We start from the raw sequence: 71575 nt of genomic DNA on the forward strand, positions 1-71575 counted from the left end.
AAATTTGGAGAACATTATCTATCGATTTTCTGACATCTTGTGGACAATATTTCACTAGTGGAGTCCACTCCGACGCTGTAATGTTTGGGCAGAGAGAGACTCCATTTGTCGTTGCATGCATTTGGTCTCCGATGAGGGCTTTACAGAATTACAGACAATGTTATTTGTCTGCAAATTCAACCCACAAATAAGGGGAATTTCCTCATTATAACCATTCTTTTATTTACTAATATGTAGTTCCCTTTTAGAATTGTTTTCCTTCCTCTTTTAAGGGGTAAATAAAAGATGAGAATGCATTTGGAATACAAGAATCAGTTACTAGAATTGGCATCCTATTCTATTTCGGCATGGTTCCGGTGTGGTTTAAAAAAAATGAACGGAATCAGGGGCAGGAAATGTCACCAGCTGATGCAGAGCAACTCCGAAAGAGTTTATGAGTTCTTCGGATTGGGTCTCAAATGTGCAGGATTTATATGGAAAAATGGACCGAGTTTGCTAAAAATTTAGGGTTTGGTTTCCAAATCAGATCTAGAATTTAATTCTCACAAAGTACGAAGGGAAAATATGATCTACGAGCAAAAAATAAAGAGTAGGACAGAAATTCATATGATCTAATAACAGTGAAGATTGATAATGTAAAGAAAATAGATAGAATTTTCAAGGTATGAAATGGAAAGTTTTAACTCTTCAAGTGATCTTGCACTCGACAAGATTTACTCACTGTGAAGGTGCCGGATCTTGTACTCGACAAGATGAACCGACTATTCGAAGAGAAAATGCACAACAATTCATGACGGTGCGAATATCTAAGGGATGAGACCTCCTTATCCTCCATTGGAACACCACCAATATCACTCCAAACTCCAAATATCCAAAAATTACATTTTCAAAACTAACTAAAATTTTACCCTCAACCCCTATTTATAAACATTTTAGCCTCAGAAGTGAATGACAAGGCATCAGTATGATGATGTGGCATTCCATTTAAGCGTGCGCGCACACACACACTTATATTTTACATCACCACACTCGTACAATGTATTACACACACTTGCACTACTAAACTGACCCAACCAAAGATTGGTCGTTGATCAAGGCCCATGCCACACCAAGACCCTATCACAATCTACATCACCGGGGCAAAAGGTTACTATGAGTACAATTGAGACCGTTAATCTTGTAGATCATACTGAGGGGACACAAATGATCTAAGGGCCTGTTTGGTCTGCAGGAAAGGGGTGCAAAGAGATGGAAAGAAACCCTTTTACACCTCCACCTCTTTCAATATTTTGGTTCTAGAAGGAAAGCTAATCCATCAATTGGTCTTCTTATTCTTTTTTGATAAACTTACAACAAATCCTTGGATATCTTTTCATCTCAGAATGTGGGATGCGGCTTTCCTTTCCACGCATGGAAAGAATCAGGTGTGAACTCGTCGCATGAATCCACAGTTGTAAAAAAAGCTAGTTGCACTACCACTAACAAGCCTCTCTCTCTCTCTCTCTCATAAGTCATAATGGAAAGGAAATTGTGGTTGAAGCAAGCCATGGTCCTACGAAGTTTAAATAGAGTGGCAGTGAGAAGGTCAAGGTCAGAAGTTATGGGCGTCAACGAGAGAGAGAGAGTTAAGGGTCATATGCATTTGATTTGAATATTGTAAAGGAAAGATCTTTGAACTTTTATGTTAAGACAAACGCAGGAAGGATGACCGAGCCCCTTCTTATCTTCCAAAGAAATCCAGAAAAGTCAAGAATTGCAGCACAAATGGATACGGATGCTGTTCTTGTCTTTGAATTAATTTTTTGTTTTGTTTTTTTAGGCCAGTTCTACTATGACTCGCATGCCAGTCGTACTTCAATATATCTCCCACCCTGTCTTGAGTGTCTTCTACAACTCCCGGTAATCGGACCATCTTAGCCGTCCACCTAGTTTCCTATACACCATGTTTGGTTGCACAAACGCTCGGCATTCATTGGAATTATAGATGCCAATGAATGCCGATTCCATGTTTGTTTGCCAGTATGACACTACTGAAGTTCCATTTGATTCCCCGACATGTTATGGGCATAGTTATTGGTTTTTTGCACACTTGGCGCCCATGTGCCACATAATCTAACAAAAAATTAAATTTTTGCTAGAAGAATGGTGGATAAGGTTTGTATTCTCTCTCTCTCCCTCCCTCCTCACTTTCCCTCTCTTTTTTGGTAATTACATCCCTAATTTTCTACTACTCCTAGAGAGAATTGCTGTGCAACCAAACACTACTTACCACTATTCCTCCATTTGTCAAAGAAGGTAGACCACTTTCTATATCTAATCCAAGCTCTTTTCAAATGAGAAATGACGGAGGATCTTGACACAAATACAAGTCAAACAGTCATTATCTATGAATAAAAAGGGATTGTGAATTGTTGACTTCATTTAGTCAACTGCATCCTCACCATCCTACATTTCATAAAATCCTTCCCTCCTTCCTCACTCTCAAAGCTAAAGAAGAAGAAGAAGAAGAAGAAAATACAGCCATGCATACTATGACAGTTTCGATGCCATTTATCCTCTCTCTTCTCTTCCCTGCATTTCTCCATTCCCAAGCTTTACCGCGTTTTCTTCTCAACAATTCAACTGATCAAGGCGCCCTCCTTTCCTTCAAATCCAACATAACTGATGATCCCTTCCAAGTACTCGAAAATTGGAATCCAAACATCTCCTTCTGCAACTGGAATGGAGTACTCTGCAATATGCACAAGCAGCGAGTCACCGGTCTTTCCCTCGGCAATCTCATGCTAGCAGGAACCATCTCTCCCCAAATCACCAACCTCACGTTCCTCCGCCTCCTCGACCTGCAAAACAACAGCCTCCACGGCTCTCTTCCACCGAGATTCGGAAGACTTTTCCGTTTAGAAACTGTTATTCTAGCATCCAATCTCATCCATGGGGTCATACCTTCCTCTCTCAGCCTATGTTCTAGGCTTCAAGTCATAGACTTTTCAAATAATAAACTCGAAGGAACGATTCCAACAGGATTGGGTACGCTCTCAAAGCTTCGAGACTTGAGTTTTGCAAAGAATAATCTTACAGGATCCATCCCTTCTTCCTTTGGTAACTTATCATCTCTCAACAATATGATTTTATTTTCAAACAACCTACAAGGACCGATACCTGTTGAACTAGGCCGACTTCAGAATCTGTTACAAATACATGTAGGAGATAATAAAATAGTAGGCGATATTCCTTCCTCATTGTTCAACATCTCTTCTTTACAATTTTTTAGCCTGGCAGAAAATCAACTTTCAGGTCATCTTCCATGGGATATGTTCTCAACATTGTACAATCTAAATACCTTTTTTGTGGGTGGTAATATGCTTGAAGGCCCTATCCCTGATTCTCTATCAAATGCTTCGAGCCTTGAACGCCTCGATCTCTCTACCAACGGATTCATTGGACAGATTCCCATGTTAGGAAACCTTCCTAACATTCATATTTTGAACCTAGAGATTAATCAATTGGTCAGTAATGGAGAAAATGGGTATCTTACCTCCCTAACGAATTCCACCCTTCTCCGAGTATTTTCCGTCGCCACGAATCAATTAAATGGTAGACTTCCATCCTCCATCGGCAACCTCTCGAGCCAGCTTTCTTTATTACTCATGGGAGAAAATCAGTTTGAAGGTAATATACCAGAAGAAATTGGCAGCTTGGGTAATTTAACTCTGTTTTCATTGGCAGCCAATTCATTCACCGGCCACATTCCTTCAACAATCGGCAAGCTGAAAAATCTGCAGAACCTTTTCATTGACGTGAACCTTCTTTCTGGGCAGATACCGGAGTCGCTTGGAAATCTGACTAAATTGTACCAATTGGGCTTGAGCAGCAATAATTTAACTGGAAAAATCCCTTCAAGCCTTTCAAATTGCCAGCATCTCCAGATGCTGGATCTCTCCCTAAACAGGCTCGACGGAGCTATACCCAAAGAAATTCTAGGGTACTCTAATCTTGGAAACCTGCTGAATCTATCGTGGAATTCTCTAAGTGGCCCTTTGCCTATAGAAATTGGAAATTTGAAGATGGTGCAAGGTATAGATTTCTCTGAAAACTATTTATCAGGAACCATTCCAGTCATGATTGGAGAATGCTTGAATCTTTTTTACCTGAGTTTGGCAGGCAATTCATTTCAAGGACCTATTCCAGATTCATTAGCTGGCTTAAAAGGTATAGAGTACATTGATCTTTCATCTAATAATTTGTCTGGAATGATTCCAAAATCCCTATGTTCCCTCCAATTTCTCCAGTCCTTGAATCTCTCCAACAATCACTTACAAGGACAGGTACCCAAAAGTGGTATTTTCGCAAATTCTTCTGCAGTTTCTCTCACAGGAAATGCCGAGCTCTGTGACGGGGTTTCTAAATTACATCTACCTGTATGTGCCACCCCTGAAAAAGAAAAACACTCAGATAGATCAAAAGCAAAATTGATCATATGGCTCACAGTTGGCTCCGCAGCACTCGTCTTTCTCTTGGGTTGCACCTTTCTGTTGTTGTGGAATAGAAAATCACACAAACCTACGGCCACTGATGTAATATCATTTGAGGGTCCTCATAGATTATATTCATATTACGATATAAGAACGGCCACAAATAATTTCAGTTCAGGGAACTTGATTGGAGAGGGCAGTTTTGGATCTGTTTATAAGGGAGTGTTTCGTGATGGAACTTTGGCGGCCATCAAGGTCTTCAATATGGAGCAACACGGAGCTTCCAAAAGCTTTATTGCAGAGTGTGAAACTCTGCGTAATGTTCGACATCGTAACCTGGTTAGGATCATGAGCGCCTGTTCGGGTGGTGAATTCAAGGCATTAGTCTTGAATTTCATGCCAAATGGTAGCTTGGAGAAGTGGCTATATGAGATATCTGAGTCTAGGGGAAGAGAAAGAAGGTACCTGGATTTAAGGCAGAGATTGCAGATAGCTATTGATGTTGCATCTGGATTGGAGTACTTGCATCATGACTGTGAGACTCCCATTGTTCACTGCGATCTGAAACCGAGTAATGTTCTTCTCGATGAGGATATGACTGCAGTTGTGAGCGATTTTGGACTTTCAAGGATGCTCCTTCAGAAATCCACCACTCAACACCTCAGTAGCACTCTAGGGTTGAAAGGATCTATTGGCTACATTGCTCCAGGTATTTATTTATAGAAAAAACTATACATGCACAAAGGAGTAAGCAAGGTTCTGCATCCCCATTACTTATCTACCTCACCCATACATGTTTTCAGATTGATGCTCTTACTTCCTGTCTCTTATCTGTTAGTATTTCCCAAATGCTACCATTATCATAGAAAAGAGCATACCCTTTATAGTTTTTTTCTTTCAATCTTTTGAAACATGAAATAACTACTACTGTTGAGACCTACAAATTATTTAAAATGAACAAACTCCTCCAACTCTTCAAAGTATTTCATTGGAGCAAGCACAAAACCATCTTTAGAAGGCACGAGGAAAAAGAGCATAAGATTGAAGAAGGTTAGAAATTACAACTTTTTGATGTACTTATAATTTGAAAGATATATGTGACGATGGTTAGAAATTACTAATTTTTGATTTACTTGAATTTTGAAAAACATATAAAGAAAATATTACATGAACGCTCCCACGATGCTCCCAACCTTAGAACCTTCTTGACCACCACGCTTCCCCACCCTCGCATCTGCTTCGTGCTTCTAAGCTCAAGCGTCATGTTAGTTGCACTGAGGTTAGATCACCTCATTTTTTTGTATGTTTGTGCATGTAGTTGTGTATGAACATATCCATATTAGGTTTTATTTGTCATTTTTGGATAAATAGAGTTGCAATTAATCCATTAATTTGATATGCAAAAAATAGAAATTGTGACGGTTCTCTGATCTTCTGATGCAGAATATGGCTTGGGCGGAGGAGCGTCAGCTAAAGGAGATGTATACAGTTACGGTATACTTCTGATTGAGATGTTCACTAGAAAGAGGCCCACTGATGAGATATTTGTCAATGGATTGGATATTAAAAAATGGGTGGCCAATGCACTACCAGATCAAGTGATGGAGATTCTTGACATGGATTTGATGGAAGGACATATGAACAGGAGAGAAGATTGCTTGGTTTCACTCTTAACCATTGGTTTATCGTGCACAAGTGAAATGCCCGAGGAGCGACCGGACATGAGAAATGTATCTTCAATGATCAAAAGTACCAGGAACAGGCTCTGTAACAATGCTAATTAATTAGCATTTCCATTTCTTATTGGCATTTTGTGTTTTATAACGAAGTGGAGTCCAGAGTTGGAGCCATCGTTCAATACTTTTCTAGAGAAAAATGAGTATCAAACACAGAATACAAGATCTTCCCCGTCTCAGTTTATAGGAATTACAATTAAGAGCATAATAAAAGTTGTTTATAGTGAGTTGAATAATTTGATCATCGTATTTAGTTTATTTGCTTTATTCAGTTCTAGGTATTTCCAATTGGACTTTGCATGATCAGTTTAGCTTATCTGTTTTATTCAGTTCTTGGTCCTTATTATTTTCCTTTTAGTTCTTTTTTTTTCCAGTCAGATTAGTCTCATTCCCTGCTTTAAATTATATGGTTTTTATTTACTTCCATAGGATTAGACCATTTTTACTTTCATGATAGATGGCTACATGTAAAGTCACCAGCTATGATTTAGCCTACACTTTGAATTTATTGCTGACACACGTGTCATGTTCGATATGACACATGTCAGTGTCGACACTCCTTTTGACACTTTAATGTACTGCTAGAAGTGTCAGACTTAATGTGAGCCCGTCGACACATTTTTGTACGGTACTTGACATTCTGTTTTATTATTGAATATTGCGTTTACCTCTTTTATTATTAATTATTCTTTTCTTATAAGCTCTTATTATACTGGTTATTATATCCCCTCCCCTAAACCTAAAACCCTAAACAAACTCTTATTTGATTATCATGTTTGTTAAGAAAATAGTTGATTAATATTAAGATTTATTAGTTTATTAAACGAATATTGTATTTATATTGTCTCAAATTATTATAGTAATCAATAATTTGATATGCACATGTATGGGCGTGTCACCATTTCTATATTTTTAGGGGTTACGATGTCAGACATCTCGTATCCATGTCGAAACTCGACGCACGAATCTGTATCGACAAATCATGATTAAATAAACTTATTATTTTAGGCATGTTCCCTTTCTAAATTTTGGGGTTTTGCCGTGTTTGACACTCCGTGTCCGTATCGACATGTGACACTCGTGTCCATGTCCACATAGGTCACAAGGAGAGAGAGAGAGAGAGAGAGAGAGAGAGAGAGAGAGAGAGAGAGAGAGAGAGAGAGAGAGAGAGAGAGAGAGAGGTGGGGGTGGCGAAAATAGTACGGATGGTGACTACATATTGCTCTGCTCTGTCGGATGCAACATTCGTAACCCTCATTAGCTATCAAACAAGTCTTATGTTATTGAGTTGGCCTGGTCTCCTCAACCTTCACCTTATTAGCAAAATAGAAACAACAGAGGTGAAAGGTAAAACATAACAACACAGAATGTGTACTGGACAGCAATCATGGAGGAAGAGCTCCAAGGTGTTACAATAGCTATATTTCTGGAAAATTGAATTATAAAGAGGGGGATCCAACCCCAGTACTTGGTGAACAAAAGACTCCAGGCATAAATCTAACAGATATGAGACTGAAGTTACAATTTATAAAATATAAACATAATAACAGACAAAAAAAAAATGAGGTAGAACAGATATATAACAACAGAAGAAAAGATATAGGTTTCATATTTTAAAACACTTAGTCTCCACAGACTCCTTGATCCCTTCAAGCACTCTTCCCAGTGTTTATACTGCAAAACAGTATTTCCTTTGCGGCCCTAATCAAATATGTGTGAGGTAAGATATAGGTGGGTCACTTAATGGGTATCATGGTTCTTTGACATGAGTTCTGGATTTGTACATTTTCTGTTATCCTCGTAAAGATATTACAAAGTCAAGCTACGACGATTGCAATTCTTCAATTGTTTGTTTGTATAAAAAGACTGCATAGTGCATAGAACATTCCTTTTTCTTGGATAGGTTTCAAGCCCTGTGAGAATACCAACTTTGCCTATTTAGCAAAAGCTTAATGATATCCTTTGATCTCTAACTTTAGTTCTTCAGAACTCAAACTTGGATCATTAGGCACAACATGCCAAGAGTTAAATACTGCCATGCTATCGATCAATGGAGACAGCTCTCAATAAGAGCACTACCAATAATCATCACAAGAACAACAGCCTTGTTTAAAGTAATGGAAACGATAGTTATCCCTTAGTACTATATCTCGTTCAGTAATTTTCGAAATATACTTCATAGCAGAATGACAATCACCACATATACGGAGATTTTTGAATATTCGAATTGGTTTCCCAGAAGGTAAGCTGATAAGGCCAAAAGAAACTGCAAGCTTTTCACTATGATGTATGACATGCTCTTCCTTTGAACTTCCCTTTCTGTGATCCATCACAAGATTTGTATCAGGAACATAACCCATTTCTTTAATCTTCCCCACTAATTCCTCCAACTTCCCATATATTTCTCGTGTCTCTGTGTGTGTCCTGTCCCTTGAGAAGAACTTATGCACCCTATGATTCACTTCTAGCCAGCTACAACCTGGCTCTTTCCTCACATTTCTATGTTCCATCAGTGTTCTCTGGTGCTCAACATCACCCCACCTCCCCACTTTAGCATACATATTTGAGAGAGTGACATAAACCGTTGGATCACCCGGGTCCGTCTCTAATATATACCCCGCCACAAGCTCGGCCATCTGAAGATCACCGTGACATCGGCAAGCTGAGAGCAATGGTCGCCATATACAATTGGTAGGCTCAATAGGCAGCTTGTGTATGAAGTCTAGGGCATCTTTGAGTCGGCCCGCTCGACCAAGTAAGTCAACAATACAGCAATAGTGCTTCTCTTCTGGTGTGATACCATAATCTTGAACCATTGATTCAAAAATCTCTTGACCTTCTTTAACAAGGCCTGAATGGCTGCAGGCAGAGAGAAGAGCAAGGAAAGTAGCACTGCTTGGCCTAATTCCTTCTTCTAACATCTGCTTGAATAAGAAGATTACTTTTCTCGCTGACCCATTTTGTGAATAAGCTTTGATAATCAAGTTCCACGATATTGTGTCACGTGTAGGCATCAAATTGAAAACCCGATTAGCATCCGTTAGATGACCACATTTTGCATACATTTCTATTAGTGTGCTTCCCACGTGTACATTTAGTTCGTTACTTTTTATTATCCAAGAATGGATCTGCTCACCACTGGCAAGGGATGGTAGGGAAGAACAAGCTTTCAAGATAATAGAGTATGTGAACTGACCACATGTTAAACCATTTTTGAGCATTCTAATGAAAACTTTCATTGCCTCCTCACTCTTATCATTAGAAACATAGCCCATCATAAGTGCATTCCATGAAACATTGGATGTTACAGTCCCCATCTCTTCAAACTGTTTTTGTGCATCGTGCATTTCCGCAACTTTTGAGTACATGTCCACAATTGCAGTGGCCACAAAAACACTCGAGACAATCCCAGCCTTAATGGCCAGAGCATGAATTCTCCTACCATAATGTGGACACTTCATACTCCCACAACAAGCCAGAGCTGTTGCAAGAGTGTAATCATTCGGTTCTACCCCACTACGCCTCATATAGTCGAACTGCCTCAAAGCTTTCTCGAAGTAACCATTCATGTAGAATCCAGTTATAATTGCAGTCCATGAGATAAAATTTCTATTGGGGAGTTTCTCAAACAAAACCTCGGCATCTGTCATTGTCCCACACTTGCTATACATTGTCAAAAGAGCATTACCCACAACGGTTTCACATAAAGAATCAACTTTGATGATGTGGGCATGAACCTGTTTTCCTTCCTCAATTGCTAAAAGGTTCCCACAAACTCCAACTATGATTGAAAATGTATAGTGGCTGGGTTTAATACCCATACTCAGAATTTGTACAAAAAAATCCAGAGCTTGATCCAATAGCTCATTATTTGCATAGCCAGAAATCAAGCTATTACACGAAACAATATCCAAATCAGGCAACCGATCAATGATCTTACGCGCATTTTCTATGTCTCTACATTTGGCATACATATCCATAAGGCTAGTTGCAACAAACTTATCATGATTAATTCCAATCTTTATAACTAAAGCATGGCATCTTGTTCCAAGATCTAGACTTTCTAGACGTGCACACAAACCAAAAGCTTTGACTATAGAAACACGGTCCAGTAAAATTCCTTCAGAAAATATACCACATAATTCTCGTATTGAACTTGGTCCATCAGTTCTTGTGAAGTGACTAATTTCTCTCACACCCTGCTCGGATTCTTCTATAGATCTATAACAATGAAGGCCTTTCGTTGGAACTGATTCCCTTTGAGGCATTTTCACAAACAGTTGGGGTGCACTGTCCAGTTTCTTTGGTTTTAAACACAACTTGCTCTGTGGGTCGATTTGAACTGCATCGTAGGAAGTTTCTGATGCTAAGAAACGGTTGCAGTTCTCTATAGATCCTCTACGGGCAGTTGCCACGCAGGTAATCGGATGGCCGAGATGTTTGATATAGTCTTCCCCGCAAGGAGAAAAGAAATGGGAAGATGGGTTGGAAAGGATGAGACTAGAAATAAGAGCCATGGTAGACTACTATGGAGGTTTTGATGTTTCTCTTTCAGATTGTGTAATTTCAAGAGAACATATCTGCATAGACTGATACTTCACACTAGACCGTTGGATCTATATCCTGTGGTCCAAAATTATTTAAGAGAGTGACTTAGACATAGTAGAAATGAACGGCATCCAAGCTTTGCTCAACATCCTTCTATTCGTCCAAATCGGATCTAGCACTGCCTAGTCGAAAGATTTTCCATTTATTGCTTAGCATGTCTTGATGAAAGTTTTCAAATTATATAACCCTACTTTTTTCCGACCCGCCCGCCCTCCCTTTTTCCCCGGCACTACCCTACTCTTTTCCGACACGATCCCACTATATAGCCCCACTTTTTTATTTTATTTTTGGCTTTGATTCTTCTTTTTTCCTTCTTTTTCTTTCTTTTTTTTCATTTTTCAAACGTATTCTATTTTTTCCCGTGTTGATACTTATGTTTTACTATTTTTCTTCCTTCTCTTCTTTTCCATTTTTTCGACATCTTCTATTTTTTTCCAATGTCGATTCTTCTTTTTCCCCTCTTTATCTTATTTTCTTCCTTTTTCCTCTTCTTCCTCTCTCGTGATCGCCGGCACAAGAAACACACGATAGAAGAAATCCCCTCTCATACATCTACACATGAGGGCAAAAGGGTCTTTTAACGGTACAATGAGGAATAGTTGAAAGTACAAGCCACCTGTTATTTAAGAAATAAAACACAATTGCTGAGTCATTTTCCCATGTAAAATCACTTTCATGCTAATTAGAAAAGTTTAACTAATGAAAGGAGTGCCATTATTAACAACAGAGGACCAAATACTATTTCTGTTGGAGGCATTGTATGTGGTCAAAAAATCGGCTCCGTTTGGATGCTAGAATTATTTTGGTTATTGAGACTTTTGTGGAACAAAAAACTTCCTGGGAGATTGGTGGGGAAAAAACTCCCTGGAAGTATCCCGGTAAAACAAAAATCCCATGTTTGGCTGACCGGACTATAGTGGGAAAAAAAATCCCGACCAGCTTTGTTTGGTTGCTTGAACTGTTGGGAAGAAAAAAGTTCTTCTTTTGGTTATTTTGGTTCCTTGGATTTCGTGCGGGGTTATTTTGGTTTGTGGGATTCTTTTTTGCCCACTATATAACTAGCAACCAAACGTGGATTTCCTGCGGAAATTCCACAAAAGTCCCAAGAACCAAAAAAATTCTGGCATCCAAACGGAGCAGTCGACATGATCCTAACTTTTCCTTTGTTTCTCCCCATTCAAGGTAGGCAACGCCCCCAAAACTAGGGGTGCAACTTGGGTGGGTTCAACCCGAATCCGTCGAAAAATGTCAGGTTGGGTCGAGTTCGGGTTGAGGGCTTGGGCAACCTGACATTTTTAATAAGTTTTATATTTTTTAAGCTTAAAACCTCGGGGTGGGTCAGGTTCAGGTTGGCAAAAAGGGTTCCTCGGTCGGCTCGGGTTGAACCTTGTCGGTTTGGAACTCGGGTCGGGTCGGGTTCGGGTTGGCCTCAACCCGGACCTGACCCGACCCGAGTTGCACCCCTGCCCAAAAACATTCACCAAGTCCATTGTACTAACCCTTAAACTTAGAGTTCTGGTCTGAGGCCCATCCACTGTAGGGCCCAGCAGATGTCAGGTTTAGATCACTACACTCTTGGACCCACAACTTTTGAAACAAAAGAGTGGGTATGCCTATAAAAAATAGGGGGCGACCATAATATTTCTTCTCACTTCCAAAGATGTTTCAAGTGGGGACCGACTCGAGGGTGAAAGTGCCGACACGTGTCCACACACTTATGCGGATGCAAACCTATTTATATTCCTCTTAATTCTCCTTTTCTAGTCCGCATCTCTCGATTTTTTTTTCAAACCCTAGAGCTCAGAAAATCTACTCTACAACAAAACCCCATGCCTTTTCCCTTCAATCTCTTCAATATTTCTCCTCAATCATCTTCCCATTATACGTAGATCTTATCCTATTGTTTTCTGCAGAAAATCTTCTATCTGAAGAGCTTCTGATCGTTGAAAATGGCTGCGAGCGTGTCTGATGTCTATATTCATGTTATTGAAGATGTCATCAATAAAGTTCGTGATGATTTCTTAAACTCCGGTGTTGGAGATAACGTTCTGACCGAGCTCCAAGGCGTAAACCCTAATTCCTTCTTCTCTTTCTTTCTTTCTGTTGTTTTTTTCTTGTTTCTTTTATATTCCATTTGGATACATGGATTTTATAATCCAGGATCGTAAATTACTGGATTTTACTAGATAAAACCTGAATTTTACAAGCTAAAACCTATATTTTGTAATCTAAAACCTGAATTTTATAAAACATAGATTTTACAAGCTAAAACCTAGATTTTGTAAGCTAAAACCTGAATTTTATAAAACCTAGGTTTTATCATAAAATCCTGGATTTTACAAGATGAAACCTGAATTTTACAAGCAAAATCCTCAATTTTACAAGCTATAACCTGAATCTTACAAGCTAAAACCTAGATTTTGTAATCTAAAACCTGAATTTTATAAAACCTAGATTTTACAAGCTAAAACCTAGATTTTATAAGATAAAATTCAGGTTCTAGGATCCACTTTCAAAATCTAGGTTTTAGGATTCACTTTCAAAACATAAAATCTAGGTTAGGATTCACTTCAAAATAAAAAATAAAAAATCTAGGTTTTAGGATTGCAGGAATTTGCTGGAAAAGTTTGGAAAGGGAAATATTCTAAAATTGTCTGCTAATTTTACCCACAAAAAATGATAACTTGAACCAACCCAATTCCTTTTTTTTTATTTAGAGGGACCTTCAATTTATGATGATATCTCTCTAAATAAGCCATACCCATATCGTTTTCCTTCTAATTGTGGAAAGAAAAATTTTTCCCAAGAAAAAAAAAATTGCCCGTCAGAGATATTTATCTTGCTATCCAAACAGGTCCTTATGGTCAAGATTTTTCATTTCTAATTGGAACTATTGGAGTAATTTCTTTGGAGATTGTTTGAATCATATGGCTTTGTGGTTGAACCATTTTAGGGCTCAATTTTTCGTTCTCTCACAAAATTGATTTTTTTTCCTTTCCAAACATTTTCACAAAATTCTTGCAATCCAAACGGGGCCTTATGGTCGAGATTTTTCATTTACAATTGGAACTATTGGGGGAATTACTCTGGAGTGTGTTTGGATAATAAGGGTTTGTGGTTGAACCATTTTAGGCTCAATTTTTTTTTTTCATTCACAAAATCACTTTCTTTCTTATCATTTTTTGAACATTATGGAAATTTCCAGCTCTGGGAATTGAAAATGATGCATTGCGAGGCAATATGCGGTCCTATAGAGAGGACGTCTCTACCTAAGGCGATTGGTCCTCCAATCACACCTGTCCATGATCTGAATTTACCATATGAAGGACCGGAAGTGTACGAAACTCCAACCGCTGAGATGCTCTTCCCACCGGTAATCTCTACATTCTTTTGTATGTAAATTTTGAACTAGCTCAAAAAATTCTGTGTCTGTTTGTTCTTCCCATTCCTATCTCATATTTATGATTGAATTCAATAGTTATAATGATAGCTATTTCCTCTCCAGTTTCTGCATCTTCTTCCCTGTATGATTGAAACACATCCCCTTTATGATGGGCTATTTTAGGCTTTTTGGTGTTTTGGTTTTCTATCTTGTATTTTTGAGTTTCAGATTCTTGATGATAAATTTCCTCTGCAGACGCCTTCACAGACTCCCATTCAAACTCCCTTGCCGGGAACAGTAGATCAATCCTTATATCATCTTCCCACAGGACCTGGTGACTTTGCTAGTATGCATGATACTAGGGGTAGCATTGACATGACACCCGGAAGGCCTAGTCCATACATGGTATGCCGACTCCCATCTAGTTCCTACTGTACTGAATCATCCATGCATCAGTCTCTCTATCTCTCTCTTTCTCTCTCTCTCTCTCTTTTGCAGCAACCACCTTCTCCTTGGATGCATCAAAGACCTCTTGGGGTTGATGTTAACGTGGGTAAGTATAGTGGGCGTGCAAAATTGAATCATACTTGTGTTAATTTTAAATAGTCTAGGATTTTTGGGCAGATGTTGGGAGTTCTTTTTGGCATGAGTTTGGAACGTAATGGTTTAGTTGTGATTTGTTCTGTAGCTTATGTTGAAGGGCGTGATGAGGCTGACAGAGGAGCCCCTCATCAACCAACGACCCAGGTGCTTCACTTTCTTAAATTTTTAGCTGTTTTTTGTTGATGTCATTTTCTTCATTAATCCAGGAAATGTACAAAGGTTGTGGTTCAATTCCATAGAGATGTTGCCATTCTTTCATATCTTTTCTTTGGTTTTTCCCTCATTGCTTTTGCATTCTTGTGTAATGAAAGTAGGATTTATGCATTCTTTTTTGACACTTATCGTGGGCCGAAGGATTATTTACTTATTTGTCAAGCGAATGCTATTTTTTTTCCTTTTCTTTATATGCCATTGACGTCATGTTGGGTTAAAATGTACAGGACTTTTTGATGATTTCTTCTGGTAAGCGGAAACGAGAAGATTATGCTTCACATTTTCAATCTGGTGGATATATACCACAGCAAGATGGAGCTGTAGATCCTTTGTTGGAGAATTTTCAACTTGAGGTGCTTCCTATACATTCTTCACCACTCACTACGGTTTTGTTAGTTGCAATGCTCATGTGGTGACTCATGACCCCAATTATTTACCTCTTATTTTCTTGTTCTCCTGATCACTTTCTGGTTCAAATTACTAAGGGCCTGTTTGGTTGTACATTTTGAAGGACTTACCTGTAGTTTACTTGTCAAGTGTGGTTTCATGTGACATTTGGTTGCAAACGGGAGCCAAAACGCCAAAAGGCTACTTACCCACTACTCTGCCTATCAGTCCCTCATCTGCTGAGCTGGCACCATTTAATGTAGAAAATACAAGGACTCCGTTCACTGTTATTTGCCAATATCTATCTCTTGCTTAACTCATATTTTCCTTAACAATCTTGGATTTTAATTAATTGCTTGTCTTATATATGTTTTTAACAAGGGAAATGATTTCTGCACTCCAATGTTTTGATAAACATGCGCTCCATTTTCTGTCGTGTAGTATTTAAAGGGCTGTCAGAGGAATATTATGGTTCTCAAAAAGTGGAGCGCATGTTTATCAAAACATTGGATTGCTGAAATCATTCCCCTTTTAACAATATTGTTTTACAGATTTTCCAACTTTCAAAAAAAAAAAATTTGTTTTACAGATTTTCAATGCATATATAATATGTCAATCAACAGTGTGATTCTCCATTTTGAAACGTATTTATATGTTGATTTTCATTGCGTATATAACCCTAGTTGCTTAATATGGCAATCAACCGGGTGATTCTGTTTTGGAAAGTATGTATATGTTCTCTTCTTGAACCTATTTTTACATGCCTTCTACTTTCGGAAAAAGAGAGGGCAATACTAACTTAATGCTAAAAAAATTTAGTATCTTCTACTTGTGCACACAGCCCCATCTTTGTATTTTTATTTCGCTCTGGTTCCAAACTGAGTGAAACCCATGTATGCATATTACTGTAACTTCAGTTCTCTGATTCTCTCAGTCAGCGTCATCAGTCAAAATAACCCTTGCTTATTGTTTGAAAATTTAACTTGACCTTCGGTAAGGCAAATTGATAGATTCAAATTCTGAGGAATAATTCCTTTTCAAAAGAGAAAAAAAAACTCTGAGGAACTATTAGTTTTTATCTTGCATGTGTAAACTAGTTCAGAGACACATTTGCAAAGCTTGCACATGTTACTTGGATGATTTATTTATTGTAGTAGCGACTGTAAAGGTAGAAGTAACTAGTTAATGTCGAAAATGGCGCTTGATTTATTAATAGCAATCACACACTTGAGACCTATTATTATCACACACACCATTTCCTTGTTGGTTACCATGTTGGGAAGAAGTAGCATCATAGGCCTGAATGGCCCTGGACTTGTAAATGTCTGTCTATCTACTTTTACTACATTTCAAATAAATTAATTATCATAATTATTAATATTGGATGTTTACAATTTTTAGAATCATAATATAACTGTTCATTAGTGTTTCATGTTGCCTTATTTCATGCAGCTATGTAATAGTGGGTGTTTACATTTTTTAGAATTATAATATATAAAAAATATAATTGTTCTTCGGTGTTTCTTTTATTTCATGCAGACCAGTTAGGTCTGCGGCACCATGCCATGTGTGTCTATTTAGCTTTCCCTACTGTATAGAGAGTTGCACAGGTTTGCTCACAACTTGGATTAACTTAGTTACCTGATCATGTGGCCTCCATATATATATATATATATATATATATATATATGCATTCTATGGGAATCATCTATCGTTGCCAGTAAATCTTGTACTTCCTCACATTCACTGGCCATGATCATATATGTCGAGCAAACTTTAGATAGAGGACTGGTCGCATATGCGTTCTATGGGAATCATCTATCGTTGCCAATAAATCTTGTACTTCCTCACATTCATTGGCCATGATCATATATGTGGAGCAAACTTTAGATAGAGGACTGGTCGCATGATGCTACAAACCTAGAGTTGGACAATTGTCAACATTTGTAGATGTTTTGTTGGGAATTGAGAAATTTATCTATTTTTAATTCTTCGTGCATCCGTTTGATAATCCAGTGCCCTTGCACTGGTTCTTTGCTGCGATTAATCAATTTCAAATCTTCTGTTGAAGTATCATCCTCTTGTCATCAACTTTAATTTTTGTTCGTCCTATTGGATGTATAGTTTCGAATCGTATCCCACTTGTACCCTATGGGTTTCATGCCAACCAAGTGAAAGGTCTGTCAAATAGATATGTCAGTGGAACTTAGAATTGCCGTATTCTACCTGTAATATTCTCTTAAATTTAGGGCACGTTTGGCTACCATGAATTTTTTTTTCATTGTAAATGGAGATAAGGGTGAAGTGGCTAAAAATCAGGAAACAAAAAACAGGAAACTAGTGTCTCCAAGTGATGAGCTTGGCTAAAACTCAGGAAACAAAAAACTCTACTCAAAATAGGATCGACTTTTTCCTGATTTATGCCACTTCTCAAGCTCATCTCGCTCATGCCCTCTCAAATCTCTCTCCTCCTCCCACTGCCCCACCCCTCTCTCACCACTTGGAGACACCGATTTATGATGACAAAAAAGTCCTGGCTGCCAGACATGGCCTTAGCGTCTCTGGCTATCAGTGTTTCGATTCCCGAGTTTCTTAAAAATGTCATCTCTGAAACCCCAAGTCTTCAATGCCATCACATGTTTATTTCCAAGTTTATTAAATCTAGTTTGCATCAATATAACCTCCACAAATTCACATGGTTAATTACCCAATCTTGTTGCGGAGGTATTCTTCGTGGCTGGTATCCTACGCGCACGCGCGCGCACACACACACACACACACACACACAGAGATATATCAGTTGTGCAGGCATGAATCGCATATGCGTAGAACTCTATTCATTATCCATGTGCTTGCATTGAAACTGACAGATGGTGGGTGAAGGACCTAGTATTGACACTAATGTTTGTGGTGCTAAAAGTGTTACACATCTGGCGAGTAAGATGTTATTGATCACATCTTTATCTTTGTTGGAGCGCTGTTGGCAGTGGAAAATTGTCTAATTTAATTCTCCGTTTATCTATTTTGATAATCCATTTCTGCAAGATCTTCTATTGAAAGTTGGATCGTCCAGTCATTTGCCATACTTTTAACTGGCTTCATATAACTTATATATTATTTCCTCATAACACACTTGTAATTCAGGCCAGTCAAGGGAAAAATTCTGCGAATAGATCAGATGGAGTAAATGAAAACAGTGAGATGCGTCTATCAGTTCAAGTTATTAGCACTTCAAAGATTCCACAACAGGATGGGATCCATGATGGCTTCGAGGATGTACTTACCACATCTGCAGTTAACTATGATTTTCCTTTATTTTTTATTTTTTCATTTTTATTAACCTCTTGTTTTTTTTCCCGCCTTGTTGCTTTTGAAAGTTGTTCCGTTCACCAGAAGTTGGCAATGAAGGGTACAATACACCATCCGACCAGGGTAAACCCGATCTCTTTTGAAATTGGAGGTAAGCCAGTAATGATCCTACAACATGCTGACTTTGGACGCCTTTTCTAGATCTACATGCCGTGCATGCTATTGGCACACCCTTGAATGCTGTTGGCACACCGAAACCAGCTAAAAGTGAATCCGTGGAGGATGATGAGCCACCCTTGAATGAAGATGATGACGATGATTTAGATGATCTTGAGCAAGAAGAGGAAGAGCCGAACACGCAACATTTGGTTCTGGCCCAGTTTGATAAGGTAATTGCTATCTTCTGGCGCATATAGCCATGTAGGATCTTAAGACTTATTCTTACCTGTTTTCTTTGGGTAGGTGACGCGGACCAAAAGTAGATGGAAGTGCATGCTTAAAGATGGCATAATGCATATAAACAGAAAAGACATTCTTTTTAATAAGGTGCGTTGTAGGGTAATCTTTAATGTGCAGTTATCTCCTTAATTTTGTTGGCTACATTGTCTTGCATGGTTTGCCTTACTTTCGAGTATTCTATTTTTTTTTGAAAGGTGACGATTTTACTGACGTCAACCAAGAATGTACATATCGTAGGGACAAGGCGTTCCTCAAAGCATATACAACAGAAAAATCCCTCCCACCAAACCCTGATGCTCCGCCATTCTTTCCTCCAGATTAGGATTTACCATCGTTAACTCCTCTTTTTCCACTCCGTCGTTGGCCAATTTATGCGCTTGCTCGTTTGCTGACCTCTTCATATGATTGAAACTAGGACCTATAGTCAAAAATAGATTTCAAAATTTTAGATATTATATCAGTTAGTTTCTATGGCGTGACTGCTTCATTACTCCCTCATGCACTGTTTGTCGTATCACATTCAATGGTTAAAGGGCCGTGGATCTTTCGTATCACTTCAAGCCCCAAAGGAGAGCTCTTGCTTCCGTCTTGTTTGAATCATACATTTCCATTGGACCTGAAAAGGTGAGTAGCGTGCCGCTGGTATGATCATTGAATATGTTGCCAATGCCCACACAACCCGGATTACCTTTAAAGCTTCCATCAAAGTTGAGCTTCACCCATCCACATTGGGGAAGACGTCACACTGGAACTACTTTTAACAAAGTATCTTTTTCTCTGATGATCGTTCCCTAGTTTCTTAGTGAAAAAGTGAGAGAGAAAGAATAAGAAGTAGAAAAAGGAGAACTGCCAGACTTAACATACCGACAAACCCTCTCTTAATATATATAAACACTAATAAGGTTACAATATATGGGAAAAGACTAAATTACCCTTACGTAACTCTACAGACTACTAACAAACTCTAACACTTCCCATTAAGTAGGAGCATATATATCATATAAGCCTAACTTGTTACAAACGGTAGCGTACCGACTCGTACCCAATGGTTTGGTGAACAGACCCCCAAGCTGATGACACACTGACCTGTTGAACTACCTTGCTAGCAACCTTGTGTCTAATAAAATGACAATAGACCTCTATATGCTTGGTCCTCACATGAAACACAGGATTTGATGCAATATGCACTGCAACTTGATTATCACATGATAACACCATTGGCACTTCAGTCCAATTTCTCTCAACAAATTCTGAAGCCAAACAAGTTCACAAGTGGCTTGAGACATAGCCCTACACTCCGACTCTGCCCTTGACCTAGCTACCGAGTTATACTTATTGGACCTCCAAGATACCGGATTTCCTCCAACGAAAGTGTAGCACCAGGTTGTAGACCTTTTGTCAGAGGGAGAACCTGCCCAGTCAGCATTAGAAAACCCATCAACCCCTCAATATCTAGATGCCCATGTTTTGTAAACAACCGACGGCCCAGTGCACCCTTCAAATACCTAACAACTCTTAAGACAACCTCCCAATGAGGATACCAGGAGCCTCCATAAATTTTCTGATTGCACTAATATTAAAAGAAATACCAAGTCTTGTGACTGTCAAGTACTTGAGTTTCTCGATTAGTCTTCTGTACTAGCCTGATCCTCCAACAACTCCCATTTGTCTGAGTGCTACTTACTATTAAGATCCATGGGAGTGTAATACCATGAGATGATGCCATTCAAAAAAAAAAAAAAACCACAAGATGACATGCCGGATCCTCCGACAACTCCCTTTTGTCCGAGTGCAACTTACTATTCCGATCCATGGGAGTTTAATACCATGAGATGACATGGCCACTTCAATACTCTAGAAGTACTGAACTTTTCCCTAGTCTTTCATCTAAAACTCCTTCAGAAAGGTTTCCAATCACCACTACATCGTCCACATAGATTAAAAGTGCAATGTAACGAGCTGAAGATCAGCGACTGAAAATCGTATGTTCCACATCACACTGTCTCAAACCAAAACAAACCACAACCTCACCGAAGTTTTGAAACCAAGCTCTAGGTGGCTGTTTCGTATATCGCCTTCCGCAACCGACAAACATACCCCGGTTCTCTTATAGCAACAAACCTAGGTGGTTGCTCCATATAGAACTCCTTTTGAAGATCATAGTGAAGGAAGGCGTTTTTTACATCAAGCGGGTGCAAGGGCTAGTCGCAATTAACTACAATGGATAGAAGAACCTGGACTGATGTTAACTTGGCAATCAAAGAAAACGTTTCAGAATAGTCGATGACCTGATGCCATATGTTTGAGTATATCCTTTTGCCACCGACCGTGCTTTCAATTGCTCCACAGACCCACCATCAAGCAAAATTTTTACTGCAAACACCCATCAATAATACCTAACAGGTTGCACTCCTGGAGGAGGAGGGACAAGATCCCAGGTACCATTGGAACAAAGAGCCTCCATCTCAACAGCCATGGCTGCGTGCCACTCATGGTGGGCAAAAACCTTTGCGACAGAATTAGGAACAACAACAGAAGAACTAGAAACGACAAAAACATGGAGAGACTTAGGGAGGTTAGCATAGGAAATGATGTGTATCAGGTTTGTGGTTCATCGAAGGTTTTTATAGGGTTGAATTTACAGTTGAAAGCTTGCAATTCCATGGAGAAAATTCAAGATAACAAGCAGAAAATTGAAGTTCATCACATATTTACAGATATACTAAAAAAGAAATAGGAGATTGCTTCATTGCTACTTGGAAGTCACAAGTAGAGTGATTGGAAGAGAGAATTTTTATAAGCCAAGAAATCTCCAATCCAATTCCATGAAGAATTCAACCAGAAGACAAAGAAAGAACCAAGGGGTCTGGAACTCCAAGCCTCCTTCCCAAATTCCCCAACTTCCCTCTCAAATTCTCATTCTTCAAAACTCCCCAAATCAGAGCACTCATCCCCTATTTATAGGGAAAGTGGATGCATGAGGGGCTGCCATTTGTCCTTGGGTCCATGTGGTCCCCTAGGACACTTGTCACAAGGAGATTGGTGGTGGCTTTCTTGATTGCCACTTGTCTTCTTTGCCTTGTGGTCCCAAGGACGCCATGACATTGGATCCATTAGGGTGCCCTCAATGGCTGATATGCCACCGTGTCCCCTATACCATATGTCACACACTTCCCACAGCCTTGACCAGTGGCAATGGTCCCTCATGTGCTCCTCAAGTCAACGACCATGCCAAGTTGCAAGTATTCCCCTCCAGGAGACATTGGAGGAGATGGTGAAGGCACCAGGAGACATTGGAGATGGTGAAGGCACTGCCTGGTGGTTGTCGACGTACATATACCTTCAAAGTATTCTCTGGAGTGCAAGACGAACCAGAAGCCAATTGAGAAGTCTCATCACGTGTAGAAGGAACAACTGGAATAAGAACAGGAATATGATAGTTGATCCAGGGAAGGGTCGGAAGGGTGCTAAGTAATGCTCAATCCCTCAAAATATGGCACAAATGGAAGGGAGTTGTGCATGCCATGACTAGAAGAGTAACAGTCCATCAATGGGTTTAAGAACCATTGATCTTTCAAACATAAACCCATAATCTAAAATCCACTTGTAACAAGGTTCTCCAAAAGAGTGTGCTGATCTATTTAATTGTCAACAATCTTTCACATGACAAATAAGTAAGACAACTATTGAGGCTTTCTTCCAAACTAATTTTTCAATCCTTTTTTTGAAAAATGACAAATATATTCATACTAGTAAAATTACAATGGGGACCAGTAGTCCCACTAGATTTACATAGTATGAGTTGCCTAGGAACGATCTCCTTGGCTCAAATGAAAACCCATTACCCCTTACATTACCCAATAGTCCTAATTGATACAAAACCGACCAGACATGCCAATCTTTTGCTAGAAAACCTTAGAGGATTATCTACCCCCAGCATCCAAGGTTTTAAATTTCGGTTTCGGTGTCGGTTTCGGCCACCACTGAAACCGAAACGTTTCAGTTTCAGACAGAAATTTCGGCCGAAATCATGTAAAAATATGAATATGATTTCGTTTATTTTTTTAATTTCGACCTAAATGTCTAAAATTTTGGTGTCAATTTCGGTGGAAATTATAACATTTCGGTGTACATTTTTAAAATTTCGGTGAAATCTTGTAAAGAAATGACTTCATGTGAATTTCGTTTCGGTTTGTGCTGCAACCAAAATATTTCTGCCGAAATTTAAAACCATGTCAACATCAACCCCTTCTAAAACTGATAGGAACCTCCCCAAAGTGCTTTATTTCTTGAGGTCCCGTTCCCATCTCTGCAAAACGGGAGGAAGTCAAGGCAATCATCAAAACAGACTTGTCATCACCATCTAGATAGTCATTCAGTTTGTACTTCTAGACGAGTTGCCTAAGCCGAGCACTTTTCCAACTCCTCCATGATATGCTGGATTGGATTTGGAAATCTGGCATATCATGAAGAAGATCCTCCGGAGTCCGATCCAAAAATCCAGGATTCTTTCGGGTCGCAATCCTTTCTTCCACGAGCCGAATACCCACCGCCTTAGTAGCTTCCCAGCTTTGCCTCCTCTCAACCCTTTCCTCAATCGCGAGCAGCTTAAAGAAAGGGTGGTCGTGCAACGACGAATGAGTATCTTGGAACGGAGTAAAACCATGGAGGCTATACCAAGTGAATGGCCAATCTTGAGAGTCTAGCATGAGTAATTTCCAGTACGCACTAAGAAGCTCTCTCGACAATTCTTCGTGGGTTGGGGCATTGATGGAAGCCCGCTCTTCATTATAAACCATCGATCTTATCTTCTTGAGGAGGTTTTCTAAAACCATGATCTTTGTGAAAAGCCGTCTGCAACACCCTCCAGAACAAGAAGAAGATTCGTTGGAATTACCGATATTAGCCATTCCTCCTTTGATAATGGTAGAGGGAATTAGAACCAGGAGAAATCGATGAAAACTTTCTTGTGGCTTTTGTGCCTCCTCAAAATACTGGACTAAAGGTACCTATTAATAATTTAATACTAATTTCAAAGCCTTGGAGCATCCGCTCCTAGGAAAGAGCGCAGAAACAGAGAAGAAATGAAAGGACGCGTAATGAATAAGTACAAATATAACCCATTTCCCAACAACCGAGGCGAGATAAAATAGTAGAGACACCCGTAAAAGCTTAAGTCACTAATTTCCAGTACACGCTAATTTTTCAATCCTTGAATTGCTAAGGTTGAATAATCCTTGTGAGGGACAAACTCTCCATTGACCAGTATTGCCAATATTGCAATGAGAAGATAAGAAACAAGGGGAGAACTGTGAGATAGCTTTAATTTTATTTCAATCACAAAATCAACTCCATTAATGTAACCTCACTCTAATAGCAGGGTTCTGTTTTGTCTTACACATGGTCCCACCACTTGTCTTCTGCTAAAGGCACTCAACCATTAATTTGTAAACACTTGCCAGAATCAATAGCATGTGACTTCTATAACAAAACAAGTGTTAAATCTGGCAATCACACCACACTCTTAGCAAGTGTTAAACCTGGCCATTCATAAGCTAATAGCAGATGTTGCTATATTTAAACAAACACGCTCAAATTTTATCACCCAAAGCAGACTCTTGCTTGTATTGAGTCACCAAATAATGGCCTTAAATCTGTTGCAATGAAGCTTCAAAAATACACATAGACCTTGGGCTATCCAAGGCCAGACGTTGAGAGGAGACCTTGTATAAAAACGAAGATACTATTCGTAGCTCAATTCAATTACAAGATCAATAATGATGTAACCTTTCACATGATTTTCTTTTTGAATGGCAATCTTTCACATGATTTTAATCAAGCATTTAGCATGCTTCTAGTAGAAAACCGAGAGGTAGCAAATGCACAGTATCTCCACGATTCGATCAACTAATACTCAGAATTTCCTTGGAGGATTGAGATAAAAGATGTGTAAATGAGATCCACTTACAGAGATTGCTTGGAAAAAAACACTAGCACCATCAAACTCATGACTTGTAGCTTAACTTTTTTGGAGAACCAAGGTCAGTATCACGCGACGAGTAAACCTTCTCTAATCATCAGATCATGCAAGATTTAAAGCCATTGATCCTTCTTTTCATGGAAGCGGAACAATGAAAATCTGAAGAGCGAAAACGAAGCTCCAAGGATAACTGGATTCTCAGTTTGCATGAACCTCAGAGAAAACGAACAGAGAGTTCAGATCTGCCTGCTTAGACCTTAATTCCAACGAATTTCACTACAACCCTTCCCTAATTTCAAGGAAACATGGAATTTCACCCGCATTAATTTGAGATATTCACAGATCTAATGAATGACAGTCATTTGAAACCATGCAGCAACACAGAGAAGAAACACAATAGCGGTAGCAGAAATTCTGCTCTTTGCTTTGATGATATTTGGAAAATTTCAATTGTGGCCAAGCAAAGAGGAGATGCCCTAGACCTTCTTACATGATGGAAACCTTGCCAAATCAAAGGTAAACCAACGGGTGAAATGAAGAAGAAACTGAAGAAAACTAGTTCCTTGCCTCCTTCCCAAGAAATCTGCAAGTTCTCCAAAAAAGGGATTTCCCTCCAAGAAAGAAAGTCCCAACCATCCTTCTCAAATTCAATTACAGTATCAAAGTTTCTAATCCCAATTTCCCCCAAAGTTCCACAAATTCCAAGTTCTCCAATTTCAAAATTACAATTCTAGATCTATAATGAAAAATGAGAGGGAGATTGGCTTTTTTTAGCCGCAAGATGACCTTATTCTCTTTTTTTTTTTTTTTTTTCTGATTTTCGATCTCAAGAAATTTCAGCTTCCTCACTCCTGCTTGAAGTGTTTGGACTGGCCTCAGCTTCTGGATCATGCCGCACCCTCAAATGTGAAAGATGAGGAAGGAAAAAGGTGGCCCCACAGCTTTGGAAACAAACTTGTTCGTGCTTGGAAGGGTGAACCACAGAAAACCTGAAGAAGATGCTTCACAGAAACCATTCATTTCTATCTTTATTCTGGATCTTATAAATCACGCTAAGATAGATATGGGTACAAGCCGCCAAATGTGGATTAGGAATGCTAGATGTAAACCCATCCTTTACATCTGCGTGTCAAGAGTTGTGTGCGATGAGTCTTTCTCCTATTGCAAAAAGTGTACCTTCAAAGTGCCTAATTATGCAGCTTCAACGTCTATCGTGGCCAATAAACTGGAAGCGGAGAAGTGAAGGAAGCTGTTACTTTGTAATATTCTGCATTGCCTTTAGCCTACTTATGCCACAAAACTTACACGCCCTTACCGTTCCCATCTTTCACATGTTACTCTTTTCATCTTTTGCACTTCTAGGTTGAGGGCTTTCACGTATCATTTCTTCAAATCTATGTTCCTCTTGTTGATGTTCATTCTGTTTTACAAATGGGAGGATTTCATTTGGCAACATGTCTCCAATAAATTTATACACCAAAATTTGGTGTATCTTTTTATGACTTCAAAGATCATCCAATTAGAACACATACCTGCCAATCTTGTTGATGTTCAGTGAATATTCTTGTTTCAGGTGTGGTTTTTGCTTTTAAGATGTTGATATCTACTCCTTGAGCATGAGGTGGCTTTGGAAGAAGATTTTTAACGTCAGTTCGACAGAAGATGCTTCATTAGATGCCGATCATAAAGGGATGTTGTCTTAAGGAAGGGATCATGCTGTGGGGCTTACTTATTTTGATTATCTAAACCACTCATTTAGTGGTCTCCATCATAGATAATCTACACTAAAAACAGCTTCTTGTGATGGTGATTCTATTCCTTTAATCTTTTATGTAAAATGGAAATTAAATACCCCCTAAGTTTACCATGCACATTGGAACAACAGAAATTAATTCAAGGTTATACCAATACATGGTGAGTAGATTACTCTGAAATGGTTTACCCTGAAATAAATTACCCTCTCATATTTACCCCCATAGAGAAAGTTGCAGACCTAACTTCTTCTAAGAAATCCCTTTTCAACCATCCTTTTTGCTCTTGGGCCATCTTGAAGACCAGTTATGTTTCAGTCACCAATCATATTCCTTTGCAGCTTGGAGAAATATTGGACTAATATTTTTGATGTGATCTCTGTCCTCAATCAACTCTCTCTCTTTTACAAGAAAATATGTGTCATTAATCATTCTAGTATTCTCCATCCTGTGGACAAGGTTTTAAATTTGGTTTCGGTCGGCACGGAAACATTTCGGTTTCGGTGGAAATCTTGTATTATCACGGAAACATATGGAAACATATGCAAATGATGAAATGCTTTGATCTTTAAAAAAACATATGCAAATGATGAAATTTTAATATGATACTTAGGGAAATGCTAGAATAAGCATAAATGCATACTTAGAAACTATCACATAAGCAACAAAACCATCCACAATAGCTTAATCACATCTCCAAAAAAAGAAAAAAGATTAATCACATCGAACACCTAGTGACGTGTTGTTGCACATGTCTAGAATGGTAAAGTCGGTAAAAAAGTACAATGTATTGAAGTATAAGAAAGTACAATGACCAGTCTACCCTCCACATATCGTTACGAGGTATTATTGGTGCCATGCCAATATGACATCCCATGCATAAGATACGGTTACTTTGTTATGCAATTCAATGATGTTGCCTACCAAATATCATTCTTTAAATTGAAGAAATAAAATTGAATGTCAATAATATCTTTCCATTTTTTTGTTGCTCTGACCATTTCGGTCCAATTTCAGAAATTTTGGTCGAATTTTGGGAATTTTGGTCGAATTTTGTGAATTTCTGTCAAAATTTCAGGAAAATAATGACGTGAAAGGAATTCATGTAGATTTTGTTTCGTTGGGGATGGAAATGGAAAGATTTGGAAATTAAAAACCATGCATGTGGAAAAATTTGGAGTTTTTGTCTCCCTCCTTAAACCCAATGGCCTGAGACTTTAGGTGCCAACTTATTTCTTCCCTTCTTAGAATATCATCGTATTCCACCTTTAATGCCATTCTAGCTTTTCTTTCACCGTCCTCCAATTGTCTTCTCTTCTTTCCTACCAAAGGTTTCAGTCTCTTGTAGAATTTCTTCCTTCTTTATTTTCTTCTCCTCTTGAAATCCTTTCTGTCATTCGTTGATCTTGTTTTCCTAGGCTTTCAACTTTCTGCATAAGATAAAGCCTTTTCTGCCCACCTCTTTACTTTCATTCTTGCACTCTTTTATCTTCTCATTGAAGCTAGGAATTTTGCACAATGCCATGTCAAGTTTAAAGGCCTCAACTATGCATCAGTCTTTCATCCCCAATAGTGGAGGGCAATGGTTGGATATTGGACGAGGTGATTTTCTTTGAATCTTAGGAGAAAGCACTCTTGTTCTTTTGAAATTAGAAACCAATCAAAGCTTGCACATGATGGTATTCTCTTGATTATTGGACTATATGAATTTTTCGTCTACCAGCTGCAAATCTATCAAGTCACATACCTGAATAAAGTTTGATAACTTTCTCAAGCCCATAGTGATTTTTCCAGGTTGGCTCTTCTCATGGGGCAATCTAGCGGTGTTGAAATCTCTGCCGAGAGTCCACGGCCTTATCCAATTCTCACTGATTTCTTTCAATTCTTCCCAAAAACATTGCACCACCTTGCCCTAATCGGCCCATAAACCACTAACCACTGAAAGTTTCCATCTGACATTCATTCCTGTTAAAAGTATAAAAGATTAAATACCGCCTTCTCCAACAGCTTAAGCTTTTGGAGTAACTGGTAGTTACACATGGTATCAGAGCCAAAGGTCCCGAGTTGAAACCTCCTTGATAGCAAAAGTCCTCATGCAATGGCCAAACCCAAAAAGAGGGGGGGCCACATGTGCCACGTGTAGGCAACCCTAAAATAGGGGCCACACATGAGGGGGAGTGTCAAAGTATAAAAGATTAAATAATGCCTTTTCCAACAGCTTAAGCTTTTGGAGTAACTGGTAGTTTCACAACTCCCCTAGTCAAGAATTGAATATCAAGGGAGAATTCCTTTTCTTCAATCTCTTCCACACAACTTATTTAGCTGCTCTCCACATTCTTATTATACCTCCTATAGCTTCTTTGGCATCTAGAGCTTCCCATCTATTTCTCATGCCCCATAGACAATTGACGAGGGATTCCGACATCCTCATCCCCTTATGCTCGAGTATAACCATAATCTCAACTCCTCTTCCCCAAATAAATTTTTTAACCACAAACCCTTTGTCTTCTGTTCTTAAGCCCCTAACATTTTAGATAAACCGTCTTCCAAGGTTTCAAATTTTGGTTTCGGAATGCGTTTCGTTCCTCACCGAAACCAAACTTTCAGCCGAAATTTCGAATGAAAATTTGGACAAAATCTAATGAAATCAAATAAAATAATATTTTATCTCATACAAAATTTCGAATGAAATTACCGATATTTCGATAATTTTGGCTGAAATTTCGGGAAAATATTAAATAAAGAATAAAATCCAGATTTTTTTGGAGATTTTCCTTAAATTTTGGACCAAAATTTCGGTTGAAATTTTGTAACGTTTCGAGTTTTACGCAATTTCGGTTTCGGGGTTGACCGAAATTTTTTGGATTTCGGTCGAAATTTAAAACCTTGCCGTCTTCATCATAACCACTTTGAATTCAATCCCAACACCTTGGCTCAGATCAAGCCCCTTAATTCCTTGAACCACTTTGTTGTGAGCTTCTTTGAAGTGTTGCAAACCTTATCTCTGGACGTCATTTAGTGTTGCCCTCAAATAAAGTTTCAGAGGATCTTTCTCCGCCATACTTCTGCCCACGGTCATCTCATTTTCTAAATTTGGTGAACCGTTTATCAACTCACATCCCCCATCCTCTCCAACACCATCTTCATGCTAACCCTCTTTTAAGTTGAACTTTGACAATCACGGTCTTAGAAATCATGGTCATGCGGGTGTTGGATGCATTATTAGGGATCACATCTGCTCAACTGGACTGGCTTACTCTGCACTCGTTGGCTTTCTGGACTCCAATGCAGCAGAGATTATGGCCCACAAATCTGGAATTAATATCTGGATGTCGCTGCACCGTGAGCTGCTGATTGTCGAAAGTTACTCCTAGAACATCGTTAATTGGTTCTAAACTTTCTAGTTCTCTGTGGAGATTCCTTGATGCTATCAACTGGTGATGCATTGCATAGCTGGGCATACTGTTTTATTCTTGCATGTCTGCCCTCCCGCCATTGAGTATGGGGATGAGCTTGCTAGGGAGGGAGTTCTTAGAGACCCTTTCTTAGTTTCATATTCTTTTCCTTTGGTGTAACTTGGTGTGTAACTTGGTAGGAACCTTGCTACTCTCCTGTCTGTTTGCTATTTGATTGGAGCCATATCAGTCTGTTTGGATGTTTTTGTGTTTTAAGCTGATAATGCCTTCAATTGGCACTACACTACCATTGAGGTCACCATCCTCTAGTAAAATCACACATTTAATCTCGAATCCTGGTACTATGAGCGGGAAAATAAAACCTGAACCATTTAACCCTTTCAAAATAATCTATAAAGTGGCAAAGTAATCGTTCTTGGCACCAATTTTCTTATTTGTGGGTTATGCAGTTTTGCTTTAGCTAAACAGCCCAATATATGCATATCTCCTAGCTTTGACTTCCTTTCGACCTATAACTCATAAGAGGTCTTAGGTACAACTTTACTTGCTACTCAATTTAGGATGTGCTCATTCGTTTTTAATGCTTCTCCCTACAAGAACACATGCAATGGTGAGTTGATGAACATGCCCCACCATATCCATAAGAGTACGATTTTGCCTCTTAGCCATGCTGTTTTGCTTGGGCGTACTCGACAAATTGTTCTCCTAGAGAATGTTATTCTTCTCGAGCGGCCCGTTTCTGAGTATTTACCATATTACTCAATGCCTTTATCACACCTCACAATTTGGTAAATATCAACACCTCACAATTTGGTTGTCCAAGTGAAGTTGAAGCTAGACTTCATCCTTTTTTTTTATCAAGAGCTTCCAACTTTTCATTGATGAGAGACACACCCATGGCAGGGGACGTCATCTATAAAGGTAATAACATACCTCTCACCGCTGATATCAGTATAAATGATATTAATAGACCGGTACTCTTAGTGGTACCACTCTTACTGGTTTTTGCATGTTTTTCTTCAATGCACTCCATACAAATACTTATATCCGCCATTCAAAAATAAATAAATTAAAATACCAATACTGATATCGGAAAAGCCAAGTGCATGTAAAAGATGCTATCCTTAACCATTCTTTCACCTGACCCATGGAGATGTGTCCCAACTGTTTATACAATAGATTTCAAGAGTTTTCATTTACTCTCCTTCGTTTATTACCAACATTTCTGATTACATCATTCACATACGGAGAAAGTAAAGCCTGTAGGAATCAAATTTAGACATTGAAATATGGTTCTACTTATAGTAGGAGCATAATTCTATCCACTAAATATAAAATAAAACCACTATCTATAACTAGATAGAGAGTTCCAATGGCTTTGATGTCAGCCCATATTCCATTTTCAACTTTAATGGTCCACTCCCTTTTCATGGGCCCCTGACTTAGAAAGAACTGTCTACATGGAATTCAAAATGTAATTATCTACTGAGTATTTTTAGGAGCATCAACCAAAAAGGCTCCAAACAAATAAAAATTAAGGGTTTAACTGTCTTTCTCATCTACTCCTTGTACTTGGGGCATTCCTTCTATATGTGTCATGTTTTTCTGCATAAGTGATACTTGATGTTAGCTTTCATCTCACTAGATTGACCTTGCTGGGACACCACACATGTAGGTTTTATCTTGCCTTGTAGGTTTTATCTTGCCTTGTCTCTTACCTCTTTTCTTGCCTTGTCTTCAACTCTTCCTACCTCTCAAGCTTAACAGTTTTTTAAGTTGAACTTTGACAGTTCTAGTCTTAGAAATCATGGTCATACGGGTGTTGGATGAATTATTAGGGATTGCATCGGGTGGTTTTCAGGATCTCCAATGCACCCTCAAATGGCCCTCAAATCTGGAAGTAAGATCTTGATGTCTCTGCACCCTGAGCCGCTGATTGTCTAAAGTTACTCATAACGTCATGCATTGGTTGTAATCTTTTTAGTTCTCTGTGCAAATGCCTTGATGCTATTGACAAGGTGATGTATTGCATTGCTGGGCATACTGTTTTATTCTAGCATGTCCGGCCCTCCCGCCATCGAGTATGAGGATGAGCTTGCTAGGTAGGGGGGCTTTCTTAGTTTCAGATTCTTATTCTTTGGTGTAACTTGGTAGGAACCTTGCTACTCCCTTGTCTGTTTGCTATTTATCTGTCTGATTTGGATGTTTTATTGTGTTAAGTTCATAATGCTCTAAATAATCACCAACTGTTGTCATCAATACCTCCATGTGCTCATATAGGGTGTTCTGAGTGGTAGTACCTGTTGTGCTCACACCATATTTATATCCTCTTTGGCCCTGTTTGTTTTATATTATTACAACCGATTGTGTAGTCCCCAACCAATTATTGGACCGAAAAATTAATTATTGGACTGAAATTTAATTTTCGGTCCAATAATTGGTCGGGGAATCCACAATCGGTTGTCATAATCTAAAAGACGTCCTTTTGCATTATTTGCCTTCATTTTCAAATATTGATGGTCTCTAAAGTTTTCTCAAAGGAATATTTCACAGGCAACTGGGGAGTTCGAGTTTTGACTTACAAAGGACTACCTCGCAAGCAAAGCTTGATGCTGTTAGAAGAACAAATGGCAGTTTATGGAGGATTTGGTTCATGAGGAATTAAGTGATTACTGAGAGTGGGAAGAGATAATGCCTATAAGCTAAGACTTGTAGAGAAGCCTTGTGACAGTTCCTACTTGAGTTTGGTGAAATCTCCATGTAAAGTTACTTGGTGTTTCAGTTGCTTTATATATTTAGATTTTGTTAATGTATCATTTGTTAATTTCTGCTTTCGCATTCCCCTTTGAAATTGTTAATGATTATTACAAAGTATCATTTCTTAATTTCTGCTTTTCCATTATTTCCCTTTGAAAACCCTCGTAATTTTTTTAAAAACTTTGAATGCTATACACAGTGGACGGGGGCACTTGCTTGTTTTGTTTCTTAGGTCAGGAGTGCTTAAGCTCAGTTTCAGGCAGAAGGGGTGAGCTGAATTTTCTGCATTGTGCCCTTTGTACAAACCCTGAATGTCCCACCTCTGGGTACTCAGAATTCTGGGAGTTAAAACACCAGCCCAACTATAGCATTCGACCACTGAGTAGAGAAAATCATCTAACAGAAATCTATTTTATCTGAGTTGGTTAAATATTGGTGCACAATTAGGCATTAGGCTTGTAGAAGAATCTGTTGAGCTATTGGGTATGTCCCAATACGTCATTTTGCTAAAAAAAACAAAATTAATAGTAAAAATAGAGACATTGATCCTTGGACGTAAGTTTGATAATGCTGGAAAATTTTTCTTAGAAGAGGAAAGTATGTCATGTGCATTCCTTGTAGGTATATGCTAGGCTTTCTTCGACAGCTCTGCCAACAATTTCCATGTTTCCGGCTTATTCATACATTTCCTATGATCCTATTTTGATCTTTCATCTGTAAAATCAGGAGATTTTTTTTTATGTATGTAGATGCCAGTATTCTTCAAAAAGTGTAGTGGGGCCCTCTTCAAGGGATGATCCAAACCATTCATTTGCTGGGCCACAACATAAATAGGTTGTACCTGGAAAATCATTTCCAGAGGATGATCCTAACTCTCCTATCGGAGGGTTAGGATCATCTTATAGAGATGATGTACGGTGTACGACCTATCCACATTGTGGCCCAGCAAATGAATGTTTTGGATCATCTTACGTAGTGGGCCCACCTGTAATTTTTCAAAAAAAAAAAAAAAAAAAAAAAAAAAAAAAAACTGTACTGCACATGGGCACATCATATGAAATCTCGAGAAATCAGATCATGATTGGTTCAATTGTTCCCTTGTTTCATATAATCAGGTGTACAGTGGAGAGGAAGGTAGAATTTTTTTTCAGGGGAAATGTTTAGCCAAACGGTTTTTTATTTATTTTGAGGCAATGATTCAATGGAAAGGAGTTTATACTCTTTTTTTTTGTATTTTTTTCTTGGCAAGGAAAACTGCCTTAAAATATTTTGAACAGTTTCCCAAAAAGGCTAAAACAAATATGTAAACCAAATTTAAACTATTTATTTGTTTTTTCTCCTCGTGAACAACTCAACTCAACTCAGCTTTGTCCCAAACTAGTCGGGGTCGACTAAATGAATCCTTTAGAAAAAAAATTCATGAAGAAGGTAAAATGAACCTACCCGGCTCTAATCATGGTTCTAGTTGGGTTCTTCTACGTGGATCATTTTCTCGTGAACAAAAATGCAAAATTAATTGCCCCAAATAATATGATTTTGGTAACAATATCATTAATACCTGACTCAATTAAGCCATGTACAATACCACATCCTTGATATTCTTTAAAAGTTCATTAGAAAATGCTTACAAGAGAGTCACTTTTAGGCTTCTTACTAAAACTTTATAAGAAAGAAAGGAGAGACTAAGGTTCCATCAACATGGGTGCAACCAATGTTGCCATCCTCTTGATGCTGGTGGCTGTGACTCTTGTCGGGGCGTACCGGAATCCGGCCAACCACCTCCCTCCACTCCTTTAACCTCTATACATCTCCGGCGAAGGTGGTGGAGGTAGGATGAGTGGAGAGAGCAAAGGAATTGGGCCACGAGAACAGGAGAGGTCCCCAAAAGCGAAGGCGTGGGCCACTGCAGCATCAAGCTGAAGCGACGCTGGGGCGCATTTCTTTAGCCTGCTCTCAGGCTTGGCTCCTTCCTTTGTGTTGGTTTGTTCTTCTTCCCTGAGGTGGTTCTTTTCTTCCATGGTTTTTTTCTTGTTGTTTTTCTGTCTTTTTGAAGATGGGTGGAGGGTTTTCTTTTTTCCGGTTGAAATGTCTTGGGGTTTTATAGGAATTCTAGGTGGAAATTGGGATGAAGTTGTCAAAGGGTGCTTCGGTTTTGAAGGCTAGTATGGTGGGAAGAATGCATGGAAATGGTGGTTGGAAATAACTGATTTCTGTAACAGGCCTGTTAGAGACCGAGACAATAAAAGAAAAAACAGATATATTTTTAGATTGCGGGCTGAGCCTAGGATCCTTAGCTGTTATGAAATATGGATTTAGAGGCTCCAACTAATTAATGGCAGATGGAAATTGGTAACCCCATCCGTGCATTTTAGTCTATTTAGGCCAATGGAATGAATATTGTAATATCTGGCCCAGCTTAGGGAATTTTTTTGAAATGGGTGTCTTTATCAAAATCCAGCCTAGGTCTTTTTAAACTTAGATGGGTTGTTTTTATAAAACAAGATATATTGGATTTCTGAATATAAATTTTATGGGTGCAACTCTAGTTGGGCGGGTTGGGTCTAATTTTTTACAAGAAAACCCGAGATTTGTAAACACGCCTCTACCCAAGATAGTTTCTCAGGTTGGGCCGGGTCCGGTTTTCATTTTTTTGTGTAAGATAGGGACTAATTTTAAAGATTGTAGGGAAACAAAAAAACAAATCTTCACACCAAAAATCTCTAAATTTATGTCATCAAGTTATAAATTTAAGGACATTATTTTCATATAATAGACATGATCACCTCAATGAAAACAATTGTTTTCAAGAGATATTTCAGAAAGTCACAGTACAACCATATGAGTTGGGTTGGATTTTGGGTTCTTTTTTCTTTAAACCCAGCCCTACCCAAGATAAAGTTGGGTTTTCCAATTTAAAACCCAACCTTACCGAAGACCCATGATTTGTAAACTCGACCCATGTTATTTTCGGGTCAGCTTTTCGGGTAAAACCCGACCGAAGTTGCATCCTTAATAATTTTCTAAGAAGGGTCTAGTGTTGATTTCTTTTATTGGAAATTTAACTAATGGGATTTTGGCAAGGAAAGTTATTGAGAAAGAGCTTTGATTGGCTAAATTGTACAGGGAGATTTCATTCATTTTGCCTAAATTTATGGGAGAATAGATTTTCTTCATCTTGAATTCGTATAAGATGAAGAGTGAGAGAAAGATTTAAGTTTTTTTTTGTCCAAATGGTGACAACTTTGTTAATTTTCCCAATTGCTTGGCAACTTAAATCTTTTTTCGTAGAATCAAAACGAGCTGTTAATAGTTGCGTTGAGTCCAGCCCCATGCCACGTGCCAGCCTCACTGTGGTCTCAACTTTTCTTATGGGATTCTCCTTGATCAGATGATCAGGGTCAGACCTCTCTCACGTGCGCCTCACGTGTTCTCCTTCTACACTGACACAATCCAAACTCCAAAGCAGAAGAGAGTAGAGAGTTACAAAATAGTCCAATGGCTTCTGTTTCAGGCTCTACCTCCAATTTCAATGTATTCACTTGTTTGGAACCACAGAAGAAAACCCAACTTCTTTTTTATACCTTCTCTCAAAGCAAACGTTCTGTTGTCTCTCAATCCAAGTTCAATTTCGTGAATATCACCCACAACAAAAGTACCCCCTTTACAAGAATGCCCTTACTTTCTAGGCCTATACTCAGACATAAGGTACAAAGTCTGTTTGATTCTATTGGGTTTCAAGAGGAAAGAATTTCAGTTGTATTTTTGATATTTTTACTCTATTGATTGTTAAGGTTCGTGCTCAAGGAGAGGTTTCTTCAGGGGGTGAAGTTGAGCAGCCACTTGTTCCCATTGCAGCACCACAAGAGGCTTTTGCTTGGTCTTCTATCATTTTACCGTAAGTTTTTTACTGTCTTGGGCTTTTTTTCTTGATTCTTTCATGTTAATTCTTCTGGGTCTTGTTTTCCCCGCTTAAATGGGTGCTGAAATGTTAAAAAATAAGGAAGAGTTTTATTGGTTTTTTTTTTTTTTTTTTTGGGTTTTTGTTTTTAAATTTACTCTTTTAGTGTACTAGTAGCAATAATGAAATGGCCATTCGAAAAAACAAAAATTATTATGAATTGTTCATGCTGCCGATCATGCTACATAATTTTGCATACGTGCTGATTTGTTGAAGTGTTGATGACTGTTTTAATTTTACATTAGAAATGAAGAGGTGTTCTGTTATGTTGTAGATTGAACCCAGAAAGAGAAGTATCTTGTGTGACTATAGTGATCTTCTACGTTATGAAACACACGCAATGGATTGTGTGGCTGGCTAGTGCATGAAGTAGAAATAATAGGAACATACGAATAACTAATAAGAGTAGTGGATTGATGAGAATTGCTTCTATGATTCGGAAGTTCGTTCCCCGAGTGACTTTCTTTTCTTGGAGATTTTGTGAAAACATCAGCATCTTGGTATTTTGATGATGTTTTCACTGTTTTTGTGAAACAACCAACTCCAAAAACTTAAGTTGTTAGAGTTGGTGTTGTTTTATCATTTTTACTTCAACACTCCCCCTCATGTGTGGCCGCTCTTTTGGGTTAGCTGTTAGACTTGGTGTTATTTGATCATTTATACTTCAACAGTTTTTGATTAAATGATAGGCAGTGTCTGCATTTTGTGTGCATGAAGATGGGAAAATAGTGGTCAATACTCATGGCTGACTATTTATCAGTAAATAAAGTTTTGGACTTTCTCATTGATCTCCCAATTCCCATGGAAGCAACTTAAAAAATTAATCATCATTGGAAGCTTCAATGGGAGATTCAGATATAGCATTTCCTTCTTACATCTCTACGCAACAGAATTATTCAAGGACCCATAATTGAGCTCCAGTCATAAGTCAAACATCATCGTCTCATAAGTTATTTTTGTATGAGCTTTGTCTCACATTGGTTGTTTATAGTAAGGTTACCCAAGTTTTCTATGTAAATGAGATTGGATCCTCATGTTTATTATCTTAAGAGTCAGTCAAGATGTAATGTCTTGTGCATTGTGGAGGTCCAATCTCATAGAGTGCCTACACTCTTTTTTTTTGAAAGATGACAATTTTATTGATACTATGGAGGTTACATTGGGGACCAGAGGTCCCGACTTGCAATACATAGAATCAATTAAGGATGGCCAGGAACATACTCCTAGACGAGCAAAAACCAAAGGAGAAAATCTACTAATCCTTCCTTCCGCTACAGTGAGGACCACCCAACCTTACACTGCCTACCTGCCGGTTATCTAGTTTACTTCCCTACTATCTAGAGTCACCCCCTATAGAGTCTTCCCCACTCCCTAAAGAACCATTGCACAACCCCGAAGCTTCCAAAAGGTCGAATCCAACGAGAAATGCCATATTTGGGGGCCTCTCATGCAAGGCTTTCCTCAAAACAGACTTGTCATCACCATTTAGATGGTCATTTAGTTTGGTGATCTAGGCAAGCAATCAAAACTGAAAGAGATTCATCCATGCTATGCTGAATCTTGGGCTCTAGCAGATATACAACCCTAGAAATCGGGGTCAGGACCTCCATAAGATCACTGGTTACCTGTCCTTCCTCCACCATATGGCAGCCTGCCGCCTTCATGAGGAACTGATTTTGTCTCCGTCCAACCCAAAATCCGATCGCTAAAGTTCTGGCACAAGCCTTGAATAAAAGAGAAAGGGGAAACTGACTACTTAGGGAAGCTGATCTTCCCGAATCCACAAGGGAGGCCATTCCTACTTTACTAAGGATTCTATATTCAAAATGGATAGGGATGGCCTTTTAATAGCAAAACCAAGGGCTATAGAGCCTTGGAATCTCCAATCCTAGAGAAGAGTGCTGTGAGTCTAACAATACACCTCCCTCGCTACCGACGAAAATATGAATCAATAAATCCAACTACTTTTAATTAACTTAGACTTTTTCAACCCCGACAACCCAGCTATAAATTTAGCTATAGATAGGGCCAAACCTAGGGGGTCTGGAGATTAGAAGTCTAACTAATCTGCTAAAAATCTTCTTTGCACCCGGTTTGGAACCCAAGATAGTGCTCAGTTTATTCATAATGAAATGTTCTTGGGAACTTAACCCCCTGACTGGGAAGATTGAATCTTTGTAAGAACCGCCAGGGGCGCATTTAACAAAACTCTGCCTGGCGTGTGAAAAATGCCTCCGCCGAATATGAGGGGTAGGTTTCTTGGGATTCACCAACAAACCCAAAAAGTCTTCATTCCTCTGTTCAGGTCCCATCATGCATTTCTCAGGAATATCTAATGGCTCAATCTCAGGCCTCCCGGCAGGGAAATTTGAATTCGAATTTCTAATGGGGCCCAGCGGCTCAACAGGGGTCGCTGGAGGCCGGTCCGCCGATAGGGAGGAACCTGATTCCTGGGTGGCAGATTCAGAGGTTTCCTTAGAGAGTTTAACCCCAATGGGATAGTACTGATCCGAGATTTTGAGCTTTGCTCCAGAACTAGGGAAGAGCCATCGAGGGGCTAAGATTGGGATAATACTGATCCGAGATTTTGAGCTTTACTCCAGAACTAGGGAAGAGCCATCGATGGGCTAGAATCGTAGCCGAAACGAAGGTCATACAGTTCTGATGGCTGCCTTCCATCTTGGTTTCTACTACCTTACCAAAGAAGCCCCCTAGCGTCTCCATCGTAGGAACAGCCCAGGCATGCAAAGGGATGCCATAAAAACGAACCCAAAGCTCTTCCTCTCCTTGAATAAAAAGAACTTCATCCTTTGCGAGTAAAGAAGGGCAATGTAACGACGGGGCTTCCCAGAACACTTGTGCTCATTTCCACAACTCCTGCAAGGTCTCATTTTGAATTTTCTTTTTCCCGATCAAGCAGGATCTGAGGGAATCTGTTCGCACATCTACTTCCGTCCCTAAAATGGATAAAATTGGAACCGGTGAGTTGATGTTGCGATAGATTGTACCCGAATCCGGCCAAGGGTTGTTTTCATCATCTTTAGATTGTGCCCTAGAAGATCGAGGATTCTAGTTTAATGATGATCTGATCGAGTGACACCAGCGACACTCAGCCCGCCATTTATAGATTAGGAATTGGCAAGGGGAGCAAAACCTTGCCCCAAATATTTTATCTTGGGCCGGTTTTGATCTCCCTGAAGGTATTCCTTTCCTACCCCAAGAAGGCAGAGATGAGGGATTGAGTCTAGTCTGAGAGCACCTTCTACATCTAAAACGCCATCCATAGTTATGATATCGACAACCTGGACATTGCCAATCCTCTTCCCTGCTCTTCATTCCTTCATTTCTTTCAATTTTCGAGATAAATCATGTGAGTGCCTACACTCTTTGTATGTATAATTTGTCATGTTTATCCTCATCTTTAATTATTGACTTGCTAGTCTAGCAAGTTTGATCATGCATTCATGCTTAATTTTCTTCTTTGTTTCTTGTTTATAGTTTTATATAACATACTTTTGGCTTTGCACATCAGAAATCTAGAATCGTGATTTACAGTAATTTTCAACATGGTCATTCCTTCTTCCTGCCTCCAATCTGCCAAGATCTGCCAATTGTTGGAATCCATGACTGACGTTGCTAAACTTTCTTTGCAGATGATTTTGATCAGTTTTTAAAACTTTTTGTTACTTTATGGGTGTGCTTCATTATTGTACTTAAGTCTCGATGCTATCTCAGTAACTATAACTTTCTATCTTTATTTAAGAGGGATTGCAGGCTGTTGACATTATATTAACTTAATTGACATCGTGCTCTTTGAAGTCTCATCTTTTAATAAAAAAGGGTTAATGAACCATCAAAATCTCATTAATTTGAAGGCCTTTCTTCTGAGAAATCCTTTTGTTGAAGAGCTATTGAGTTTGAGGTGGAGCAAATAAAATACAAACACAATGTAAATTTACTTCTTATGTTTGTGCATTCAGTTAGTTCTTTGTGTAATGAGACAATGTTATGCATTCTGTTCTGCATTTGTTGTTTGTAGAAAGTGAACGTAGGCTGCTATCTATAGAAATGATCTTGGATTCTCTTGTTTATGGTCTCAAAGTTTGTTTTTACATGTAGTGTAGCATCTTCTGTATCTGGAGCTATGATCATGTAGAGTGCCCTAGTTATTTACTCATACAAAATTTATTTTGTTCTCCTTGTATTCTTAAAAAAAAAAAGGAATGAATCCACAAAAATTATGTTGATAGTCAATTATTTCTGTAGATGTGATGGAAGGTATAGTTTTCGGAAACCTATTAAGTTGGTTTTTTTTCTTTGTTTTTCAGTTCATTGTGTTTTTCTCATGCATGAGATCTCCTTTGTGCTCAAATTGTAGGTTTATTTTCCCAGCGTTGGGAGGTTTATTATTTGGGTATGATATTGGTGCCACCTCAGGAGCTAGCATCTCTTTGCAGGTACTCGGTTCTTTTGCTGTTGCGTACTTCTCTATCCCTTAACTTATCCAAGACTGAATTCACCAGCTTATTAAACTGTGCAATACAAAAAAGTGAAGAGTTCTCTGAAACTCTGAATGTAATTATTACACAACAGCTTAGGGTGATAAGGCCATAGCGGAAAACGGAGTACCCTCTTCATCTAAAACCACGGGTTAACTAAGTAAAATGGAAAAATAGAACGAAAAATTGACGTTAAGCTAGATCTGTTAATTTTTTAAGAGTTTATTTTGAAGGATTTCATGTGGTATAATCTAATCTTATGATTTTAATTGTTCCTCAGTCAGCTGAACTTAGTGGCACAACATGGTTCAACCTTTCATCCATAGAGATGGGTCTAGTGGTATATTTCTTACTTTCAAGTATTTGCATAAGTTCTTGCGTGTTCTAAGGACACAGATAAAGTCAATGTTATCTAAATCTTTAATTTCACTTCTACATCAAATGTGGAATCTTGCATCCTAGTTTCCTGATTATATCAGATGGATCTTATGTCATTTTCTTTTCATTGTAGGTTAGTGGGTCCCTTTATGGGGCTCTTGTTGGGTCCATCCTAGTGTACCCTATTGCCGATTTTCTTGGTACATTTAGTTACACATGCTTATTGACTTTGTTTTGTAATGTAAACATTTCTTAATCTGGCGTTTTGAAACATTTGGTAAAGGAAGAAGAAGAGAACTGATCACTGCAGCTGTGCTATACGTTTTTGGTGGTTTAATCACTGGATTTGCTCCTAACCTGGCTGTACTCATCATAGGACGGCTCCTATATGGCACTGGTATAGGTTTGGTGAGCATCTTTTTATTTTTTTCACTGGATATTTGGTATCTTTTCATATGGTTTGCATGTATTTTGTATGGAGGAGAAACAAATATTTTCACATGAGAAACTGAAACGTCATTTACTCATATATGAGGGATTGCTAAAATTCTTTTTGGGTCAATATTGCAAACAACGACCAGCCTTCCCAAGGATTATCTCTTGTGATCCATCGAAGTTAAGTTTGATAAATCCTACATAACGAGACCCAATAGACCTAGGGGTCTATTGAAGGTATTGGGGAACGAGGAATGGGACAGCCAAGATGATTTAAGATACTCATTTTTTTTAAAAGTAGGACTTATAGTTGATCTTTGAGGGAATATCCCTCAATATAAACTGTTACTTTACAAGAAAACTTGCATTTCTTGGTGGACATGGCATGCTTGTGGAAACTGTGTCCCAATTGAGGGGTTCAAGAGGTCCAAACCATAGTTTCAGACTTGCAGGGAATCAAACTTTCATACATGAAATGTGTTTATTGGGTACATGTTTACAGAGATCATTGTCCAGTTTTTGTGTTGATGGGGAAGCCATTAATATTACTTACACTTCTCATTGCAGCAAATGACTTTCCCTTTTCCTTATAGAGAGATTCTATCTATGTAAAGGATTTTAAGCCTTACTCTTTCTAAACTTCTCATTTCTCAAGGTCTTTCCTTTTAACTTCACATTTATTTTGCCAAGAGACTCTCTGTTTTTTGACAGCATTCATGCTGTTTTCCATTTCAACCTTGAGCAGCTACGATAGTCCTAGTGTCAAAAAACAGCATGACAGCATTCATCCCGTTTCGATTCCCGTTTCCAACCTTGAGCACGATTCTTCCCTGGAGCGATCATTCATGCAATTTTTTGACAGCATTTTCCATTTCAGTTTCTCATACTGTTTCTCCTTTCAATTTCCAAGCCATGCAACATAAGTCCAAATTGCACATTCTTTAAGATGCTAACTCTTTGCTGGTTTGATTAAAAAAAATTAGCGGTAGATTTTATTTTTAAGGCGGAAAAATGTTTGATATGAAATTGGTTGTGAGTGTGACCTGCCCCTTTTTATATTCCTCACTGGATGTGAGATTAAGAGTCCTGGTGGATCATTTCTGTTGAAATATGATCTGACTTTTTATAAAATAAAGAGATGTTCTTTAAAAATAGAAATAATGATATGAACATGACCGAAATGTTTCCATTTCCATTCCTACCGAAATGAAATTTACATGATTTCCTTTCACGTTGAAATTCGACCGAAATTTCCGAAATTTAACCGAAATTCCTGAAATTCGACCAAAATGGTCGGAGCGACAAAAAAAATGACAAGATTTTATTATTTGCATTTCACTTCATTTCATTAATGTAGAGAATGATATTTGTTACGCAACATCATTGAATGTAATGGTTTCTAATACTTCACTATATTGTACTTCTTTATTGACTTTACTATTTTAAACATTCGCGACAACGCATGTCGATAGGTGTTCGATGTGATTAAGCCATTATGGATGATTTCATTATTTATGTGATGGTTTCTAACTATGTATTTTTGCTTTTTCTAGCATTTCCCAAAGTTCCATATTAAAATTCATCACTTGCATATTTTTTTTTGTAAAAAGATTAAAACTTTCATCATTTGCATATGTTTTCAGATGTTTTCGTGATTTTACAAGATTTCCACCGAAAACGAAATGTTTGTCTCCATGCTGACTGAAACCGAAATTTAAAACCTTGGTTTTGATCACTGTCAACATTTTTGCAACCACTATAGTTTACATAAAAAGGAAATCTTATCTTCATATGCTGGTCTAGATAAAAAAATAACAGTTGTGAAATATAATTGAATTGGTTTTTATTATTAAGTTGTGTCACTACTGTTTGAAATTTCATCATCCTATCTCATCTCTAGATTCCAGATTGTTTTATATGTACTTGCCTGGCCCTGGTGATTCTGTAAGGTCATATTTATTTTAAGTTTTGCAGTGACTACTTCTATTATCCTTTCCACAGGCCATGCACGGAGCTCCTCTGTATATTGCAGAGACTGCCCCATCTCAGATTCGTGGAACATTAATATCTCTAAAGGAGCTCTTCATAGTGCTTGGAATTTTGGTATCCTTTCAACTAAAACCATTGGAACATTATAACTCTTCAAATTCCATTAATTTTTCATATTGTGATGACTTACAAATAAATGCTTGCACAGTTGGGTTACCTTGTGGGAAGTGTGGAGATTAATGCTATTGGAGGATGGCGGTACATGTATGGTTTAAGTGCTCCAGTTGCGGTTTTGATGGGATTAGGCATGTGGAGTTTGCCGCCGTCCCCACGCTGGTTACTTCTAAGGGCAGTTCAAGGAAAAGGTGCTTTGATAGAATACAAAGAAAAGGCGATAAATGCTTTAGGCCGACTGAGAGGTCGGCCAGCTGGTGATAAAATATCAGAGGCACAAATAGAGGATACTTTGGTGTCACTTAAGTCATCCTATGAAGATCAAGAGTCTGAAGGCAGTTTCTGGGAGGTATTTGAAGGGGCAAGTTTGAAGGCCTTTATAATCAGTGGAGGTTTGGTTCTTTTTCAGCAGGTATCATCATTTTGATAAAAATGGATTTTCATGAATTGAATTTTTTCATTGATAGAATGATATATTAGGTGGAGATATTCCTATTTCTAAGTCCATTCACCTCAATCGTAACAGATAACTGGGCAACCGAGTGTCTTGTACTATGCAGCTCCCATTCTACAGGTACTCCATTTTTGACAAAGAAAAATGTTCATAAAAAAAGAATCTTAGGTGAATTTCAATTAGATTAAATATATTGTGGCTTCTTTTAATGAAATTGTATCTCAGAGTGCTGGATTTTCTGCTGCATCTGATGCCGCTCGTGTTTCGGTTATAATTGGAGTATTTAAGGTATGTTAAATACTTTTTTACTTTGATCATCTGGGTTACACGTACTAAACAAATATCTGTCATTGCTGGTCTTTATTTGTAATCTTTACTCCAATTTTTCACAACTACTTGAAAATTTTGAGTGGATTTTTAATTTTTAGCCTTTTCATACTACATTTTTGCTACTTGTGTGAATATCTTGTAATGATTTGGAAGTTTTTGAATATTGAATTAAAATAACTCTGAAGAAACAACAATTTTCTGATCCTTTTGCAGATACTTTGCATATCTTTTCAGTTTATAGACTTGCGATTTTGTTGTTCTCAAACGAAAACAGTAAGGGTCTAAAGGTGTCTCTCTTTTGGCCTGCCTGCAGTTATTGATGACTGGGTTAGCTGTTTTAAAAGTTGATGATCTTGGAAGGAGACCCTTATTGATTGGAGGTGTGAGCGGAATTGTATGTTTCCATCACTCTACCACATTGAACTTTGCTATAGTTATAGCATAGCATTGTTTTTGAAACTTTCTTTATGTGATGCCAAAAAAGAACATTTCAACACCTATCCTCTGAGAATGTAAAGTTCAATATTTCATTTTTTTTATTGTTTTTTTTTCTCCAGAAAGTAATGCTAAGTGATTTTTAAACTCTTTAATCAGTGAAGAAGTTAATTAACCTTTTCTCCCTTTTTGGCTAGCACAGGTAGTCTCATTGTCCCTTCTTGCGGCTTACTACAAATTTCTTGAGGGCATTCCTATTGTTGCTGTGGTTGCATTACTTTTGTATGTTGGCAGCTACCAGGTAATTTTGTAAAGGTTTAAACCTCAAAATCTCGTGTGCAGAAAAACCTATTTTTCATAAACATTAACTGACATCGAAGTGTGGTTTATCAGGTCATTTTCTTTTCTATTGGGGTTGTATGTTTGTGGATAATGGAGACTGGCAGAAACTCGAGTTTCTGCTCTTCTGCTGTTTGGTTTTGCTAGGAAAGCGGGAATGGATACCCTGTTCACCCCTGTTTTCCCTCTTATTGCCAAAAATCAAGTGAGTCACTCCAATTTGCACGCATTCCCATTTTTCGGGGATGTGCGTGAATCAGGGTGAGCTAGATCCCTATTCGGGATTTCCTACATAAAGAAAACATCCCCATTGTGTACTTTAGCACTCAGTAATCAGAAATAAGTTTCTCATGATCATACAGTTTGGATATTTCCCAAATAATAAAATATTGAGTCAGTAAGATGCGCTTTTTCCCATGATGTTTATATTTAGTTAGCACTTCCCGAAACTTTCTTCATGGGTATCCCTAATAAAGCCAAGACTTAATTCTTTCTGTCGGGGTGGTATAACCTTCTATATGTATTACTACATTTATTCAAGAACCGAGATGAAAGTTATTTTGCTGAAGGAATCCTTTCTTCAAATAAATTTCAGGTATCTTTTGGTCCAATTAGTTGGCTAATGGTTTCAGAGATCTTTCCACTCCGCACTAGGGGACGTGGAATTAGTCTTGCAGTTCTCGCTAACTTTGGATCAAATGCCATTGTCACATTTTCATTCGCTCCATTGAAGGTACCATCACTTTAAAAAAAATAATTCACTAAGATCAAAATGGTTTGAGATTGCCAACTTATGATATGCAAATGAGGTACCTTATGGCTTGAGATCAAAAAATGATTCTCTCCTTGTAAATCTGTTTTGGCCTTCATATTTTCAGTCACATGTATGTAACATTTCCACTTTTGAAGTATCTAACTGATTGACCATGCATTATTATTTATTTTTCTTCACATTTTCCCTATGAATTATGAGAATTAATGATTACTTTTAGAGTAAAATTAGTGTAGGCCCCATTATTTTTATGTTTCATTGTAACTTTTTTTTTGAAGAGGATGTTTCATTGTAACTCTTTAGCTGTTAGCTTTATTTTATTTGCTTTTAGTTTGATCGGGCCCATCATTTTATGGCCCTAATGGTATATCATATAATTTCTAGAACCTAATATGTGGGACATGGGTTTGGCTCTTTGGAGTATTCACTCTCCACGTTTTCCCTTCCTCATCTTCTCCTTCCTTGATTTGTTTCTCTTTTCTTCTCAGATTTTCTCATCCTTTTAGTGTGTGTCTGTTTCTGCGTGTCAGACTTTAACATGGCATCAGGGCCACCATTCTAGTTCTTTTCTAGAAGAGTTCTGAGATCAAGATCCTAAAAAGGTAAGTCATCAACTCTAGCATGGTATCAAAGCCACATTCTAGATCTTATACAAGATCTATAAGAGGCATTCGATCAAGATCCTAAAGGGTATGATCATAAACTCAAAACCCTAACTCTCTCCTATATACTTACTCCCTTCTACCCCTAGGTCTACATTGTTGAGAGAGAATGAGAAAAGTGAGTTGAGGTATCTCCCCCTCACTCATTTATTTATATACTAAAATATTTGTACAATGACTAAAATGCCCATAGGCTTATTCTAACACCCCCCCTTAAGTTGGAATGTATAAGTTATACATTCCTAGCTTATTACAAATGTCACTTAGCTTTGATTTATTTAATGGCTTTGTGAACATATCAGCCAACTGTTCCGCAGAACAAGTAAATATAGCGCGTATCTCCCCTTTATGGATTCTCTGACGGATGAAATGACAGTCGACTTCGATGTGCTTTGTTCGCTCATGGAAGACTGGATTTGTTGCAATATAGATGGCTGCCATGTTGTCACAATATAACTGTGAAGGCGAAGGAAACACAATGCCAATCTCATATAGGAGTGTTCTCAACCAAATAATCTCAGTAGTAGTATGTGCCATGGCTCTATATTCTACCTCTGCACTTGATTTTGCAATGATGTTTTTTACTTTTCCATGAAACCAGGTTACCTCCCACAAAGGTACAATACCCGGTAGTCGATCTCCTATCAGCAGGAGATCCAACCCAATCAGCATCTGTGAAATCCTCAATTCGTGTATGACTATGCCGTTTGAATAGTAATCCCTTTCCTGGCGCACCCTTCAGATATTTGAGGATTTGAACCACTGCATTCCAATGTGAAGTACGAGGGGAGGTCATGTACTGGCTGACTACCCCAACGACAAATGATATATCAGGACGAGTAACAGTAAGGTATATAAGTTTGCCCTCAAGCCTTCTATACCTACCAGGATCCTTCAACAAATCACCCTCTTTTGGAACAAGTTTCACATTTGGATCCATGGGTACAGCTACAGGCTTCACACCAAGATTTCCTGTATCTTCTAACAAATCCAGAACATACTTCCTCTGTGATAGAGATAAACCACTAGAGGAGTACGCAACTTCTATCCCAAGAAATATCTGAGACATTCCAAGTCCTTTGTCGCGAACTCTTTTTGCAAGAAGGCTTTCAGTTTCTGAATTCCCCCTGAGTCACTGCCTGTAATAATGATGTCATCGACATATACAATCAATATAATGCAACCTGCTGAGGACTGATAACCGAATACTGAGTGATCCACAGCACACTGTTTGAGGCCAGATCTCATAACTGCCTCACTAAATCTGCCAAACCATGCACGTGGAGACTGTTTCAACCCATATATTGATTTTTTGAGGCGACAGACTGATAATGACAACTCCCCCTGAGCAACATAACCTGGAGGTTGCTCCATATACACCTCTTCAAGGAGGTCGCCATGCAGAAAAGTGTTCTTCACATCTAACTGGTGAAGATGCCAGCCATTATTGACTGCGAGGGAGAGGAGGACTCGGACTGAAGGTATCTTCGCAACTGGGGAGAACGTCTCATGGTAGTCTACACCGAATGTTTGAGTGTAGCCCTTTGCCACTAGACGTGCGTTCAGTCGATCAACAGTGCCATCAGGTAGATATTTAATGGAGAATACCCAACGACAACCAATAGGTCGAGCACCAGCAGGCAAAGAGACAAGATCCCATGTCTGGTTAGAATGCAGAGCGCCCATCTCGAGGTCCATGGCAGCTTGCCAGCCTGGGTGATTAAGAGCCTTATCCAAAGACTGTGGTAACACAGCAGAAGCCATAGATAGGACAGCTTTTGAAAGGAAGGTTTAGACGATCATGACAAACAAAATTAGAGATACGATGAGCAGTAGAATGAGAACGAGTACGTGAAGCAATAGGGGAGTCAGAAGCAACTACAGGAGAGGAAGATACCTGATTAGAGGGTAAGGAGATCTCTGCCTATAAGGACAATTTGTCGGCATGAGGATGCCGTGCCTGCTACTGATGACGTTGATACGGGGACTTAGTAGGTGGGCGATCCACTCTGGGAACACAAGAGTCAACCTGACCAGGAGGGCAAATAGAAGAGGGTTCTAAAGAAGCAGGAGAGATGGTTGGAAGGCCAGGGAGAGAAATGAACACCTCAGGTTCCATCCTAGGAGCTGAAGGAACTGAGGTAGAACCAAAGAATGATTCGGATTAAAAAAATGTGACATCAGCTGAAACATACCATCGGCGCAGACGTGGACGTAGCAACAATATCCTTTTTGGGTACGAGAGTATCCCAGAAAGATACATCGTTCTGAACGAGGATCCAGTTTATTGCGGGCAGGACCCAAATGATGGACAAAACATACGCAGCCAAAGACACAGGGTGTAAGTGGAAATGGATCCTGATGAGGGTATATGGTGTGGAACGGAGAATCACCATTTAGCACCGAAGACGGAAGACGATTTGACAGAAAACAGGCAGTGAGAATGGCATCAGACCGAAAGGATTTAGGAACCTGCATCTGAAACAGGAGAGTACGAGCCACCTTAAGGAGATAACACAGTTTCCTTTCAGCGACACCATTCTGCTACGAGGTGAATGCACATGATGATTGATGGATAATGCCATGAGAGGAGAGATAGTCCTGACAACCAACCATCAGTAGTAGAGAAAAATTCACGAGCATTATCAGTACGAAGGTATTTAATACAACTAAATTGATTTTTTATTTCATTGTGAAAATTTTTAAAAGCTGAGAAGACCTGAGAGCGGTCTTTCAGTAAATAAAGCCAAGTCATACGTGAGTAATCATCAATAAAAACGACAAAATACTTGAAACCATTACTTGACGTGACCCTAAAAGGTCCCCATACATATGAATGAACTAGCTGAAATAAACTATCGACTCTACTAACAACTCGGGAAGGGAAAGACACTCTGTGATGCTTCCCGAGTTCACAAGACTGACACTGAAAATGAGAGACAGAAGCAGAAACTAAAGATGTCTGCCGGAGGCGCTAAAGTGAAGGGTGACCCAGTCGACAGTGCCACTGAAAGGCATCCACTGAACTGTGTAAAACTGATAAAGAGGGGCTGAAGTCAAGACGGTACATGCCATCCACCTCACGACCTGATCCAATCGTCCTCCCAGTCGAAACATCCTGAAAAAGCAGTAAGAAGGATAGAATGAGATAGAGCAAGCAAGGTTTTTCGTAATTTGGCTAACAGACAATAAACTAAATAGAGACTCAGGGACACACAAGACAGAAGAAAGAAGAAGATTAGGTGAAGGACAAGTGGTACCAATACCAGTGATAGGTGTAGTGGAACCATCAGCTAAAGTAATGGACTGGATATCAAATGAAAATGAGCGAAAAGAAGAGAGCTGTGATGAGTTACCAGTCATATGGTTTGAGGCTCCTGAGTCAATGATCCAGGACCCTGAGCTAGAAAGTAATGTCGTGGGTGAACTACCTGGTTGAGCGAAGCCTGCTGTGGCCTGGGAGGCACTCTGTCGAAGGCGTTGTAGCTCCTCATAGTCCGCCCTCGTAAAGGTGAATGAGTCATCAGCAGAAGAAGAGGTAGGAGCAGAAATAACTGTATCAGAATGGCCAGTAGTGCTGAGGTGAGCAGATCGAGGCGGGTGAAGTTCTGGGTGCAGTGTGTAGCAAGTCTCAATAATGTGGCCATCACGTTGGCAGTGGGTGCAATAAGGACGGCCACGCCCACTCCCAACACGGCCGCCCCAAGCCACCACGTCCACGGGCGCGCGAAAAAGAACCACCTCTCTGGGGAGGACGAGTACCACTGCCTCCGTCATATGCCGCAAGAGCAGAACTGTAAGAGGAAGTGTGGGATGGGGTCTCGCCAACGCACTGCTGAGTGCGAGAGTAGGCCTCGCACAACGACAGAATGTTGCCAGAACCAAGAATCTGATGGCGCAGGTGAGTAAACTCGGGGCCTAGGCTCTCAACGTAGTGCATCACTCGAATTTGTTCTCGTTGACGCCGGAGAACATTAACATCAGATGTGTGGGGAAGAAAAACATCAAGCTGCTGACATAAGGAAATGAACTTCCCATAGTGAGCCTCAAGAGACATATCACCACGACGGAGGCGCATCCACTCAGAGTAAGTGGAATAGATATGAGTGAAGTTCTCAACCCCAGAATAGGTCACGGCAGTGTGATCCCAGATTTCCTTCGCAGTCGGGAGGATGATCAAAGTAGAATAAATGTCAGGAGTCATGCTCTGCCATAGAAAACTCTGAATCAACGCATCTTCCTGTTCCCAGCAAGTATACATGGGATCCTTAGGTGAAGGAGGATCCTCACGTAGAAAACGTACCTTACCCCGTCCAAGAAGGTATGTCTCAATCGCAACCTTCCAGGGTAAGTAGTTGGTTCCATCAAACTTGGCAATGTTCAGTTGTGGGTAAGAGTTGTTTACAGGTGCCAAGGTAGAAGACGAAGAAGGGGCCGAGGGTGTGGTAGAAGCACGGACCTCAGTGGTCATGCCCATAGAGGGATCAACAATAACAGGAAGATCCATTAGGACAACAAATGTCGACAAACAGAGAGACCACCACCAATGGCTACAACGGGTAGAAGTGGAGATCATGGATGATAAAACCAACTAATCAACAGAGAGACTCAGGACGATCGCACGAGCATAGGACAAGTGCAGATATGAACCCATAGAGAAGCTAGGAAGATGCGCAAGATGAAGATAAAAGAGACATATTTAACACATCAAAGGGAAAATAGAAAAATAGGGTTTTATGTAAGATTAAGCCAAAATATGGTTGTCGGGAAAGCGAAGAGCGGAGGAGATAAGGGGCTGATTTGAAGAGGGAAAGGGTTGGGGAAGGTACTGTAGCGGTACTGTAGTGGGTACTGCAGTACTATAGCGATACTGTAGCGGGTTACTGTAGTGGTGAATGGAGGAGAGGAGGAGAGGGTGGGGCGTGAGATGGGTTAGGGTTAAGGTTAGGTTAGAGAGAGGGATTAGGGTTGAAGGGATTAGGGTTGGGGTTGATGAAGAAGATGGAGGCTAGGGTTAGGGTTAGGGATCAGAAACCCTAGGGCTCTGATTCCATGTTGAGAGAGAATGAGAAAAGCGAGTTGAGGTATCTCCCCCTCACTCATTTATTTATATACTAAAATATTTGTACAATGACTAAAATGCCCATAGGCTTATTCTAACATAGATGAAACCTTAAGTTCCTTCCAAAACTCTAGCCTCATTTTTTTTTCAAAAATTTTAAACCACAGTTTGAAAGCCCAACTTCCAATGTTGCATCAATACAAGTACGAGTTTCAGAATCTTACATGAGTATCGAGTGTTGGATTCAACAAACCTTGAAAAGAAACATTTGTAGATTCGCCAAAATATTTCAATAAATTCTAACTCTTAATTTTTAACATAGTAATAGGTTTATAACAAGTAACATATTGAAAATTTTAGCAGGTTAAATAAATATAATGTTTTATTTTCATAAAAACATACTATTAGGATGGATAAAACTCAAAACATGTAAAGTTGTGGCAGTATCATTTAGTGTTAAAGTATAAGAGATTAAATAACGCCTTTCTCCAACAGCTTAAAGCTTTTGGAGTAACTGGTTGTTTCACATGGTATCAGAGCCAAAGGTCAAACCTCCTGGATAGCAACAAAATCCACATGCAATGGCCAAACGCCAAAGAGGGGCCATACATGAGGGAGAGTGTTAAGTAAAAAGATTCAATAACACCTTTCTCCAACAGCCTAAGCTTTTGGAGTAACTGTTTGTCTCACATTTAGTAACAAATAGATAAAAGTGATCTAGAAATGTCTCAACGAATTCTGAAGTAGTGGAATCTGACACATGTTTATGACAGTTACTTCATCCATTCAGAAGAATTTGTGTAACATGATTACAAAACCTTAGATATCAATCTATTCGAAATTCAGTCCTAATCATGTGCCATAGATCTGTTCAAAATTTTTCTTCACAATCTAAACCCTAATAACCCTAGCCCTTATCCAAATCTTATTTGTTTGTGAATCTTTCACATTAATCATGTTTGAATTGTTAACCAAATTTGTCCTTAAACCCCGACTTTTGAAACTCCTATTTCATCTAGTTCCTTCTTCATCACTTGCGCTTTCTTGAATGCACACTGTTGCGCATCTGTGAGGGTGCTGTCTTTTCTTTCAGTCATCATCTCCTGTGATCTGTTGTCTTGTTGCATGAACTTCTGTATGGAAGGACATTGGACTAATGTGATACATTTTTCTGGACATGCTACATCCTATGGAGCTGTTTTGTGTCGGCTGCTTCAGACTATTGTGTAGCTTATATGTGGGCTACTTCTGGGTCCTCCTGTGGGTTGTTATGGAGACTTTTTGTGGGATACTATGGAGCCTTTATGTGGGCTATTATAGAGCTTTTTTATGGGCTATTTCGAGCCTTTGTGTGGGATGTTGTGAAGACTTATTTGTGGAATGTGGCTGCCGAGCCATTACTGTGATTCCTAAGTGACTATTGTGGCTGCTAAGCTATTGCTATGGGTTATTATGCCTTCTTGTGAGGACTATTATGTCTTTGTGTGGCTCTTATGCCATTTGTGGTTGCTATACCATTTGCGTGTTACACCACTTATGTTGGTTGTTATTCCTTCTCGTGCCTTTTTATGGCTTTCTTTGGTGTGAACTGCTGATTTGTGTGGATTCATTTACAAGTTAGTGAAGTTTTTTGGTAGGGGAAGTGGCGATGTCTTAGGGGAAAGGTTAAATTTTGGTTTTGATATACATGTCTGTCACCACGTAACTATAAAAATGTTGATTTTAGTCATAATTTTTGTAGAAATCCTATAAAGTCACAAAAGTTTATAGAAATGGATGCAAATGGTAGAAATTTAAGATGCAACTTCAGGAAATGCTAGAATAAACACAAATATGTACTTAGAAATGATTCATAATAATTTAACAAGATCAAACACCTAATAATATGAATTGTCTTCAAGTTTGGAATAGTAAGGTCCATTCTCAACTCAAAATGTATACAACCATATATACATATGTTTTAAATAAACAAAAATATAGGAAGAGTGCCGCTCCATTCATTAATTTCATAAAGAAAGTACAATATAAGGATGGATTTTTAAAGGATGTTATGACAAAAATAAATAAAATAAATATTTTTTTGAAACAATATGCTAACTTTCATATATGATTAGATTTTATTCATGAATATACTCAACTCAACTCAATTCTACTAAGCCTTTGTCCCAAACTAGTTGGGGTCGGCTAAAGAATACTTTATTCATAAATATACTATTTCCCAAATTTTTAAACCATAAATTTACTGAAAAATAAGAAGTCATGTATTAAACCATGTGCAAATGTATCAAATCAACAATTATTCGATGCATTTTGATGGGGGACCATTCTTCATGAGAATCAAGGAGGACCTAACTAGGAAGATGGGGCCCAACATTAGTGTTGAAGGACTCTTTTGTTTAGTTTTAGAGTACAATTTAAGTTCTTTTAAGTTATAGGGGCTACTTTAGTATTTTTGTTATAAAATCACTTGTCACTTAAGTGATTACCTGATAAAAGTAGGGCCCATCAATAGTTACACAAATTTATGTGCTCTTTTTCTTAGTAGTCCTATTTCTATACGGAGTTCATTTATTTATTTATTTTATAGGTTAAGTGAATTCAATAATTCATGCCTCGAATCATTAAAGAGTCCATGTCTTAATGTGAATAACAGCCCAAGTTTTAGCAACCAAGAGTACATATTTTGTCTCTTCTAAGCGACACTGTGGTTGGATCTTATGCATTTAAGAGATGGTAAAATTAGAGTCCTCCAATCTACACCCACTAGGTTGATGGGAATCATGGGATGCATAGGCCTTTGGCTCTTTTCAGAGACCCAACTCTCGTCCTTCCATAGAACATCCTACATCAATTTGCTATCAAAATTATAATATCTAGTTTTCTTCCCTTTTGGTGTTGCATCACATTTGCATCATGATTGAAGAAACGAGAAAAAACATATAAAATAAACACTTACCAAGAAACAGTGTGAAAATCCAAGCTTTTCTATGTACCATTGTCAAAATTTCTGCACATCAACTGAAGTTCTGTAATATACATGCTAAAGTGAAAGCGTTTCAGTCAATATGACTGAAGTGGTACTAAAATCTATACATGTTGACCAAGGGATTTTGTTTCAGTGGGGACATGTTGGTCGTTTCATGTTGATTTTGGATGAATTTTAGAGTCATGTTTAGGGGGAGGACACGACAATTGATATTTACTCAGAATGAATTAATTGAGGTCAGTTTGAAGGTATTTTTTTCAAGCTTGGGATGATGGTTTCTATGCTTCAGCTTGAGGTAGTGTTAGAGAATAGAGAGTTGAATTAGTGTGGGCCTTATTGTATTTATGTTTCTGTGCAACTCTGTTTTTTTTTTCTTTTTTTTTTTTGAATGGTAACGCTTTGGGTGTTTGTTTTAGTTTGATAACCTCCATCATAGGATGACCATAATCACATATTTTGTAATTTATGGAACTTATCTTATATAAAGAATATGTGGGATGTGTAGTTGGGAGTATTCACCATCCATAATTTCTCTTCTCCCCTTTCTCCTTTGTTTCTCCTAGTCTCTTACTCTCACATTTTCTCCTTTCATCATATGATGTTTGTGTGGGTGTTCTTCATCAACTTATGATATTGCTGTGAGCAAGAACAATACTGATCTGTTGTCTTCTTAATCTAGTGAAAATGAATACCATGCATTGCAAACAATTATATTTCAAAAAGGCTTCTTCATATATTAAATCATTCAAGGTCGTGGATGAAAACTATGATGTATATGGTGCCACAAACTTATTGAAACAGGGAACTTCTACGTACTGGTGTATATGGTCGAACATGTAATATAAGTTTGGTATATAGGTTGAATATATAACATTCCTAAACAGATGATGTAGTCTCTCTTTTATCTTGTTCCATTCTGACTGCCATATAAATCTCTAATATGAGTCTGAATCGTGTGAAAGCATGTTTATTTCGCTGCTGACCTAGATTTGAATTTCATTATTTTAATCAATATTTACTAGTGAATTAAATCTTAGAAGTAAATATTAAATAGTTTTTTTCTCTTCTGATTTTGCAGGAACTCCTAGGGGCAGGTAATCTGTTCCTTCTTTTCATGGGTATTGCACTGCTATCACTTTTATTTGTAGTATTCATTGTCCCAGAGACAAAAGGCTTGACCTTGGAAGAAATTGAGTCCAAGATCTTAAGATGAAAGTCTACATCTTCCTCAGACATGGAAAAGCAGTGGAAATGCTATATGTATATCCTTCCTCAACAAATTTAAATGAGTTTGTATTTTTAGACCAAATGAGTTTGTATTTTTAGATCATTTATATCTGATCTATCCTATAAAGGGATCTGTTTTATATTATATGAGCATGATGCAACTGTAACAAAATATTCATATCTTATTACATAAAAACATGTCTACGGAAGAAATCCGTGTATCCAAATCTTGATCTTCAGTTTCTTGTTTCTACCCTTGGTTTTTTCTTATGTTTTTCATAACTGTTGACTGTCACATGAGAAGGTTTGTGTTGGTGGAAGCTGGCAGTCCTTGGTTCAAATCTAGTTGCATCAGATGCTAAGCCTCATGGCTAGTGCTAATCATAAAATTCATTGTTCACAGTTTATTATGTTTTACAGTGGAACGCATATTTACTTCAACACCGCCCACATGAATGCACCAAAGTGCTAACTGATCTGATGTGGAAGAAGAAGCAATGAAGTAAATTGTAAAACCTAGAGAAACTTCAAATTTGCGAAGAGAAATGATCAGTTTGAGAGGGACTGATCTTTTCTCAGATGAATCTCCCACCCTATATCTCCCACTCTATCTGCCAATGCATGTAATGGAACTTCTTGAATATTAACCTCATCTTCCGGAGTCCCCTAACCATCGAGATATTCTTCATCATCTTCTCCTGCAAGCATGAACACTTGCATTGTCTTGCAGCGATGCCCCGGAAAATCTCACCCTAGTCTCCTATATTATAATTCTACAAAGGTCTTAGATCTAGATTGAACCCCTCTTCCTCAACTAGTTACTTTGGACTGTGTTACTTGAATTATCGTTTGAGCGATCATACTAGTATGTAACCACATTCTTTAATGAGATCTTCCATGTGATGAAATCTTCTTACATTGAAACAAGAAAGAAAGAATTCCATGTATCTAAAGCTATAGTAGTAATTTTTTTCCTAATGGCCTACGGGTGCTGCAATTTCTGATTCAGACTTCATTCCCCCAAATGCATCAGATTCTCCACTTTTGTTTTTCTCCATTTCTTTTGGGTGATGATAAATTTGCACCCCCGTTGGATAATTTGCACCCCTTTCAATGTGATTTGATGTCGAAAAGCATCAAGGTCTGCCTCAATTCACATTATAAGGGGTGCAAATTATCCTACAGGAGGTGCGAATTTATCATCTCCCTTTCTTTTTTGTCTGTATAACATGTGATTATGAGTTTTATCAGATGATGTGCATATATGAAGTAGGGGTGTAAACGGATCGAATTCGGAGCGGATATGGCTATATCCGAATTCGATTACAGTAAACACTACCCGAATTCGGATTTGGATTCGGATTCGACGGATATTTAATATATATTACCGAATTCGTATCCGTCGGATATTGTTCGAATTCGGATATTATCCGTATCCGTTTATCCGGTAAATTCGAACATTTTATTGCAGTACTTTATCTTTTTTCTCCTACTTACTCGAATGAATTTTTCAAACCTTAAAACTAGACCTCTACATTCTCTTCACAAAATTAACTCTCAAATCCTAAAATATATGAGATCCTCTTCTTCCTTTTAAAACAAAGGCAGAGAGAGAGAGAGAGGGAGGCGATGGAGATGGATGATAGTGTTTTGTAGTGGTCTTTGGGTTTTTCCTTTTTTTTTTTTTTTTTGTATATGATGGAATGAGTTTGGGCTGTTTTGATGGAATGGGTTTGAGCTATTTTTGTTTTAATATTTTTTTTCTAAAAGGAATATTCACTTTTCTTATAGAATCAAAAGATAGTGTGTCATTACTAAAAAAAAATATTAATGATATTATTAATAATAAATAAAAAGGATTTACTTCTCGGATTCGGATGTTAAACGGATCGGATATACCATTTACCAGATTCACATCCGCTAAGAGCCGGATATCTCATAAACGGATTCGGATAATATCCGCTTGAAACGGATTCGGATAATATTCGCTGATTCGGATGCGGACGGTAATCTAATTTCCGAATATCCATTTACACCCCTAATATGAAGTAGAGCCACACAAATACGCACAGGCGAAGGGCTCTATCACACATGAACTTGTGCATTTAATCGAGGCTGTTGATGTGGTGGGGCACCATGAGAGAGAAACTACCAAGTTGCTTAACAACTCTGGCAAAACTACCAAGTTGCTAAGCTTTTAAAGAAACCTCCAATACACAGTTTTGAGGGTAATAAGACCAAAATATCTTTTTCTAAAAGTCCTTCCTATGACCCCTTTTTCTCTCACTCTTCCTATTTCTCTACTGCCATTTCCTCTTATCGGGTGATCTCTTCCTCTATCTCGTCTTCCTCATCTTGTCTTCCTCATATGCCCTATCTTATTTTTATACTTTATTCTTCTTGCCCAATTTTCAGGGCATTGTTTGGGGAAAAGGGAGAGAATGAAGAAATAATAGAAAACAAGCTTAAAATGTCGAAGAAGAAGAGGGAAAATGCAAAAATAAATAGAAAACTCAGTTAAAATGTGGAAGAAGAAGACGAACAAGAAAAACTGAAAAAAAACGAAAAACAACTAAAAAACCGTCAAAGTCAGACAAGAAGAATATAAAAAACTGAAAAAATAAGAGAAAACTCATAAAGGAGCCGTTTGGATACGCGGATTTTAGAATCTTGAATTTCCTCAAAATCCTGGATGGGGACAAGCGAAGGAGACCGTCTGTCGTTTCTGATTTGTAGCCCTTCTTTCCATGAGTGAGAGAGTAGGAGATCGTTCTCTGTTTTCAGGTTTTAGAAATCTCACGATAGGGGAGAGATTTATACAACCTGGATTTCTTACTTAAAATCCAGGATTGCATATACACTACCCTCAAACAATACACACACACTACCAACACGCTACCCAGATAATAGACATATACTACCTTATGGACGATGATTTTCATCACTTGTCTGACAAAAGTTTTGTCATAGTGAGCCGACTGGATAGTCACTACCCTATAACTGTATAAACACTACCTCCAAATGACACATTACTAATGAAATAGAAAAACACTATATTTATAAGTAAAACACATGCACTATTCATCGACCCATGGTTTTGTATACCCAGCTGATCCTCCAAATGACACATTACTAAAGAAATAGGAAAACACTACATTGAGAAGTAAGATGCATGCACTATTCTTCTTCTTCTTCTTCTTCTTGTCTGATTTTAGTTGCTTCCTTTCCATTCTTCTTCTGTTATTTGTATTCAATGGGCTTATTACATTATAGTGGATCTACTAGATTCTAAACTTCATTAGAATACAAAAATTCCATTTTGAATTTTGATGCCCTCAAGCCATTTTCTTGCATATATGTCTGACATGTTTTCATGTAATTCGTAAGATCTGTTTTAATCTCCACTAATAAACATTGATTATATTTCTCCCAAGTAGATTGATCCTAGCAAAAGGTTTAAGTTCATCCCTCAATGCTTTCGGTAGTCTATATATGAACTAGATTTTTAGATTGTTGTTCCAAAGAAATCCTATCCCTCTTACCAATATTGTGTAGTTTTTTTTTGGGCGATGATAAATTCGCAACCCCTGTTGGATACCTGAGGAACTCTTTTTCCCAATCCGAACCCGACCCGACCCGACCCAACCCAAATTTTTAAGCTTACTTCTTAAAAAAATGATAAAAAAATGATGTGTTACACTCGGGTCGGGTTGCCTAAGTGCTCAACCCAAACCTGACCCGAACTCAACCCGGGTTGGACAAACTCAACCCGAACCCGAACGTGACCCGAGTTCAACCCGTCTTAATATTTTTTTGGGTTGAACAAGCTGCACCCCTAGCATGTGGCAGACTTTAACACTTTTTAACTTCCATTCATGTTCAGGGGTGCGAATTATGCTTAAGGGGGTGTGAATTTATCATTGCCCATTTTTCTATGTTGAGATGGCCCTAAATCCAATGTTGAGAATTGACCTGTTATAAAATCCGTTGAGAGAGAGTGTCGCAAAACAAAGGGGTGGAATGACCATTTATTGGAGTGGAAACATCATTTTTTTGGATGTTAAGCTTGAATTAACCTACTAACTTCTACATTGAGGCATATGTCTAATCAAACAAGAGACTCGACCCCCTTTTAAGCTGGAAATGAACAAGTGACCTCATGGTGTACCACCAATGCTTTCATCAACCTAAGGTTTGAAGGTTGCATGTATAACCCACTACCCCGATTCTCAAAACTAAATGAGGCATCACATTTACAAATCTTACAAAGAGAAAAGAGAGAGACTTAAAAGAAGGCACGTGTAGAGAAGTCATGGAGAGAAATCCCTAAAATCATTGAAAAAAATAAAATAATAAGCTACTTCAAATTGGGTTTTTTTATTTCCTTTTTTTTATGTGCTTCTCACGCTTCCCTCACTCCCACCCTCTCAAGTCCTTCTCTCTCAACCCATCTCTCAAAACTGGCACCACTAATATTTCATGAAATAATTTCCCTCACTCCCACCCTCTCAAGTCCTTCTCTCTCAACCCATCTCTCAAAACTGGCACCACTAATATTTCATGAAATAATTTCCCTCACTCCCACCCTCTCAAGTCCTTCTCTGTCAAACCCATCTCTCAAAACTGGCACCACTAATATTTCATGAAATAATATTTCATGGTTGCCAATCAATCCCTAAATAAAATTCAAGAAATAAAATTTTCTCAGCCTCATTTTAACTTGGTAAAGAAATTATCAAATTTTAAGTGGAGAGGAGAAAATATTGAACCCAAACCACCACTTTTGAGCATAGTCCCGTGCTAGAAGGACCCATTTTTTTGTAACTTTCTACAAACGACTTATCTAGAAACTACCAATGGCACAAGGGTTTGCCACATGTCACCACAACAGATCACGATTGTGTGGCCGCTAGGAATTCCTTAATCCAATCCACAGGATTTGAAACAAATACACCTGCTCATAACACTGAAACTCACTACTATAAGACTTGCACTTTTCCACCACTGTAGGCTTCACTTCAATTCCAGCTCATTTTGATTCCATTGCTTAAGTTAAATCTGGTCCGTTAGTTCCTAGGGATCAATGGCTGCCACTATCTCAACCGTTGGAGCTGTTAACATAGCACCGGTACTGTGTTTTTCCCGCCCTCTTTAGACCTTTCCTAGCCTTTGATTCTTATCGATTATATCAATTGAAATTCTTTCTTTCTGGGTTTTTACAAATCATGGGTTCTTTTGTTCTCTGTTTTGATATATGGGTTCTTCTCAGTTTCAGTGTATTATGTATCTTTTTGTTGGATTTTCATAGTATTGATTGAATTTCTACAGTTTTCTCTGTCTTTCATTCCTGGGTTCATTTGTTTTTTGTGTTTTTATTATGCTGTTAACTTTTTTATTTGATTTAACTCCCCGTTTGGATTGTTAGGATTTTTTAGAAAGTTTGAAACGAAAAATATGTCTAAATGTTCCTACTTGGTTTACATACTAAAAATGATAACTTGAACCAATCCTATTCAATTTTTTACTTAGAGAGCCTTCAATTTGTGATAATATCTATCTAAACTAGTCATAATCATATCATTTCCCTCTAAATTGTTAAAAGGAAAAAAATTTCAGTGTTTTTCTTGCAATTCAAACAGGACCTAAAGGAATTTTGGCTTCAGGGCATGTTTGAATTTGATTTGGATAGTAGCAAATAAAATGGTGTCTGTAATTTCATCTGAATTGACTGGTTTTTTGGGAATAAAGAGGGGGCTCTCTGTGATGCAGCTGAGCTTACACAGCGCCATTTCAGGAGCTTCGGTACCGAGCTCTGCGTTCTTGGGTAGTAGCTTGAAGAAGGTGAACTCTGGTTTGGTCCAACCTAAGGTTTCTTCAGGAAGTTTCAAGATTGTTGCAGAGATAGATGAAAAGAAGCAGACCGATAAGGACAGATGGAAAGGTCTTGTGTATGATGCGTCTGATGATCAACAAGACATTACCAGAGGAAAGGGGATGGTTGATCCCCTCTTCCAAGCTCCTAGCGGAGCCGGAACTCACTATGCTGTCATGAGCTCCTATGATTACATCAGCACCGGACTCCGCCAGTATGAGAAAAATACCTTTTGTTTGTTTGCATTTTTACTGTTTTTTTGTGTTTGTTTTGTTAGAACTTGAGTATCTGAAATGGGTCTTTCAAGTTCATCAGAAGTTAATATGAAAGATTTGATCTTGATTAAGTGTTTGGGAACTATTTTCAGGTACAGTTTGGATAACACCATGGGTGGGTTCTACATTGCTCCCGCTTTCATGGATAAGCTTGTTGTTCACATCACCAAGAACTTTTTGAATTTGCCTACCATTAAGGTATGGTAACTATATGCTTTTTCTTTCTGTTGGAAATTTTCTGGCAAGGGTTTAACTATTTGTCTACTGCACCTTGATTGATTCTGGTGAATTCTTACAGATTCCTCTCATTTTGGGTATTTGGGGAGGCAAAGGTCAGGGGAAATCATTCCAATGTGAGCTTGTCTTTGCCAAGATGGGAATCAAGTGAGTTATCTGACCTTACAGAAATATAACAATGGATTATAACATTTTGGAAGTTTTAGTTAGAACTGCTAATAACAGCATTTAATTTAAGCTCTATTTCATGATCCACAAGACTATATTCTATCTATTTGAAATGACCTTTTAGTCTATCATAAATAGAGTGGGGGTTGCCTTTGCTTCCTTGATGTCCTGGCTTCTTTCAAAAGGAATGTAATTATTTAATTCCCATAATCAGTATTGGTTGATGCTGACTTCACATTTTTCTAAATATGTGTAAACTTTCAAACTTTTCAACCTTCACGTCTTGTGTGCCAATAATCTCAACTAAATTTCCACGTCCCCATGTGAATTTCTTGTCTGAAACTTCATATTTAGGACTCAACATGTATTTCAAAGAACGAATTGATGTGTTAGTCCAGAGAAACAGATTGTTATTAGGAAGCATCCATTGGGGATACTAATGTTTGTTCAACTTTCAGCCCCATCATGATGAGTGCCGGTGAGTTGGAAAGTGGAAATGCGGGAGAACCTGCAAAATTAATCAGGCAACGGTACCGTGAAGCAGCAGATATCATTAGGAAGGGGAAGATGTGCTGCCTTTTCATCAATGATCTTGATGCAGGAGCAGGGAGGATGGGTGGAACCACCCAATACACAGTTAACAACCAGATGGTGAATGCCACTCTCATGAACATTGCTGATAACCCAACAAATGTTCAGCTCCCTGGCATGTATAACAAGGAGGAGAATCCCCGTGTCCCCATCATAGTCACTGGAAATGACTTCTCCACATTGTATGCCCCTCTCATTCGTGATGGTCGTATGGAGAAATTCTACTGGGCCCCAACTAGAGAAGATAGGATTGGTGTCTGCACTGGTATTTTCAAAGCCGACAATGTCCCCAAGGAGGACGTCGTCAAAATCGTTGATACCTTCCCTGGACAGTCTATTGGTATGCCTCAAATATTTTATGAACATCATCCATCATCTTTTTACCCTTCATTATGGATTGCTAATTTCTTTTCCAATGTTCTGTATTTTCTGCTGTATAGAATTATTTTTAAAGGATTTTCCCATGTGCATTCCTACTGAGTGAGAAACTTCCATTACTTTAATAGTAACATATTATTTGGTTTAAAAACGTGAGAAATTATAAATAAATGAGTTTGGCTTTGCAAATGGTTTTCAACTTGGAGACTAAACTACTCCTATGAAATTGATCAAACCTGAGTTCTCCTTTGGGAACAAAAACAAATCCATTATATTACTTGGTTTCTTCTGATCTTTCTATCAATCTACATGATAATATTTCGGTTTTACTTTTCGTTCTCATTTTTGCACGAATAGCAATGGGTTTCTAAGAAGTCAGCCTTGTGGCTTCAGCTTTCAGCCATGTGTGGATTTGTATGAACAATGGTCTTGTTCCAGATTAGCAACACAAACATTAACTAATGATTAATTATATAATTTTGATTTGCAGACTTTTTCGGTGCCCTCAGAGCAAGAGTGTACGACGACGAAGTGAGGAAGTGGATTGCGGGTGTTGGGGTTGAAAAAGTGGGGAAGAAATTGGTTAACTCAAAAGAGGGACCTCCAACATTTGAAAAGCCTGGTATGACCCTTGAGAAGCTCATTGAGTATGGTAACATGCTGGTCCAGGAGCAAGAGAATGTAAAGAGAGTCCAATTGGCAGACAAGTACATGAGTGAGGCAGCTCTTGGGGATGCCAACAAAGATTCTATTGAAAGAGGAGAGTTCTACGGTGCAGCCCCATTATCCTAGAAGCCCTGATGGGAAGGAAAGATTGTAGGTCTAAAGTTTTTATGAATGGATAGTAGGAGATAGCTTAGAGTGTTATTTTTATTTGGATGTAAGCAAAGCAGCCCAACAAGTTAATGTTCCTGAGGGTTGTACTGATCCATCTGCTTCGAATTTTGATCCAACAGCCAGGAGTGACAATGGCAGTTGCCTCTATCAGTTTGAGTAATGTTGCAAGTCTTAGTCTAAATGGGCAGCCCAAGAGAAAAGATTTCAATGACTAGGAGATAAAATGCCACTTCTGTATCCATGAATTAATATTTTGTGAAGTGTTTGTGTAAACTTATTTCAATCTTAAAGCGCTTTGAATTTATGATCACATATTGTGTTTGTTACCTCTGAAAAAATATAGTAAGAAGTAAAAACCACAATTACATTAATTACTATAGTACAAGTAGAAGCCCATGAACTGTATTAGCGCTCATTCAACGTGATCTGTGTCACATGGAAGTGTGTGATTTTCAAAAACATGCATGTTTTTTTCTTTTCTTTTGTTTGGTAAGCAAGAAATATTTATTGTGAAGAGAGAAAATTTCATAGGAGCATGGGAGAAGGTCCTCTTTGTGACCAAAAGGTAAACATAACTATGAGCAACATTCATAGATGTATAAGGGAAATGTCAACCTAATCTAATCTGTCCTTTGTGATGTCTTCTTACTCTTGCATTTCTAGCTCCCTGAAGAGGCTTTTTTCATGTACAAAGCAATTTTCGGATGGTGGAAAAAATATTTCAAAATTTACAATTGCCTTGAAAATCATTTGTAAAGTTAACCATCAAGGATCGGAGTTTTTTTTTAAGGTTATTCGAGTAGTCAAGGGTCTGTGATCACAGTGTTCAACTGAACTTGAAAGCTAAACCTCCCGAGAAGCACCGCAAAAATGTTAACTGTAGAGAGGCTGTGCCTTGTTCTATCTGTCTGAGGCTATGGCCCTACTTTACAATTTATGTTCTGGAGATTCCTCTGGTGGTCTAGAGGCATGAAACAATTGTCGGATCTCAGTTCAAACAACATTAAGAAAGAGATGAGGACTATTGATGTGAAAACAGGGATGCTTGCAAGGACATGCACATCTGCACGATGACGTTTGAAGATTCACTGTTGATGATTAATTGGCCGTTCATGAAATTTTCTTACAATAATCTATCAAAGTACTCTTGCTTCCACCCCATTGGTATTATACACACCCGTCCATCCTGAATGTTGAAAAAGTGAGGCCATGTTCAAGAATAGTAAGTTCTTTTATTAGCTTGCTTGTACGTGAAGCAAGGTAATAATGAAAAGGAAGTTGCCTTTTTATGTTTCTCACATATTGGAAAGCCTCCCAAAACGTGAGATACTATTCTTCTTTTGGCTTTTGTCACTTTTGGTGTGGCTGGCACAAGAAACACAGAACAAGAAAAGGTTGAGGGTTTGCTTCTCATATTGTATTGTATTGTTGACTACCACTGATTAATAAAGGAAGAAGAAGAGATTGTCGCCTGTGGACGTAGGCTTTGCCGAACCACGTAAATCCGGTGTGTTTGTTCTTGTTTCTCTTTTCTCCCTACTTCTTTTCTTCTCTACTTTTCTGCTTGCTTGCCAATTTGCTTTATTATTTTTTACACGGTTAGCCTCTCTATGCCGCTATTTTCTTAACACTGAAAAGATAGTAGTGTGTGTGTGTGTGTGAGAGAGAGAGCTCTGAATCGCCTAATATACCACCAATACCTCCGAGACCTGGATTACCGTTGGAACTTCCATTAAAGTTGAGCTTGACCCATCCTAATGGGAGAGGTATCCAACTTGTGGAAGCTCTATACTCGGTGACCTTTTCTTAATAATAGTTCTTCAATTTCTAAGCATTCCGATTGTACTATAGCTAGACTCTTGATGTTACCTTCCCCCTAAAATGGGATCAATTTTGATGTCTAGTAATATCCATTTCAACCACCTATTTTTTCCCTGAAAATAAGATTATTCCTTTCCTCCTATACATGTGAAGTCATAGTGTAAGGTACGTAGCCCTATAGCAGATGCCCCACTCTACCAAAAGAGAAGTGCATACATTACTTGTGGTCAATAAAAGCTAAACCAGGTCGGGCACGATTAGTGTTGCTAGAAAACAAAACCGAGGAGGGTAGAAGACCTAGAACCAGACAATGTTTACACAGTGGGGTCGGGGCGTGACAATATAGCTTCTTTATTTGTTTTGAATTTCTGCATTTGGAAGTCAAATTAACAAGCTGAGGGTTTTTCTTCTTCTCCTGTCTTAACATTGCTTTTGTTTATTTGAGCTTTGTTCAATACATTATATTTGTCAATTTCCCACAATTGGTTGCCGCACAATTTGATGCAATGCCCACTCCGGCACAGAGTCTCTCTCTATATGGCACTTTTTGTCATTCAATTCTGTGCAAGGCTTGTCACTCTTGTTATTTACCGTGCTGAAAAATTTATTAGAAAAAAACAAGTGTTATTGATTTAAATAAGAGGGATTCTAAACTCGCAGGAGCCCTTGTAGAATTGGTGGAGAAGGGTGCCACCATTGGATCCACGTCATAGTTCGTGCATTTATTGTGGAACTGAAAAGGGTAGAAGCAATGATGTGGATCCAATAGTACCACCCTTATTGAAAATTTGATTCCATTCCGGCGTTGGTATGGACGTACCAAATGCTAGAATTGGAATAACGATTGATTCCCTAGATAAATTCTAACGCTTACACAAACACTAGAATTGGAATCATTATCCGTTTACATGGGGAATTGGAATTCGATTGGAATGTGATACCGATACCGATTCCTAATTCTAGCGATCCAAACACACCCTTTGAGTTTATCAAGTCCATGCTATGATTGAAACTGTAAATGACTTCGCTCTTTCAAGGTATTGGATTCCTTATTGGGTATTGCAATTAATCTCATTGGTTAACCCCGGGCCAACTTACCCGAATATTTGAGAACCATTTGAGGCATACCAAACCAAAAGAGTAGGCACACACACACACACACCAATATTGTCCCTCTATTCCAGGGATAAAAAACGTAACGTATGTGGAATAAACTTATCATAATATCTCATCCATAATTTATTTTAAGATAGTTTGATTTCGTTTAGTTTGTATATCATTTACTGCTCCTATGCCGCCTTCTTAGGCTCTTTATCTCAATGATTGAGATAAGTCATCCCAATATGTGTATGAAGGCCATAAGAGATACTAATTCATGTACAGGAAGATATGTCCAATCTCAACCCAACTACACATTGTCTTATGCTGCCCCTTTCCACCAATGTTGGGCCAACTAACTGCATCTTGGATTCCAATCCACCGTAGACTCGTCTATTCCTAGACCTCCCTCTATTCCGGAATCTCTCAATTGGGGATCCTACTCATACTCACTTTTGTTTCCAATGGTAAGTTTGTTTCTACTAAATTGTCTATCCCTTTCAGAAATGACTTGACAAGGGAAAGACCGTAAGATTCTGAGAAAAAATGTGTTTGGTTGATCATTTTGTAAGAAGAGAGAGAATAAACTTGTTTTTTTTAATCTCTCTAGGGTACCCTAAATTTAATTACAGGCCAACCAATTAAACAGCCAAGGAAAAGAGAAAATGATGTCATTTTACTTTCCATTCCTAGATATTTTCCATTTTCTTTCACAACCAAACATATTCCTAAGGAAAACAACAGGGTTGTGGTTATCAAGTAGAAGGCAGAAAATATTCTTCCTGGAAATATTTTTCATGCGATACATATGTTAAATAACACTGGTCGTGACTGTTCACATATGGTTTAGGAAAACCATGTGTTGTGTGCACCCACCAAATGGCATGCCATTTGGGCATAAAAGCATTTCGAATCTTTCACATGCTCCAAAGGTGGTTAGTGGTGTCTCTGTCAATGTTGTCTACCAGACAAATAAATAAAAAAAACTTACATTGGGAGTATAGACTTGAGGTCATGTTTTCACTAGTGAGACCCCTAAAATACATTTACTGGTAGAGTAGAAAGAGACCTTAGAGAGACTGCCCCAATCCATGAGTGGACTTGTGAATTGTCTTTGAACGTGGGACAAGGAAAGCAACATGAGAGAATACATTGTCTATAACCCCAATTGAGTCTGCAGCTTTTTCTCCAATAGTTTAATAAGGGAGATGATAAATTTGCACCCCTGTAGGATAATTTGCACCACACTAAAGTGAATTGATGTCGAAAAGCATAAAAAAAGAGGGGAACGTGAATAGACTTTTAACGCTTTCTGACATCAATTCACGTAAAAGATGTGCGAATAATCCTAAGGGGGTGCGAATTTATCATCTCCTTTTAATAAATGTGAAGTTGACTAATACTTGCCTCTTGTCTTCAAGCAGCCATGTCCATTACAAGCCCCATTTTCCACACCAAACTATATCAAGTGGGTGTAGAACGGTAGTATCTAGAGGAAGGAAAGACAGAGCTCTCTCTTTACATCATAGGATTCCACACAAGTTCCACTGTCAAAAGAATTTCTTAGCAGCCAATAACATGTCAATGGAGAAATATTATTTAAACTCATTGCAATTGATGGAATGTATTTCATAGGAAAATGATATCCACACCCCCCTTGCTTTAATAAGTGCTCCCTTTTCGTTGATTTACACTTCTCTAATCAGTTGTTTGAGGAGTTAACAGATCCCTAGAAACCATAATGTAAAAGAGAAACGATCGTGTAAAAGAGAATAAAGATTGCAGTGTCCTAACCAGAACAATCAGGTGCTTATGTAATTTCCCATTTTAAAGTAGGACACTTAGGATAAGTAACTTCCTTTATTTCATTTTCACTAGGAATAGTATCTGTTTTTCCTTATGTGTTTGAATTCTAGGAACACAACATCAATAGGTTGTGCCCCAAAAATCATTTCTATAGGCTGCTGATCCTAGCCCTCCAATCTATAGAGGTTTCCATAATATGCCGCTCCTTTTAAATCTGATGGTTAAGATCACCCTATAGATTTTTTTTTAAAAAATTCGGGGGGGGGGGGGGAATAAAAACAGCAGCCTATTAGCTGTCGACACGTAGCCCGATGATGGCCCACCGCAGACCCCGCGTCAGCAGGGGTAGTTTGGTAATTACAGCAGAGTAGGTAAGCTCGAACCTATAGCTGGCCGACACCTGTCCTGGAGTAATAACTCCTCAACTACCCCAGTTTTCCCTCTATAAAGGGGCTTCCAAAGCTCATAAAAAGGTAATAACTTCTCACCCCACCACTCTTAAACTCGCTCTGCACTCCTGCTCATACTGACTTGAGTGTCGAAGGGCCTGTCCGGAGTAACACTCTGGGTTGGTCATTCTGACCTCGTTTGCTCTTTACGCAGGGCTCAGCTACTTAGCTCCCTTACCTCGGTTTCGCGGGTCCTCCAGCTCGGCTCTTACGTCACTGTCATATCTGTTACTGATTTTAGGCCTAACAAGTCCTATGTGATTCACCTTTCATTGGTTGAAGAGCATCAGGGAAGAGGAAAATATCCCTCGACCGAGAGGATTCTAGATTGAGGAATACATTACCGAGACAGACAGAGGCAACTACTTTTCTTTGTATCATGACCGACCTGGTTTAGCTTTCATTCACAAAAAGTAATGTATGTCTAAACGAAACAAAGAACAAGAGAGTATAATACAAAATATCACACCCCCTCTGCTCCTTTCTCTTTGACTTATTGGCGAAGCAGTAGTTGATGGATTTGATTTGAGTTCAATTAGCCAATTGGAGTCACATCCTCATGAGATTGAGGGGACACTTGGTTGGGTTGTTAGGCGATTGAAATCGCTTCAATTCGAGCTTTGTCGAAGAGGAGGAGAATGAGGATTATCTCATTTTGAAGAAAGAAAAAAAAAACAAATATGTTGATTGGATAATAATTGGAAACAAAAGCTGAAAAATTGAAACTAGACTAAGCAAGCGACAACTTATGAAATAATAAGAAATTAAATGAATCACCTACCGAAGTATGAGTCAGAGCAAGGAATATATCCTCGACTCTTAATCACCCACCGAAGTATGAGTTAGAGCAAGGAATCCTCAACTTTTTCTCCTTACGCCTTCAAACTAGTCAAACATGTTCTCTACTGCTAGTCTAACTCGTACAAACATGTAATAGCTCCTTACATCTCCAAACGAGTCAAACATGTACTCTACTGCTAGTTTAACTCGTACAAACATGTAATAGCGGCACCGCCCTTGATATTTGATCGGGGATTTTCTAGCGTCCATCGCAGAACGCATTTCGCAGATCTCCTGTTGCATGCGAGGTCAGCCACACAGGCTCACTTTTCAGCAAATTTTGTCTTCTTTCATGAGGTGGCCGTTCTCACATGCAACGTGCTATCCACGAAACGCCTCCTGGGATGGACCCTAGCAAATCCCATTTGATCGAATAGCAGCCTGAGTACATAGAAAATTACATTTATGGTCATTGGAAAAAAATCAATTT

General features: G+C 38.5%; 4 protein-coding genes and 1 pseudogene across 8 annotated transcripts; 4 read left to right on the forward strand and 1 right to left on the reverse strand.

Moving 5' to 3' along the window:
* The first annotated feature begins 2504 nt into the window (after window positions 1-2504).
* Window positions 2505-6394, forward strand: LOC143880052 (uncharacterized). The gene is made up of 2 exons (XM_077382826.1): window positions 2505-5181; window positions 5916-6394. Exons 1-2 carry the CDS (start codon window positions 2523-2525, stop codon window positions 6254-6256), a joined length of 3000 nt encoding a protein of 999 aa, XP_077238941.1. The 5' UTR covers window positions 2505-2522; the 3' UTR covers window positions 6257-6394.
* Window positions 6395-7715: 1321 nt separating this feature from the next.
* On the reverse strand, window positions 7716-11064 carry LOC143880053 (pentatricopeptide repeat-containing protein At2g03880, mitochondrial pseudogene; annotated as a pseudogene).
* A 1510-nt stretch (window positions 11065-12574) lies between these two features.
* LOC143880058 (transcription initiation factor IIA large subunit-like) lies at window positions 12575-33201 on the forward strand. Of its 2 annotated transcripts, none has more exons than XM_077382833.1 (11): window positions 12575-12882; window positions 14022-14189; window positions 14454-14603; window positions 14697-14751; window positions 14887-14945; window positions 15242-15367; window positions 18546-18677; window positions 18779-18833; window positions 18912-19099; window positions 19173-19256; window positions 26723-27022. In XM_077382833.1, exons 1-11 carry the CDS (start codon window positions 12766-12768, stop codon window positions 26747-26749), a joined length of 1161 nt encoding a protein of 386 aa, XP_077238948.1. In that variant the 5' UTR covers window positions 12575-12765; the 3' UTR covers window positions 26750-27022. The 2 variants fall into 2 exon arrangements, with proteins under 2 accessions (XP_077238948.1, XP_077238949.1); XM_077382834.1 differs by lacking the exon at window positions 26723-27022 and adding an exon at window positions 32870-33201 and having other exon boundaries at window positions 12576-12882.
* Window positions 33202-36385: 3184 nt separating this feature from the next.
* LOC143880055 (Major facilitator superfamily protein) lies at window positions 36386-57026 on the forward strand. Of its 2 annotated transcripts, XM_077382827.1 has the most exons (14): window positions 36394-36778; window positions 36865-36968; window positions 41410-41488; window positions 41811-41870; window positions 42042-42108; window positions 42192-42316; window positions 44345-44446; window positions 44541-44918; window positions 45033-45080; window positions 45186-45248; window positions 45604-45684; window positions 45928-46026; window positions 46660-46797; window positions 56625-57026. In XM_077382827.1, exons 1-14 carry the CDS (start codon window positions 36569-36571, stop codon window positions 56757-56759), a joined length of 1689 nt encoding a protein of 562 aa, XP_077238942.1. In that variant the 5' UTR covers window positions 36394-36568; the 3' UTR covers window positions 56760-57026. The 2 variants fall into 2 exon arrangements, with proteins under 2 accessions (XP_077238943.1, XP_077238942.1); XM_077382828.1 differs by lacking the exon at window positions 46660-46797 and having other exon boundaries at window positions 36386-36778.
* Window positions 57027-61742: 4716 nt separating this feature from the next.
* On the forward strand, window positions 61743-65441 carry LOC143880057 (ribulose bisphosphate carboxylase/oxygenase activase, chloroplastic). Of its 3 annotated transcripts, XM_077382831.1 has the most exons (7): window positions 61743-61901; window positions 62543-62859; window positions 63013-63118; window positions 63219-63304; window positions 63784-64256; window positions 64785-65066; window positions 65179-65441. In XM_077382831.1, exons 1-7 carry the CDS (start codon window positions 61857-61859, stop codon window positions 65289-65291), a joined length of 1422 nt encoding a protein of 473 aa, XP_077238946.1. In that variant the 5' UTR covers window positions 61743-61856; the 3' UTR covers window positions 65292-65441. The 3 variants fall into 3 exon arrangements, with proteins under 3 accessions (XP_077238946.1, XP_077238945.1, XP_077238944.1); XM_077382830.1 differs by having other exon boundaries at window positions 64785-65441; XM_077382829.1 differs by having other exon boundaries at window positions 61762-61901; window positions 62522-62859; window positions 64785-65441.
* The last annotated feature ends 6134 nt before the right edge of the window (window positions 65442-71575 follow it).

This window comes from Tasmannia lanceolata, unplaced genomic scaffold, assembly GCF_043159265.1.
Source record: "Tasmannia lanceolata isolate RefF3 unplaced genomic scaffold, GAP_Taslan_0.1 ptg000006l, whole genome shotgun sequence".
In the NCBI taxonomy this organism is placed as follows: domain Eukaryota; kingdom Viridiplantae; phylum Streptophyta; class Magnoliopsida; order Canellales; family Winteraceae; genus Tasmannia; species Tasmannia lanceolata.

Coding starts and splice junctions, on each gene's coding strand:
- LOC143880052 (XM_077382826.1), top strand. CDS start 2,523: ATGCATACTATGACAGTTTCGATGCCATTTATCCTCTCTCTTCTCTTC. Junction 5,182..5,915: donor TATTGGCTACATTGCTCCAG/GTATTTATTTAT, acceptor CTTCTGATGCAG/AATATGGCTTGGGCGGAGGA.
- LOC143880058 (XM_077382833.1), top strand. CDS start 12,766: ATGGCTGCGAGCGTGTCTGATGTCTATATTCATGTTATTGAAGATGTC. Junction 14,190..14,453: donor CTGAGATGCTCTTCCCACCG/GTAATCTCTACA, acceptor TTTCCTCTGCAG/ACGCCTTCACAGACTCCCAT. Junction 14,752..14,886: donor TGGGGTTGATGTTAACGTGG/GTAAGTATAGTG, acceptor TTTGTTCTGTAG/CTTATGTTGAAGGGCGTGAT.
- LOC143880055 (XM_077382827.1), top strand. CDS start 36,569: ATGGCTTCTGTTTCAGGCTCTACCTCCAATTTCAATGTATTCACTTGT. Junction 41,871..42,041: donor CCATAGAGATGGGTCTAGTG/GTATATTTCTTA, acceptor TTTTCATTGTAG/GTTAGTGGGTCCCTTTATGG. Junction 45,685..45,927: donor TTGGAGGTGTGAGCGGAATT/GTATGTTTCCAT, acceptor TGGCTAGCACAG/GTAGTCTCATTGTCCCTTCT.
- LOC143880057 (XM_077382831.1), top strand. CDS start 61,857: ATGGCTGCCACTATCTCAACCGTTGGAGCTGTTAACATAGCACCG. Junction 63,305..63,783: donor TTTGCCAAGATGGGAATCAA/GTGAGTTATCTG, acceptor TTCAACTTTCAG/CCCCATCATGATGAGTGCCG. Junction 65,067..65,178: donor TGAAAGAGGAGAGTTCTACG/GTGCAGCCCCAT, acceptor ATTTGGATGTAA/GCAAAGCAGCCCAACAAGTT.